We start from the raw sequence: 53,563 nt of genomic DNA, 5'->3' as shown, positions 1-53,563 counted from the left end.
CCAATTTAAATTTTTTGTTAGGTGGTAACTCTAATTAGCATATTTTTGTTTACAATTAGTAGTTAATATATTTTATGTACTTTATATTATATAATCAATAATATTTTTTCTAAATAGTCGGCAACCCTGATAAAAAATAAGCTTATTTTTTTTTTTATTAAGTTTAACCCAAAATAACACATTTTTGTTTTGAAATAAGTGGTTAATATATTTAATGTGCTTAATATTAATTAATAAAAGTTTTTGAGGAAATATTTAATTTTAAAATAAATGGTATGTAGGTGGCTCTGTTAAAAAATTTGATTTCTTTCGAAATTTTTATCCGCTTTATACTAATAACCATTTTTCTTTAATTTGTATGCATCTATAGATCTCATAGATCGGAAATTATATCCCTTAGATCCTTTGGATCCACAATTAGGAATCCTGCCGCTTCGCCATATTTTGCGTGTTTAATCGTGCAGCCGCTGCACTGCTTATTCGAATGCATGTTTAGCCACCTCGGTCATTTCGTACGCACTATTGTTGACATAAAATTTGCGTGATTTTGTTGTCTTTTAGCTTTTAGCTATTCGGCTTTGTTGTTGTTGCCACACAATTGATTCCGTTGCCTATTTATTTAGTACTGCGTGATTGTTGTTGTTGTTGCCGGAAAGTGTTGTACATTTGTTCGCAATATTGTCATCATTGCTTGACGTATGTACACACACTCTGTGTTGTTGCCGTTGTTGTTTTAGTTTACAAGCAGGCGCCATAATTTGACAAGGGATGGCGGAAAATCGTTCCATATTATATCACCTTACCGTACTACTTCACTTTCTCAAAAATTTAAAATATATTTTTATTAGAAGGAAATCCTACTAATAAGTTTGCTTTTACTACAAATATATATGTGTGCCTAAATGCTTTTTACACATAGAATCCTAATTTTGATACCAATAATAATTTTATAAATTTCAATTATTTAAGTAAGTAGCCATTTCATTATCATTTCATTTGGTGCTAATAATGCAATGTTTTGTTCACCCAAAAATCCAATTTAAATTTTTTGTTAGGTGGTAACTCTAATTAGCATATTTTTATTTACAATTAGTAGTTAATATATTTTATGTACTTTATATTATATAATCAATAATATTTTATCTTATTAGTTGGCAACCCTGATAAAAAATAAACTAAATTTTTTTTTTATTAGGTTCTAACCCAAAATAACACATTTTTGTTTTGAAATAAGTGGTTAATATATTTAATGTGCTCAATATTAATTAATAAAATTTTTTCTAAACAAATGGCAAGTGCTTCTGTATTTCACAGGGAAAACTTTTTTAACTACTCCCCTCGTTTTAATTCTGCTAATTTAAGTTTTTGGGGAAATATTTAATTTTAAAATAAGTGGTAGGTGTTAAAAAATTTGATTTCAAAATTCTTTAGAAATTTTTATCCGCTTTATACTAATAACCATTTTTCTTTAATTTGTATGCATCTATAGATCTCATAGATCGGAAATTATATCCCTTAGATCCTTTGGATCCACAACTAGGAATCCTGCCGCTTCGCCAAATTTTGCGTGTTTAACCGTGCAGCCGCTGCACTGCACATTCGAATGCATGTTTAGCCACCTCGGTCATTTCGTACGCACTATTGTTGACATAAAATTTGCGTGATTTTGTTGTCATTTAGCTTTTAGCTATTCGGCTTTGTTTTTGTTGCCACACAATTGATTCCGTTGCCTATTTATTTAGTACTGCGTGATTGTTGTTGTTGTTGCCGGAAAGTGTTGTACACTTGTTCGCAATATTGTCATCATTGCTTGACGTATGTACACACACTCTGTGTTGTTGCCGTTGTTGTTTTAGTTTACAAGCAGGCGCCATAATTGCCCTCGCTCACAATGGAATGGCTTTTTGTTGCATTGGTATTGCTGTTCTCATATCGTTGTTATTATGTTTATTGAAGACAAATAAGTGTGACTTAATTAATGCAATCAAGCGTTGTAGTCACCATTGCCTCTTGCTCTCTCCCCAATGGCCAATAGCATTGTTGTCGCGTCTGCTGTTTTTGGCTGTTCAACTGTTTGGCTGCTGTCCACAGCACCGATGGCATTTGTTTGTGCAACAATTGTTTGACAACCGCGTTGACAGCACAGCGCTATTGGTCGCAGTAAATTTACGCTTGTGACATTTTCAACAACAACGACAACAATTGATTTGATTTTTTTTATTTGCATTGCCATCCAGGCAATTTTTTTTAATGAATGAGGTGGAGCTGCGAAAAAAAATTGAATAAATATTTGACTTAATTGCCTTCGGACAATATTCAACCGCTCAAACTATTCAATGTTAAACTTCTTTCACAAAAGTGGTTTCGAAATATTTACCAATTTCTTAGAAAAGCACTTTTGAATACTTTCTACAACCGATTAAAAGGCTGGATAAGTGCAAACGTTTGCAAGGGTTCTTGTTTCTCATGTGCAGCTCAAAAAATCTTTCAGCCTTTAAAGAAACTTGTAGAGCCAGAAATCCTTAGGACCATGACCCACACTCGTTCTTTAGGCACCCAAGATAAATCAGAGAAAACAAATTGCCTGGAAAAAACGCGTTCAACCCGCAAGGATTCGGGGCTGCCCTTCACTTTTCTATGAATTGCATGGTTCCAACTCCAATCATATACAAATATAAGTCGGAGCCTAACTTTCAACTCTTAGCTTTTTTAAAATAGCCCTAATATCGTCGGCCATCTTGATACATAAGTGGAGTTTGCACTTGCCGTCAGAGGAAAAGAACACTCAGTTTCAATTTAATATGGAAAGGTGGGTTTCTCGACCCACATGTCTATTGAATATGCAGAAAGGTTCACGCCTGACGCGATTGCCTCCAGGAGCCTTATATGATTAAAAAATCGTCAAGACGGCCGTTATGCTTCTAGTTTCTTCTACAGCGTTGCGTAGCATTTGAAAGAGATATTTCTGCACTGAGGAGCAGGAGGCCTTTTAATCAAGCAAGCGAATAGGTCTTTGGCAGCCCTACAAAAAAGCACTCAAAGTTTTCAAGAAGGCCGTGAAGAGGGCGAAACACGAATTTTGGAAAAACTTCTGCAACAACATAGAAGATAACTGGCTGGGGGGAGTTCTGTTGAAATGCTCTTAAGGTGACTGGACATCATCAAGTAACGGAATTCCTGAGATACTTATGAGCACTTACTTCCCGGGCTGCTCAAATGACACCTCCGGCAGTTAGTCCGGTCCTAGGACCCACTCTTGACTAGGTGATAACATTAGGGACGTCTTAAGTTATGAGAGGCTGGAATGGGCTTTAATGTCCTTTCATCCCTACCAATCTTCGGGAGTTGATGGAATCCTTTTACAGCCTGCCTAACCCTATCTCACAAACCATACGAGTGGAAAAATGCGAAGGTTGTCTTTTTACCAAAAGGGAGCAAGGCAGCTTATGTGAAACCGAAGGTTTTTCTGCCGATAAGAATCATTTCATTATTTCTTAAAACTCTAGAAAGGCTAATTGCCGAATATTTTCGAGGAAATATAAAAAATGACAATCTCTACTAGAATCAGCATGCTTATTCTAAGCGAAAATCTGTGGAGACCCCACTTCGCGAATCTGTTGTTAACTCCCTCCTTATGTTCCGAGTGCAACGGAGTCTGGTGGGGTTTTTTGGGCTCCTGATCGAAAAGAAAACTATGCCAAAAGAACTGAGGGACTGCTCCGTTACAAAGCATGTGACCAGAGGCAGTGCCCCAGGGTTCCCCTCTGGAATCTCGCCGTTAATGCCCTACTTCTAAGCCTAAAGGGCACCGGTTGTCAAGCCATAGCATTCGCTGATAACACGGCAATCGTGGCAATGGGCAAACATCTGCAGGTTCTGAGTGAGTTCTTGCAAAGCTAACTCAGTCTGGTAAATATCTGGTCCAAGGAATGTGGACTTAGCATCAATCGTGCCAATACCGAAATGATACTTTTCATAAGGAAGTATGAAACTCCTCTATTCAAATCTCCCACCCTAAGCTAGGTGGCATTTACTCTTAGACGTGAAACTAGACTGGATGCGAAACATTGAAGACCGCTCCCGGAAGGCCAATACCGTCCTGTTTGCCTATAAGATGGCTATAGGCAAAAAGTGGGGAATAAAACCACTCATAGTACACCGGATGTACACAGCTGTTTGTAAAACCAATCCACCGTGTGGTGGCCAGCGCTAAACAACACTTTATCCAGAGCCAAGGTGGAACGAGTGCAGAGAACGGCTGCCATGCTCGTCACGGGAGCACTGCCCACTACACCCACAAAATCGCTGAAAATAATGTTAAATCTGTCACCTGTGGGTCTCTACGGGGAATATCGGGCAGTCTCAGTGCCTACTTGAAACTCTACTGGGTAATCCACGATATTTAGATTATACCGCTCCTCTACTCTGTTTAGACAAAAACTTCTCCGTTAGGATCCCAGAGAGAAACAAATAGGAGGGGACCACAAACTTTAACCCAGGGTCGACGGCTATATATACAGAAGATTTCAAGCTTAACAAAGGATTGGGTAGTGGAATCTACTCTGACGAACTCGTGAAACCGGTGGCGCATAACCTCCGCCCCTCCAGGACGGCATATTGCTATCTATTCTAGCAGCCAGGCTGCTATCAAATCTGTCAATTCTAATGGAACAACGTTCAAAGTAGACATAGAATGCAGGAACTAAAGTATGGGTCCCTGGACACAGGGACATTCGTGGCAACTGCTTAGCCTGCGATCTACGAGGTAAATACTAGGTGGGCTGTGGAAACCACCTGCCATACCACCAGACAAATTTGGCTAAGGATTGATGTGAACCGATCCATAGCTCTTGCCCGGCTGGACCACTCTGCTCTCCGATTGGTAGTCGGGGTAATCACCGGACACTGCGTGAGGAGCATAAAAGGAGACGGTTAGGATAACCCACCAACGATTTTTGTCGCAGTTGCAGAGACGAGGAAGAGGTGCAGAGCATTGAACATTATCTCTGCTATTGTCCCGCCCTGGCCAACAGGCGCAACCAATTCTTCAACAAGCACTTTTTAGATTGTTCTCGACTTTTTTGCTTTATAAAACGTACTTGGTAGTTCACTTACCAAGGGAGAGAAACAAACCAATGGTTTTAGCCAGCGGTATCACAACGGGCTTTTCCGGTCCACATGTGCTCCGTGCGCGGTGGCAGCCGCTTTAATCTAACCTCACATAAGGCCTAAATCGATTTCAGATAGTTCACAATCGGCACATTTTGGTCCAACATTTTCATCAATAGTTCACGTTCATGATTTTCAGTGACGCATTTATCTTCTAATATTACGGTTTGGTGGTTGTTAGAAGGCATATTTCCATTGCCATCTTATATAACCTAACAAAAGTGTATATGTATGCATACAAAGATACGTAATAGCTTCAGTGCATTTGAAAGGCGCCTTGTTCCCTTATAAAAAAAAAAAACCGGAATTTTCTCTAAGAGTATGCAAAAAAATTTCGTAAAGATCGGTCAAGCCGTTTAGGAGGAGTTCGACCACTAACACCGTGACACGAGATTTTTATATATTAGATTAACTGACGTTATCTTTGAGGCCTTTTAGAGATTGATTTGACAAACATTTATCCTTAAAACCTCTGCTTCCGTAATATAAAATAGATGATTGCTACTGATATTTGATGTATTTTCGAAAGAGTTCCAACCAAGAGTCCTATCATTGTACACGCAGTTAGTTGCAATCAACGAGCGTAAGACGTCCATATATTTTCGAATTTCCTCCGAAGTGTACGTGATTTGTTAGTGAAAAAAGTTACGAAAAATTCGGAAATTACGTATACTTTCTCAGAAATGCGCGTAGTCAGGAAAATCCCGCTTTTAATATGCCACACACGGACCCCTCCTTTTACCATTCACATACACATACGTAAATATTTATGACTATGTGTGCAGGTATGACGAAAATAACTTCTGCCGGCATTATGAATGGAAGCACAGATAAAAAACAACATAAAAATAAACAGAAATCCAAAAATAAAAGCGTTTTATAAACAAATAAATAGAATTATCGAATTGCTTCAACAAAAAAAAAAGAAGAGCATAAGAACATCAGAACAAAAAATATTTAATGCCAACCACGTACAAAATTTTAATTTCGTTGAAATCATTGGTGATAATTTAATCTTTTTTTATTTTAGTAATATTATTTTGTAATTTTATATTTGTATGCTAATTTTTGTCGAGCCATATTTAAAGCGAATTACGAGCATTCAAAATGTATAGATCGAGAATGATTAAGCAACCAAGGCATGTGTATGCATGTTTGTGTAGGCCCCAGAACAAATTACTCTCGAGTCCATTGTAAGTTAAGGCATAAGTTTGTAGTGGGGTAAGGTTTGTATGCTTGAGGCTCTCATATAATGCTCACCCAATGAGCGGATACGTGAAAAAGCTTATTTGTAAATATGTATGTACACTAGGGTGGTCAAAAAATGGATATGAAAAAGTAAAGTAAAGGAATTTTTTGCTCTCACGGGGGTTCTACACTGAAACACATACTCCTACTTTTTATTTTGAAATCAAAAATATTTAGAGCTCAAAAAAATTTGTTAGAAAATAAACAACTTTTCGTAGAAATGGTATAAAAGCAAAAAATAAATATTTTCCGATCGGAAAACTCTGTTTCTCGTCAGGAGATTCCCAATAATAAATATTTTTTGATTTCAAAATAAAAAATGGGAGTATATTTTTTCGATATAGAACAATCCTAGGGGGTAAGAGCACTAAAACTCCGAATTTCTTATTTTGGACCAACCTAATGTAAACACGTACATATGTAAACTCACACATTTCCATCACAAATGCGAATATAGTTCTGGACATGCTAGTTGTATGCATGACTTAGGGATGTTATCCCAGACTTTTTAAGTCCCGAAAATCCCGCGATTATTTTTCCAAGAATCCCGGGATTTTCGGGATTTGTAATTTGCAATGGTGGCAATAATATATATAATGCCTTATGTTGACCAGTTTACATACACATAACACCGTGCGACAGGCAATTTTACACACAAAGCCATTGAAAATGTTCTTTAAAATTGTATCCTTGAATATCCTTGAAATTTTGCAATATTTATTTTGAACAAATTATATGTTAAGGACTAATTTAAACTCGACAGCGTCCTCGAATATAGTCCTTCTAACTTAATTAGCTTAAAAAAATAAAATTGATTAAAAGGGTGGTTTCATTACCTGTTCGTCCTTATGAACCCAAAAATAAAAATTTTTTTAAATCCTACAGAATTTTCCCTTTCATTTAGAACCCATTTTTATTCTACATTGCACTGAATTCTTTAAATAATTTTTAGAATTTATCATATCTTTGAAATTATAAGGTTCTAATAAAAATATTCTAAAACTAAAAATGTAGTTTTGCAGTGAGTATATTGATTGCTTGGCGTGTTTTGAAATTTCAATCAACTATAGCCCATTAAATTACAGGAAAGGCCAAGGTAATGTAGCCCTTGCCTATATGATTATCATGTGTTAAGAAATAGTTTTTGGCATTTTCTGACAAACTCTTTTGAAGACGGTGTGCGATATGTTGACTAAATTTTTTTTTTGCTTCGAGTTTTTTCGACATGACTTAAGTTACTTTATCAGATACGTAAACGCTAAAGAGTTGTTAAATGCGTATAAATTTAGTTACTGTATTTTGAAATATTTTTCAACTTAAATAATAAAGTATATTTCAAACCGACTTATTTATTATTTATTATATTGTAGGACAGCTTCTCAAACTATATTGATGCAATTTTTTCATGTTAAGTTGTTGGAAAATAATGAATATCTGGGACTAATTCCGGGATTGTATTAACGATATCGCGAAAATCCCGGGGTCGCAAAAATCTAAAAAATTAACATCCCTAGTATGACTGCATTCGTGGGAGCAACGTGGCGTATGTGCAACATTGAAATATCTTTGTAATTTATTGCTGATCACGAGCACACTTCGGGAGAGCACTTGTGCCAGAGAGGACGCGATTCTGTAGACGTGCGTTCGTCAAATTGGCATTTCATATAAAAGTGATGGTCGGCATCTCCATCAAAAATAGTCGGAATTAGTATTTGAATACAATTAAGTGTGAAATCAAAGCGGTGTTGAAGGAAAAAGAAAACACCGAATAATAATATAAAACAACCACAAAATTATAAAAAAAAACTTTGGAAAACTTAGCTGAAGCATAATTTTTTTTACTTATTACTAAAAATGTCGCGCTTTCTTCAAGTCCTTCTGGTCGCCGTATTAGTCTGCAGCGCTACGCATGCGCAACAGTTACGCAACAACCGCTACTCAGCGCGCATAGAAGAGGCTCCCGATAATGCGGACGGTGGGGTAGTAGCTGTTGTGAAGCAAGTGTATCCCACGCCTTACCCAGCTGCAGGATATAGACCTGGACGCGCATTCAATTTGCCTGGTGAAGATGAGGAAGCTGCAGAAGATGGCGTGCAGGAGGAAGAAGGCTCCGGACTAGCCACTACCACAATTGAGCTACCAGAGGATTTACTCACCACCACAGTTACGGAGGCCATAGACGCAGAAACCACAACACTATATAACTGGGTGGCGGCTGAGATTTCCAGTGACGAGCAGGGACGCGCTGTTAAGGCGCCCTATCCAGCCGCCGGTTGGCGTCCAAGTCGCGCATTTCTGTTGCCCACCGAAGTGAAAGCCGCGCAAGAGGCCGAAGCAGCGGCAGCGGTTACGCAAAACGATAGCGATGTGGTTGATGCGCTTCCCACCAGCACTGCAACACCGCTCGCACCTTTTGCCACTCAACTGTCTATGCTCGACGAAACTGCAACGGACGTGGACGCAGATAATGCTGTTGTCCCCGCAGCGCCTCAATCGGCAGTTTCGCGACGCTCCAAAGCACCGTATCCACCTTCCGGTTGGCGCCCGAATCGCGCTTTTCTGCTGCCCACGGAGGTGAAGGTTTCCGCTAATCAAGAATCAGCCCTATCAGTGAATGAGCCCGAAGCTGAATCACCTGTATCGCCAGCGGACAAAGCTGGACATCCCGCTTGTGGTGTGAGCGATAATCCGGTAGCGCCGAAGCCTGAGGAGGGTGCCAAAGAGAATCCGGATGCCGAACGTGTTTATGTCACAGCGAATCTGGGTCCAGCCGTGGTGAATTCACCGATCACATTGCCTGTGATGTTGCGCTCAGAGCGGCTCATTTCGCCGCCGATTTATGTGCCGGCCGGTCGTTCCTTCGCCTACTCCGCCACGGTGCAGAGTTGGCGCTAAGGTGCTTAGCCAAAGTAGTAATAAAATCTTTTTAATTATGAAGAATGTAAATAATATATATTTTTAAGGCTGATCTTTTTTATATACATAAATACGAGTTATAAACCCACAGAAAACTAAAAGGAAAAAATAAATAAAATTCTACTAAAACAATCAAACTCTTACAATTTACTTACATCCTATTTAGCAAGACCCATCAAAACCGCATCGGTATTTAATTTAACTGTCTTTTAATTAATTACTACAAATAAATCCTTTTCTGTGAAACTTATGCACACACGTACATACATGCAAACAACCTTACATAACATTTTTCAGTTACATAATTACCGTGAAAAGTTACTTACTTTTGCTATTTGTGTTATTTTGCTTTGCTTTAATTTTTAGCGTTGGTTGCTTGGTTGTTAAAGTTTTAATTACTTCCATTTGCCACTTTGAGCAAAAATTACAAAGTCTGTCCGAGGTTGTGTTCGCTCCTCCCGCCCTGCCCTCTGTGGATGCGTGTTCGTCCCCAATTTCGTTCTTATTTGTTCGTTTTAATATTTGCGAAATTTGTTAACAAGTCGCTAGCTGACTCTTGAAACTTTTGCTTCGACAGTATTTAGATGAGTAAAAGCAGAGAAAAGGGAGTTACTCCAACTGGAGCAGGAGTGAACAGGTGTGTGCAGGCACTGATTGAAGATTTTTCGTTGTATTTATGTATGTATGTACGTCAGAAATTGCTTATGTGACGATTTTGTGAGTTTGCAAAGTTTTTTATTTTATCCATTTCGTCATGAAAATTTCACCGCAAGCTTTTGGAATTTGCCTGGTAGTCTTCACTGACTGTTATCTAAGAAATACAATTGGGGTGTTCACAGTTCGTTCCAAATAGTGTCTGAAAATGTAGACGTCTACATTTTAAGACGTTTTCTAACCGTAAAATCTGTGGTGTTGTTGTTTCCCATACAAAATTGGAAAACGACGCCGTCTACATTTTGTCACACTCAAAGGTATGTTTTTTACGCGTCTACATTTTGCAACCTCGCAGCAGGGTTGCATTATGGCAATACTAATCGCATTTTTTTTATTTATTGGGCACGTTTTCTATATTTGCATTTAATTTGAGCGCAATTTCTGATGAAAAGAAATAAGTCAAGGAAAAGAAATAACAAATATTAGGAATTGGTAATTAAGTTAAATAATTACAATTTTTCAGAAACAAAATCGAAAGGCGACATATAAAAAAGCACGCAAAGAAGAAATGTCTGGCAACACCAGCAAAGTTTTGAGACGATTTTGCGACGACTGCTAGAAAGGGGTGCTCACAGTTTGATGCTAAAGATGTCTCAAAATGTAGACGTCTACATTTTCAGACACAATTTGGAACGAACTGTGAACACCCCAAATATAAAAATCAAAAATAACTGTTATTTTGAATTTATTAAATAAAAACCAAAAATAAGTGTTATTTGTTTTTAATTTTGCACACAAATTAGAAATATTTTTTTTTATTTGATTCTCGGTAAAAAAAATGGATTGGTATGTATTACTTAGTTGTAAGACATTTCCTTCATAGTGAATTTTTCAATGACAGTTTTCATCATTAACTATTATGTTTGGTCCCTGGAAAATATATTAATCAACACCCACACTGGTTTGAAAATCTCACTTTAGAAAACGTTTAAATCTAAGTAAATATTTTCTTTTTTTATGAATGAGGCCATAGGAGTTTTAAATTTAAATTTTTTTTAGCAGGTTTAGGTTTTATAATTTAATTAATTTTAATTTATAATTACTTTGGGGATTTTTTCCTGCAGCAAATATTAAAAATTCGGCATATATGTATGTATATTAACAGCATACATACATAACTTTCCTGCTGAGTCTGTTCGATATTATTTTTACGCTGAGTGGCTTCAGTTTCAATTATAAATATCTCATCTGAATTTCTCCGAAGTTGTTTATTTACTTTTGCAATTTCTGTTGACAACATTAATGCAATTTTTTTTGTTTGTTTTTTCTTGTTTGTTGCTGCCACAAATTTCGTTTCTGTCACAAATTTCGTTGCTGTTTTTGTTGCCATTGCAGTTGCTAATGTCATTCATGTTTGTTCTAGTTGTTGATCATTGATGCGTTTTTTGCCGCTGCTTCAATTTTTAACTGCCAACCAGAACTTGCTGCACTTGTAGGTGCATACATATGCTTGAATGTGTTATGTATGTATGTGTAAAGCCAAGTCGGTATAATTTGCAACTTTCGTCGTAATGAAATGACTTTGGTGCGCCTCAAATATGCAGGGACTTTTTGCGGCTGTCGGCTTTTAGTAACTTCGGTTAATTTTGCTGTCGATTTAAAAATGCACATACATACATACATAGAAACCAGCAAATGTATGCTTGTATTTTAATATCAGTGAGCATTTTCTTCTGCTCTGTTTCATGCTGCTGTCAGCAAAGTTTTTGCGGCTGATCAACTTGCTAGGCTTACTAGATTTTGATTTTGTGCTGACAGTGCTTTGGCTCTTTATCAAATAATTTTTTTTTTAAATAACTAAACATTAGTTCTAATTTAGATGAACCTGTGAATCATGTAAAGCTTTAAATGCGCAAAATTTTAGTCTAGTTTTTTTCTGCCAATTGTATCAAAATTTATGTCCACTTTCAAAATTACTAAAAATTAAAGCTTAATCGAATGCAGCCAAAGTGTTTTAATGACCACTAACTTACGTGAGTGTAAAAACATTTTAAGTGCAGGTGACCATGTCCGATTTAGAATTAACAAGCGTAATGCAAAAGTGCAATAATGGCAAAAAACGTAAAATACATTTCGTAAATTGGAATCATATGACATATGATGTTCAAAAGTTCGTTACAGCAAATTTAGTACTCTACTCCGAAATTGCTTCTTTTAGACTTTTTCGTAATAATCATGCAAAAGTTTGAAAATTTTCAATTAAAGTTATCACCGAGATCGATCTAAATTGCATTACATTATTAACTCTCATTGCCATTTTGTTTTTAGTTTCATTCACATATTGACCTTTGAGCATTTAATTAAGCTTCTAATAAAAATATTAAAAATTCTGTATGCACACTTCTAAAAAAGTTACGACTGTGTGTGATGAAAATACTAAATTCTGGGCATAGAACTTGAACAAAAGGAATATTTAATAAAATTGGAAAAATTTGCTGTATAAAAAAGTTATAACTAGCGTGGGGTGTGAGAGCAGGGGGAGATAAAAATATTATTAAAAATTCTGGGTCAACAAAAAATGATGTCACCTGAAAAAAATATTTGCAGCACACATGTACATGCACGCAAAGCTAAAACCAAGCCGACACAAATGATATGCAAAAACCTTAAAATAGATTTAAAATTAATTCAGCAATAAACAGTGAAGTATTTTCAATAAATTCACACATTTCGGAGCTTAAAATATGCCAACAAACAATTGAGAAAAGAAAAACGTTTAGCCATACACTGCCGCGCCAGCAAAGCGTAGTCTATACCTTCTGCGTGAGTATGTATATACAGTGTATTCCATTTGTAATGGACTCGGTAGTTCCCCGAATTCAGTAAAGAGAGGCGACGGTCTCTGCAACAGAAAATTTCTATGTGTATACTTAAACAAAATTCATTGGTTCACCGAAATCTGTCAAAATAGGCAATCAGCTTTTACGGTAGACTGTAAGTGACGGTTCGTTGGTTTTTGATCTGTCGGTTGTTCACTTTAGGAAAAATGTCGGAACGGAAAAACGGGCATTTACTTTGCATGAAAATATAGAATTTTGTATTTATAATTTGTAAATTATTTCTTTATTATTTAAAAATATTATATTCTGACAGTCGGTTATAATGGACAATTTGACGCGGTCTCGTGGAGTCCATTATAACCGGATTGCACTGTATGTATGTATGTATGTCTGTACAAAAAACGGAAGTCGGAAATTGAATTTCGGCAAATAAGCGTACAAAACCGCACATACACACATTTCAACAAATGCATACATACATAAATATGTACATGTATGCTGCTTGCATATAAATGCAGGCAAAATAATAAAAATAAACAAACTTTAAGCGATGTAATGAAAACAAAAGTGAACGATGGCAGTGAATATTGAAAAATGAATAACAAGTAGCAAATAAAATTATCATCAATAAAAATAAAAAATAAACAGTGATTTTGGACTATTTTTAGCATAAGACGAAACAAAAAAAAAAATAATTCGCTCTGCCCCCGCTAAATGCTTGTAAAGCCATAATAGACCCAAAAATCATAACAAAACAGGCAAACAAAGATATGTGCGAATGTGTTCAATAATTATACCCTGCGGGGAAACCGCGGACTAGTGAATCAAATTTCTAGTTCCGTACTTGATCTTTAACGCCAAAAACCCACCAGTCCGATAGTAACTAGTTCCCCACCAGTCCAAAATCAGCGAAATGTGGTACTTAAAAAAACATATTTTATTTAACTTTTCCATTAGAAGGCTATATCTCAGGTGATGTATTTAGAACTGGATTGGAATTATAGAAAAAGGAATGCAGAACGAACTAGATTTTATATTTTATATGTCTAATTTAGAACTGGTACGGAACTATCGAAAAAGGGATGTGTTTGGTGTAGCAGCTTTTTCGTAGTTTGGTAATACAAGATGAAAATTTGTGCTAACATCTTAACATCTTGGGACCTTATGTAATCTAACCAATAACAGCGAGCAAACTCAGCTAGAGCCAAAGGTATGTAAAACGTACATTTCTTACTATCATTCCAAAAAAAAAATTTTTTTCAAATTGAAAACACATTTCTTTGGAAATAATTTAAAATCGCACACACGGAAGAACCAAAAAGACTAAAAAAATCATGAGCCTTTTTTCTTTCGTCTGTCGATTTTAGAACTGGTTCGGAATTATAGGATTCGGGAAATTCGGATCTATTGAAAAAGGGGTGCAGCGGGGGGCGATTGCCACTTCCTATGACATGTTAAATTTGCAATTTTTTTGCGCGCAAAGAGATTTATCGCGAATCAGTTCTAGGTCTGAATGTACTAGAAGCGCACCAGTTCAGAACTAGAGATTTTCTCCACAGGGTAATCACCAAACACATACACACATAATCGACACAGCAAACAACAAGACAGCGTCGCTTGAGCTTTAGCCGCCGCTACGTGAACGGCATGCATGAATGAGCGGGTCAGCTGTCGGTCGCTGTTGCACGGACTATAGCCACGGCCGCATTCACAGTCACAGGCACAACCACAGATCTGACAAAGCCATTGACAGTGACAGTGGTCGGCGGCGACTGTTGAAAACCACACGCAAAAGACCACGCGCAAACAACCACAATAAAAAGCAACGAAAAGGACAAAGTTCTAAGTTGCAAAGATAAAACTTTGTATCGAACGCTTGAAGTTTTGTTTGTTATTTTGTTGCATTTCACACATGCTACCATTATATTCGACCTTACAGCTGATGGCTCGCTTTTATTTTTGCGCTTAGCTATTTCGTGCGTTTCAAACTTGCCAAAGTTTAACGAAGCGCCTTAAATGTTTTAAATTGAATTGTGCGAACATTGAACTGTGATTGAGGTGCTTTTCCAGCACCAGAAGCACGGTCACTCCTGCCTGTTCCGTCTGTCTAAGTCCATTTGTTTTATTTGCTGTTTTATTTGTTGTTTTTCTCTCTGTTTTTCTACTACTCTTTCAAAAAGCAACTGCCAATGTTTATACCTCAGGTTTCATCTTCATTTAATTGAAGCTTACTAATATACTGTTTTGTTGTTGTTTTAATTGTTTGCCTATTAGCTGCTACTTTGTATGCAAGCGTTGCAAATTTCGTTGTTTGAAGTTCAAATCTGACACTTGTTGAATACGATAAGGCAGGCCCAAACGGTGGTACAGTGTTCAGTGGTTGATCAAATGTGTGTTTTTTTTTGATGGTCTAAATGTTTTATCAGAATAACCGCAAATAACGTGTGCAGATGTATAGAACGATTGAACTGTTTTTATCGTTTTAAACATTTGGTTATCGTTTTTATAATTTTACTGTTCGCAATTTTATACATATTTTAAAGCCAAGGATTTTATCCACTTGTCAGTATTATTTCTAAGTGTTAAGTTTTCAAATAATTAAAAAATGATGTCCAGATTTTAATTGGCAAACGATTTGTTCCAGGTAAAATTCATGTATAGTTCTAAATGACCAAAATCTACATATGCACAGTTCTTAAATGGCCCAAAATGCATGTAAGCTATTAAATAAATAAACAAATGCTGTTCTATTTTTAATTACCAAAATTGTATGTAAAATTTTTGTAAATTTTTTTTTCAGGACCAAGGAAAATATACTTCCCAAAAAGTTATTCCACTCATATGGGTATTGCGTAAGTTTTCAATAGTATTTTCTATTATTAGAATATGCCTCATTAAGCTATTTTTACCAAGAAATTATCGAATAAAATATTTTTGTAAAGAGTTTTGAAACAAGTTTTTGTATTGCAAATATTGTTTTAGTAAAATGTAACTTTGATTATAGAAACAAATATAATTTAGGAAAAAACTGGCTTTTAATAAAGAAATATGTTTACACAAATTAAAAAAACATTTACTAAAAAAAAATTATTTTTGTCAATATGACTACAAAAGAATATTAAGTTATTGAGGGTAAAAATGTAAGGGAAACAAGTAATTTTGAGTAAAAAATTTTTGTGGCAAAAACTGTTTTCTTTTTAAAATGTTTTTAGGCATTTTTAGGCTTATATATAAAAAAAAAAAATAACTTTTGGGCAAAAAATTATTTCTTTGGGCAAAAAACATTATTTGGAAAACAATTTGGGGAAAAACAATTAAAAAAAATTAAAAAGTATGTTTGGAAAAAGTTATATTATAGGAAGAAATTATGAGATTAACATTTTTTTTTAATAAAAAAATTAGGTAAAAATTAGTGTTTAGTTAAAATTTATGAAAATTTTTAGGAAAAAATATCTTTTTTTCTTTTACTATTATTTTATTTTACTTTACAATTGAAATCTTAAATTTTTTGGTTATATGCTTATGGTAATGACAGGGTTGAATTTATGCCCAGATTTCTTAAATTACCAAAAATTTATGCAGTCTCCAACTGTTAAGAATTTATGTCCAGTTTTTAAAATGCTAAAAATTTTGTCCAATTTTAAAACTACCAAAATCTATATGCAATTCTTAAATTAAAGAAATTTGCTGTGCACTTTTAACTTTCGATCCATGTTGATCTACTTCTTGTGGCATACAATTATATAAAGAAAGCACACTTTTTTCATCAGCAACTCTTGCCTACATATTTCCCAATATTCTTCACTTAAATCTTAACACTGTCCGAATTTCAAAATCGACACACAATAATATTTTTTGCTAACGTTTCAGGCGATAAAAATAAGTCAAAAACTCAATTTGACACTCGAGGACGCAGAGTAATCGGTTCACGTGTGCTCAAATCAAATCAGACACTGCCACCCTGGAGGTTACAGTGGCGGCCAATATGACTCAAACCGAGTTGGCAGGTGGAAAATTGGCATTTAATTAACCATATTTTTCTAAATGAAATGTTTACAAAGAATCTCAAAACAGAAAACAATATTCAATCGCATTTGTAAGCCACTTGATGCCTTGCCAAGTTTTCGCATTAAATTTCGCATATAAAGGCTTCACAACAAATCGGAGCGTCACAAATTTGCCAGAAAACCTGCAAAAGAAAGCCACAAAGAGCCTCTCGAAAATGTTAAAAATAATGTTTATAGCTGTAATTTTAATACTTGCTGTCAGCTTGAGTGCTGCTGAGGAGTCCACACGCTTAGCGCGACATCGTCATCGCGTGCTGCATCATCGATACCCGCAGACTTTCCGGTACAAACCGGGTGCTGATGAAGAGCAACCACGGCGCAGAGGCGGCTATCGCCCCTCTGGTTATCGGCCATCGCAAACTTTCGAACTGCCAAACGAAGGTCGGCAGCCATGGGCGCCACCAAGCGGCGGACGCATGCAAGGCAAGGTGCCACCTCGCCGTCCAGTGGACATTTATGGCTCACCGCCGGTCAGATGGCCAATCAGACCACCTTCTGGCAGACCACAGCTGCCGAATCCGCACGAAATTTATGGGCCGCCAGCAGAGTTGCCCCCGAGCACCTCGGACGATGATGTTGGGGCTGACGGCTTTCGCGCCGAATATGAATATGAACAGGACCCGGAGGAAGAGTTTGATCGCTTACAAAAGTCCGACGCGGAACAGGAGGCGCAGCAGCAGAAAATTAAATCGGCTTTGCAACAGTCGGAGCAGTATATTGGTGCGAAGCCGATGCGATCAGAATCACAGCGGACACAACCGGATGAGGATAAGATAGAGAACTTTGAAATACCACTTGAGTATTTGCGCAGTTCGCAAGGGGTGTGAGATTTCGTGATCAGCGATCAAACGAATATAGTGTTGGGCGAAATGTGATTGAGAGGTGTCAGCTATGGCCTAAATAAACATATTTATTTTATTAAAAAGTGCATTGACATTTTATTTTAACGAGAGGATCGTAATGGCACAAACCCTCTGAAGGTGCTGCGTCATCCTTGTGGGAAGTAAGATAGGCAAGCTTCGCAAACATTTTTCCAAATAATCGTTTATATTTATCAGTCTAAAAAATCTTTAACAATTTTTCGTGTTATACCTCGTACTTAACTGTTAACAATTTTCTATACTTCTCGTATTTACTTAAAGCGCTGAAAATTCTTCATCCCTATTAGTCTATAATCCTTAGTCATATCTTCAATTATTTCCGCTTGCCCGCTTTACCACTACTGCAGTTGAGCACCGGAGTAGTAGAAGATGGGTTGCTGTGCCTGCTGCCGAGCGGCAAATTGTTGCGGAACAAAGAACTGCTGTTGTTGTGGCAATTGTTGCAGGCGAGCGAGACGAGCTTTGGTCGGTGTCTTAGCTTTGAAGATGCGTGCGGACTTGACGGCAGTGGTGCGTGCACGGGCAGAAGCAGGAGCGCGCAACTTGGCTGGACGGGCCGAAGATTTGCGTACGTTGAAGCGACGACCAGATGTCAATCGCGCAGATTGGATTTCCTCCTCAGCGGCTTCGGCGGCTTCGGCTTGCTCCTCTTCCTCGGCAATGGTGGCTTCGATTTCTTCAACGGGTGTGATTTCGTTCACAGCTGGTACATCCTCAGCTTCTGGTGGGCCATAGATAAGATCGGGCTCGTGTTCAGCCTCAGCATCATCAGCGGCAGTAGCTTCGACCACTTCTTCCTCATCATCAGCTGGTTGCTGTTCAGCAGGAAGATCAACATTCACAGAAACATTTACATCGGCTTCAGGCGCAACGGGTACCTCCGGTGCAGCAGCAGCAGCTGCAGCTTCATCGAATGGAATCTCGGGTATCAATTCTTTGGCGGAGGGGTATGGCGTAACACCAGCTTCTTCGGCGACTTCCTGGCGTGCCAAGAAACGACTTTGTTGCTTGGATAGTTGTAGGCGGCCGTTGCGGCTGCGGTAGCGTGGCGCTTCAGCGATACAGAGCGCGACGGCCAGGCAAGCGATGAGCAGGATTTGGAAAAAGCGAGACATTTTGAGTTGGTTTGTGCTTTGCTAAGTTGGGTGACTTGAGTACTGATACAATTTACTTAGCAACTTCTAGTTTTTATATTAGTTTGTCGCAAAAGCGTTTGCTACTTATTCGATTACATATTCAAACTTATGTAAATTTGTTAGTTGGTGTGGACTTTTTGTGCTTTGCTTTAATTTTCAAATTTGGCTGTTTTTGTTTGGACTGTGTTTAAATTATTTTAACTGTAATTACCATAAATGGACAAGCAACATAGAATTTTAATGCGGTTTATGATAAATGTAAACAAAAAATTAGCAAAATATTTGTAAAATGATTTTAGTTGCAATGCAGGATAACTCTTAAGTGGCGCCAAAACTGCTTAATAGTTATTGGCCGGATTAAACATTTTAGAGCAGTAATTTTTCTTTTTTTTTACCTGGCACCAAACAGAAGACATATTTCCATTGTCGTCTTAAATAACCTAGCAAAATTGTGTACGCATCTATAGATACGTAATAGTTTCAGTGCGTTTGAAAGGCGCCATGCCGCTTTATCCCATAGCCCCAATTTTCGATAAAAGTATGGGATGGATTTCATATACATATCTCCATGCCATGATCGAGTACTCGACCATAAACACTTCCGGAGCAGTATGGAAAATTCGATTTGTGTGTGAAGTGACAGGCCCACTGCACCTAGCGGTATGAAATATACTTTACATCCAATTCTCATTCCTACCATATATACACAAAAAATGTTACAAAGATCGGTCGAGACGTTTAGGAAGTATTTTTTAATCTAGCCCATAAACAATTTGTGTGTAAAAGTTTATTTTCAAACACGTGGCAACTCTTGAAAAAGTAGCCTATATTCCAATCTGGATCATAAGCTATCTGTGCGCAAAATTTCATGCGAGTCCGTTCAGACGTTTCCGCTTATTAATTTAATTAAACTTTTTAAGCAGATGGCAACTCTCAACAAAGTATCTAGCCTATTTTCCAATCTGGCAAAGTTTCGTTCAAATCGGTTTAATAGTGTCCGCGAATTAATATAATTAATTTTTTTTAGCAGGTGGCAATTCTTAAAAAACGTATCTTATTTTCCAACGAGATCATAAGTTATCTGTTTAATAAAATACTTAGCTGATAAGATTTCTGATACACTTCTATAGTACTTCGGCTAGATTAGGCGGTAATATTTTTCCATTCGGCTACATTCAGTTACCACCAAAAGTTCCCCAACCCTAATCTGGCTACTGCAGCCTAAATAGTTCAGTTGATCATTCACGAGCACATCCAGCCTGAATTTGAACAGCTGGGTTGGGGTCTTGTCTTATAGTGGGGTAACTCGTGGTGAAACCGTTACACCCTTTTCATTACTTAGTTAGTCTCAGTTTTGTTGTGAAAAAGGATTTTTTTCTGTTTTTGATTGAGAACCGTAAGTGAGTTGCTTCCTGCGTAGAGCAGTTTTCCAATGATTCTCCAAGAAATATTGGGGCAGGGCTTTAAAGCTAGTTTGCACATCTAAGAGATTCCCTAAAATTAGCGCAATGACTTGATTCCACCGATCATTTAGGTGGCTTATTTTTAGACGAGTAGACGATAAAGTTTCCTTAAGACAGATTTTCGAAGTTTTCCATGTCGAAATGTCAAATCCGGCTAATTCCGTAGCGGTGACAGCTTATCCACTTCCCGGAGCTAAGGAAGTAACACCAATAATCTATTTTGAGAACTTGGTTGGAGTTGGTGCACCGCCGTTCTTATCTCAGCGCTTGGCATCGGGTTAAACTGCACATTTTTATCCATTTTATGAGCAAGATGTTTCTGAGTACCAGAAAAAGCAGAGATAGACCCATGAAATAGTATACCAATATGATCAGAACGTCGACCTGAGTATTTAGCCATGTCCGTCTGCCTGTTTATTACTTATAGCTCTCATACGACTGATTGTACAGATATGGGGAAATGCTTTAAAACTCTTCAATTTGGACCGCTCAAACCGGGAAATTTTGTGAGTTTTCTAAATAATTATACAAAGTCTACTGGGAATATCAACAAGAACGATGCTTTATAAGCTACATATTTACTACATAAATCTATACCGCCTATACCGCTGATTGTTCATGAAAATTTTTTAGCGAATATGTTCTTTCATGTAGGCGATTGAACCTCTTAAGTTCTGTGACCTGTTTACTTTTCGACCACACAAGGCCTATTGTGACAATCATTTAGATTGGTGCTTTATAAGAGAGGATATCCTACATGCGTTTTTGTTATTTAATTCCTCTATCTATGTTTGTATGTACTGAAGGTAAACAAATTTGCTATTTCCCAAACTTAACTTAAAACTAATAAGTAAGTTGAAGTAGAATTTGTTCATATTCATGAAGGGTATGAAGCTTTCGGCAAAGCCAAAGACAACACTGTATTTTCTTGTTTTGTTTGTTTTAGGATGAGCCTTTTATCGTCAATGCAAAAACCTTGCCATGGAGTAGAGGTAAGCTTCCTTTTTAAATTATCATCATAACCCTGTGTAGAAATATAAAGCTACACTTAAATGTCATCTCCTTGGGGAGGAGGCCTATTGTTTTGCACCAGCTATTCCTTGCTATCAATTTTAAAGCTAGTTCAAGTTTGGAATAAAATTTTGTATTTCTTTATGTTTTTATTCTTAGTCTAGAAAAATCTTTAACAACATATGAATATCTCAATAAACTCCTCTTGTTTTAGTTCTAATTGTTAACAATTTTTTACACTAAATATTTATAATCTTTTCCGAATAATCGGCATCCAATTTTACCATTGTTGCAATTGAGCGGCAGAATAGTAGAAGATGGGTTGCTGTGCCTGCTGCTGTGCGGCAAATTGTTGCGGAACGAAGAATTGCTGTTGTTGTGGCAATTGCTGTAGGCGAGCGGGACGGACTTTGGTCGATGTCTTAGCTTTGACGATGCGTGCGGACTTGACGGCAGTGGTGCGTGCACGGGCAGAAGCAGGAGCGCGCAACTTGGCTGGACGGGCCGAAGATTTGCGTACGTTGAAGCGACGACCAGATGTCAAACGCGCAGATTGGATTTCCTCCTCAGCAGCTTCGGCGGCTTCGGCTTGCTCCTCTTCCTCGGCAATGGTGGCTTCGATTTCCTCAACGGGTGTGATTTCGTTAAAAGCTGGCACATCCTCAGCCTCTGGTGGGCCATAGATGAGATCGGGCTCGTGTTCACCCTCTGCATCATCAGCGACAGTAGCATCGACCGCCTCTTCCTCGTCATCAGCTGGTTGCTGTTCAGCAGGTAGATCAACATTCACAGAAACATTTACATCGGCGTCAGGCGCAACGGGTACCTCCGGTGCAGCAGCAGCAGCTGCAGCTTCATCGAATGGAATCTCGGGTATCAATTCTTTGGCGGAGGGGTATGGCGTAACACCAGCTTCTTCGGCGACTTCCTGGCGTGCCAAGAAACGACTGTGTTGCTTGGATAGTTGTAGGCGGCCGTTGCGGCTGCGGTAGCGTGGTGCTTCAGCGGCACAGAGCGCGACGGCCAGGCAGGCGACGAGCAGGATTTGGAAAAAGCGAGACATGATAGTTTATTTAGTTGAGTTTGTTGCTATGCTAGATAGAGTTGGTTGTGAACTGATACCGTTTGTGGTCAGCGGGGACGTTTTTATAGAAACTAAAAAATTCGCAGCGAATGCAAGCAACCTTTAGAGGTTTTATTAAATTAAATACTTAATTTATTTGTGTCTCTTGACTGCTGCATAATTTTTTATTTGTTTTAAGGTAATTTGTGTTTTTGCTTTACTAATTTAAGTTATTTGTTAAAATTTTTTTCTTTTTCTTTTTAGTCCAATTAAGTTTTTTCGGCAACGTTCTTGCCTATTTGAGGGGCGTACGGCACATGCATTGCATAATGAAGCCATTTCAGGCGTCTAAGCCGTAATTGTTAGACGCTATGTTATATTTCCAATTTTTTTTTTTACTATTTCTACTTCTTTTGCTTCTTTTTCCTGCTACTTCTGCGTACGTGACGCGTTGGCGTCGGAAATACTCTAATCATAATTCCGACAGCACCACACTTAGAGGCAGACATGGCCAAAAATACGAACAACACAAAGTAGTAAGTTTTCGTATTTGTTTATTTCTTTGTGTATCGCCTGCTTTGTTGTTAGTGAAGTCATTCAGTTCATATCTAATGTTGCTCGCTCACCTTTATTGCTTTTGAAATGACTCCCCCCACTCACTCATCAGTTCTAGGTGTGTGTGCGTGTCTGCGCTTGAGCTAAACTTTTATGAACGTGCTACAAATTTTATAGCTTGCATTCAAGTGTCCATGGCTTCGCTCGTAACTTACAACAATAAAGTCATAAATAATTTTGTGGCGTCCAGGATCTACATGGCGTATGAGTAACAAGCAATTATTGCTAGTGAGCGAAGTTAGATCAGTTGATGGTTAATTGTGATGGTTTGATATTGCGTACTTCTAATCTACAATTTTACTTTACGTTCGTAATTAAAAGTAGCATTAAAGCAAATTGATGTTTTTATTTTACGCAAAATCTCTGCAAATATTACCACTCAAAGGGAGACTCTAGTCAAGATGTTACCCTGTCTAGCTAAAAGGATGCATCAAAAGAAAGAAAATCAAACTGGTTAACTGTTTGCACGTGATATGTGCCACAGTCACATCAAAGATAAAACAGCAGCAATCAAGACTTTCTGAAGGATCGGGTGTGTTTATGTGGTAGGGAGAATGTGAATAGAACCTAACAGGGTGATTCTGGCTAAGATAGTAAAACTTCTTTCATAATAGTACGTTCACATTGACGAGTTAAACATGTTAAGTTTGCTTGAACAAGTTAAACGATCAAAACATGTTTATAAACAAGTTAAATCGCATGAAAAACAGTCGCGATTGCCGTGTGAATAAAGCACAGGCGCGCAATTCAAGAGATCCAAGTTCGAGTATTCTTTAAATTTCTATAAATTCATTTTAAGTATTTTTTCTTTTTGAACTAAATTTTGTTTCTGAATTTAATTTAATTTTAGTTTTTATGTTCTTTACAACAGAATAGTTTTTTCTTAATCTTAGTTTAATTTTTAGAACTTGTTTTAAAAATGAAAATATTTGTTAACTATTTCTTTAACTTTAAAGCATTATTTATTTATTTTTTAATTTTTTGTTTTAAAAAAATATATTTTTAATTTCATTTGATTTTTAAAACTATTTTTATTTATTTTCCCTTTTATTTATTAGTGTAAATTTTTTTAAAGCAATATATATATATTTTTATAATTTAATTCAATTTTTTAAAAACTTATGGATAGAAGGACAATGGCATAACGCCAAGGCCTTCCTCGTTAGCAGATCTTTCCCGATAGTTGCCAGAATTGAAAATTTCCTTACGATAGACTTTTTTCTTTCGAAAGACTTTGGTTAGTTAAAAGACAGTTGCCAGAATTGCCCTGTAAATGTTATAGAAAAAGTAGATACATACAACAAATAGTACTAGGGGTGGAGGACTCAGGTATTTATTCTTTACAAGAGACCTCCACCCCATTTGGTTACACTGATACATTCACAAACAACAAAGCTTCTCTGTGATTGGCGCCGGCGAAAAGTGTCACAATCACACCAATCCAGCCAGCAACAGAAACAGCAGCTGCAGGCTGAATGCCAGTCGGCTGTGCCACCCGCTCACGTGTACTAGGTGGTCTACCGTGTAGCAGTGTGGCAGAATTTCTTCATGGCAATGTGTCAACATAATCTAAGGTGAGTAATCTGGCACCTTCTTTTTCACTGCCAGTGTCACAGAGCACAAAGCAGAGAGCATTGCACTAAAGGTGGCAGCTCCTGGCAGCAATATCGTCGCCAACGTGAGTTCCCCACAAGGCATTAATTATTGTGACGAGAGTAGTAGGCAGCGTGCGGCATCTTCTGTAGTATCTCGCCATGTAGTCGTGATGGCGATGAGGTGATTCAGCAAAAACTCAGCTGTAATCTGCCGTTTGAATTCACCCTTTCAGGGCTAAAGGATACATATTTCCTTAAATTATATTCCACTATTTATCAGGAAATCGTGCCAGATTTCAGTAGTTTTATATTTTCTTGCCTTAGAGTGTGCTGCGTATTCATTTAGATATTTTGAGCAGGAAATTTTAGATTTTTTTTATCAAAGCCAGGAAAATAAAATAAAAACAAATACTTTTTAATATACCAAGCTCTTATAAATGGACTAAAAATTATAAAGCAATATATCTCAGTCCCATAGAATTTGTTTTGATAACTTTCGATTTGATTAAAAACAATTTTTGAGATTGAAAACAAAAAAGGTGGAGCGCATGCAATAAAAAGCATTAGATTTAATTGACAATAGTCAAACTATGTACATAGCATGATACAATAATTTTTAGAAGGTAGTTTCACTTCTTCTTCTTATCCGCCATATTAGCTATCTGACAGAAAACGTGTTTCGTATTTTTTGTTGTACCAACTTTTTCAAAAAAAAAAATCCAGCTTTTGACGTTGGAAAAATAAAACAAAGAAAAGCCAAACATATAAGTAGAGAAATTTTCGAATATTTTGTAATAATTTTCTTCATATAAAATTAACTGCTGCTTTCGTGGATATTGCAACACACGGAATAGATGTAAGGACACAGCTATAAGAGCCAGCGCACACCACAGACTTTATCGGCCGCCTATTTAAATGATAGGGCTCGCTTGAAATATGTACATGAAGATGTATGGAGGTGCGCACATTACACCAGCTTAATCGCTCTGACCAATAGGTTATGGTGCAATGGAAAGACTAGCGAGCACATCTAAATTGGCGGCCGATAAAGTCCGTGGTGTGCGATGGATCTAATCCTTTTAGTCTGTTCCTTTGAAATTCTGACTAAAACCTGTGGAACTGTCAAACTACAATTTTACGCTCTCAAATGAGAGTAAAAGGAGAACAGATGCAGAAGTGCATAGGAACGCAAAAAGCACTATTTCCTGTAAAAACGTCAGACGGTTTGTTTACATGTCATTGGTACTACACTGATTTGGCTGAAATATCACTAAATAATTATTAAAATCTATACATATTCAAATATTTCGTTGTTTACTTCCATTTTTTAACAAATATAAGGTTCTTTGCTTTCACCGCTTTCTGTTTTTGTTTGCACATGTAAATCAGCTGATCGTTTGACACTTTTCATGAACTTACAGGAAAAAAAACTCCGGACTAAATCCTGTAACTTCTGACTAGGAACAGTTGCTCAGTTACTCTCTCAAATGTGTTCCCACTTACAGGTTTTATGTCAATAGGAACGACTTCCTGTAAGTTCTGACTAAATCCTGTAAACCGGACTGCTATTGGAACAGACTAATTATAAACAAGAAATACTGCTGTTATATTTTCATTTTTATGATTTTTATTCATGTGATTAGCAGTGGCAAAAATGTATGTATAAAATACGTATATTTATATTAAAAATTAAGTGATCAGTTATGAAACATATAAATCTTTACATGGTCTGTTAAAAAATATCTAAAATAACAGGCGATAATCCCCAAGTTCTATATCGTAGCAGTGGCCACATTGCGTGTTTGTCACAGACACGGTTTATGTCAAAAATTTTGAAGTGAAACTACCTTCTAAAAATTATTGTATCATGGTACATAGCATAGACCTAAAATTTCTACAGAGAAAGTACAAATTTGAGATCTCCATAACAATTTGGATATGCGCCCCACGCTTTTCATTTTCAAGTTTCTTTATTTTATTTATTTCCTACTTTTTAGTCTTGTCTGTATAAAATTTATGCATAAGATATTAAAAAAATTCAACTTTCAGTGAAACTCTTTTCAGAAGACTATGCTAGCAAAATGTTGTTTTCTCACGTTTAGTATATACATACATATGTATATGTTAGACTGCATCACCAAACAAAGTTGCGGTTTTTTCGCTGGGATTACAAAATTTATTATATTTAAGACGTCCACCAAAATATTTCGGAAAAATATTAAGATTAAAGTGAGCTGGACCGATTTGAAAATACCTCCAAAAATGGAGTTTTTTAATAAATAAAAATAGTTTCTTAAAGAACTTGTTGATAAAAGTCCCCTCAGATGACAAAACATATTAGGCTTAAAAAATCTGCATAAAAATATTTAAAAATATTTTCAACGGAATTATAATTATGATGCTGCTTTTTACTTTTTCAAGGATTGCTTTACGAAAAACTTAAATAACTGGGCCCAAACTATTCTGATTTAGACTTATGGAATCTCGGTATATAAATATTTTCCCACTGTTTTTATTTATGTGCAAAAAAAGTCATTCGTGTCCCAATTTTCTTTTTCAAATACCAACACATCTTAATTCAACTTTGAATGATGTTCATTAATCCTGCTTTTCTCTTTCATCCTTTGAATGAGCTCATTAGCAATGCAATAAAAAGGGTGATAAAATATCTTTCCAATGATACCTCACAAGTCTAAATCGGAAGAGTTTAGGTTCAGTTCACTGGTTTTTCTTATACCAATCTTTAAAAAAAGTTAAAAAACAGCATCAAAAATCTCATTATTATGATTTCGTTCAACGCTTTTTTTTAATTTTTTTTAATATTTTTATGTAAATTTTTGAAGCTAAACCGTTTTGCCATTTGAGGGGTTTTTTTCAAAAAGTATCTTTAAGAAACTATTCTTATACATACATACTACATTTTTGGAGGTATTTTCAAATCGGCAAGTTTGCTTAAATCTCAATGTTTTTCCGAAATATTTTGGTGGACGTCTTAGAATATTATAGATTTTATAATTCCAATGGAAAAACAGTACCGACTATTTTTTGTATGGGGAATGCTGCAGTCTAATGTACATACATATATACATGTAGCTGCAATTAATTTAATCTAAACAAAAAATGGCGCGTCGTCCATTTCCGCTGTAGCGTATGTAGTGCATATTTTTAGGCGCTATATTTAACTTCTTCTGGCGGGGCGACTTCTCCCTCTAGAGTTTTTCTAATTGTATGTCATTGATATGATACCTACGACGAGGTTGATATCTAGACTATGTTTTCCATAAATATCTTTGTTATATTTATAGTATAAATGGTGGTCTGGACACACAGCATTGCCAGTTGATAAAGCGTTGTAAAAAAATAGTTATTTAAGAATGTTTTTTGACGAGACACAATTATAAGGAAAAAATATAATTAATAAACGAGTTTTTTAGGAGAACAAACAACTTTTCGGCGTAGGTATATGTGTCTGTACGTATAGACACGTAAGTTTAGATTAAGATTACCTCTGTGGGCTAGGCCTAAGGCTTTGTGTTTAGTCTTTAAGTTGTTCGCATTTGCATATGGATATGTGTCTAGGCCTTAAGGCATAGGGCACCATCTTGCAAAGCAAATAAATGAAATAAAGAACATTCGATTATAAGCAAACGAATGGCGAAGACGTGTGTTTTTATTGAAGGTTATAACCGTTGGTCTATTTTAGCAGTAAAAGTTATGTTTCGCAAAAAAATGAGATATATTTGTATTCAAAGTAGGGCACTAAGTAGATTACGGAAAAAATAATGTAGGTAAAATTAATAAAAAAAATTTTTGCCAGAATTATAAAACATATGGAAAACAATGTGTGGTAAAATATCGAAAAGCGAAAATATACTTAAAACCCGAGGAAAAAGATTTCGAAGAAATTGGTGATGAGATTAATGAAATTTTTTTAGAATAAAAAAGTTTGGAAAATAAATTATTTTCAGTTAAAACTAATGAATTTTGTTAGGTGAAAATTCTTATATACATTTATTTCTTATATAAGAACATACTTACTAATACCTCCGTCAATCTCATTTTACAATTCAAATAATGAGTTTCTAATTATAGTTACGGCCCTGAAAGGGTTAATGTGGCTGCCAGAGCTGATGGAAGCCTGCGCGCTGTGGCTTCGATAGGGTGAAAGTGATGTTTAATTCTTTTAACGTGGCAGCATTATCTGCTGGCACAATCTGCGTATGCTACCTGGCTGCCTTGCCTATCACTTGGCTGCCGTTTCTAGATAAAAAAAAAAACATTTATTCGTAGATTGCGTCCGAACTCTTTAAAATTCAGTAGCGCTAGCTTTAATAACACATAGACCCTATATAACAAAATTTTAAATGTAACACAAAAGCAAACAACTTTTTTAATTTGCAATTTGCATAAGAAATGCTTAAAACCTTTTTAATATTTTTTTCAAATCTTGTTGCGGCTTAAAAAATGGGTTTAAACTTTGGTATAGCTAATAGAATATTTAAAATTTCTGAATTACTGAACCATTTGAGCCTTTTGCATCGACAGCGACGATATCTTTGGAGCCCTGGCACATGAGTATTTTCACACCAGCGTGTATTCGTGGTTTTATTTTCCATTCACAGTCGTGGAACTCACTTCCACAGAAATTTCGGGCAAACATATCGTCACCTTAAGTCACAACTGTCGACAACAAACCAGTCCTCATCAGTGCGTCCACAAAGGGGATTTGAAAAATGTTTGGACATTTGCAACATATGACAACTTCTTGCCACCGTCATCGTCCATCCCTTACAGAAATCGGTTCCCAGTATGCCTTTCTCCCACAGCGTCAAACATTTCAGCGCAGCTTAGTGTGGATTTATTGCCAAAGCCTGTTGTCAGTGTAAATTGACCGTGACACAAGAAGCGACTGCCAACGATATGCAAGCAAGCTGTATGAGCGGGCTGAAGGAAGTGTATATATGTATGTATATACATATATATATGAGTATATATTTCAGTTTGTCCGATGACCGCGGTGTTTGGCGTAGGGAGACGGGGAACGCGCAAAAGAGGGGAAAGAAAATTATTCCGCATTCTATATCGGCTTACCGGTGTGTGTCCAAACAACTAAAATAAACTGGCAACTGTTGAATTTACAATTTCGCATAGAATTACAATTGTTGCAATCAAGCGCCTTTTATTCTCCGTCTGCTACAACTAAGTATGTACTCGGCCATAAGCGGCTTATGATCAATGCACCAATGCACCAATGCACCAATGCAGTGTGCTGGCCAATTATATTCGGATTTAATACTCGAAGCATGCAAACTAAGTATGTACATAAGTACATATGTATGTATGTATGTGTGTAAAGCGAGCAGCTCTTTGAAGTACTCAAATGAATGAATAAATAACGGCGATTGGAAGCACTAAAATAAAATGCTACATACTACATAAATACATTTCCATATAAGCGTGTGCGTATTTATATCGAGATTTTACGATTTAATTGCTGCAGCTAAAAATTCGTTGTCTTAAATTTTTATTCGAGTTTGTGACTGTAATTACAAGCAAATATTTGCAAATAAATATGTATACAAATGTGCATGTAATGTGATGTTAAAGACCCCTTTTGAATTGCTTGTTAAACCACTATGAAGTGCTCATAAGTTTTTATTCGAAATTGTCAACTCTCTCTCTCTCTCTCTCTCTCTTACTGCCTTCAAATTTTATTCATAAGAGCCTTTTAGCCTTTGGTCGTATATTCTTATCGCTTATGGCCTGCGGTGCAACAGGAGGTCGTGTGCGTGATTTGTGCTGGCCACATTTTATTGTGGCTACCTGTTGGTTTTGGTTTTGGTTTTGGTTTTGCCGTTGGTTGCTTTAACTGCTGCCGACAATCTGCTTGCCAAATGCAGCAAGAGTAATGCTTTGCAATTTACGACTTGCAAGTGAAGTAGGTAATTTTCTAGACTGTTACTCATACGCATAGTTGAGTTCTTACGAGCGTTCATAGACTTTCAAGTCAATTTGTGCTTGCTACGGACTATATGGCGTGCAGTTAGCTGTCTGCCTAAATTTTATAGCAACCACACACTGAGAGGCTATTGCGTTGCAATCTGTCTATGAGTAGCAGGTAAGCTACTGTTTGAAAACGTGAGCCTGCAGAAATTGATTTGGATTTAAAGTTAATATTTTCGAATAATAATCAACAACAAGAGGGCTGAAAAGCTTTATAGCATATTATTACGATACCGATAACGATAATGAATACTGCCAATAGCGGTAATAAAAATGATTTTCACAACGATGAGAAAACCGATAACGATTAATTGCATCAAACCAGTGATGGGCGAAATTGTATTTACTAAGTATTAAGTACTAAGTACAAAAGTATTTAGGTATTTGCGTTGTGGAAAATACCAACTCACAATCTACATACATAAGTATTTTGGATGTTGCTAAATGCCAAGTATGCTAGTGTTCACTTACTTTCCCCGCGCTAAATACTTAGTCTAAAAGTATTTAATTAGTTTCACCCAACGAAACAGCGCCTACAGAAGTACCTTAAAACTTTGGATTCACCAAATACCGCGTACAAAAATATTTAGTGGCCTTGTCTTTACTAAATACTTGATAAAAAAGTCCTCAGTATTTATAGCTCTAGCAAATACTAAATACTGGCTATTTAATCAAAGTAAAAATTAAGAATTTCCAAATTTTCGAGACTATTTCAAAATTTTCGAGACTGCTTTGGGATGTCTAGGATTTTCAAAACTGTATCAAGATTTTTGAGGCTATTTCGGCATTTTTGGTACTATTTCAGGATTTTCGAGATTTTTAAGATTAACAATTTCAGGATTTTCCAGACTACTTCAGGTTTTTCGGACTATCGGGATTATTTCCGGATTTCCGAGACTTCTTCGAATTTTCGGGACTACTCCGAGATTTTCCTAACAACTTCAGGGTTTTTGGGATTCTAGGCACTATTTCGAGATTTCCGGGACTACTTTGAGGTTCCTAGAATGTTTGGAGTTCTCGCGACTATTTCGAGATTTTCGAGACTGTTTCAAAGTTTCTAAGCTTCTAGGGACTATCTTGGATATTTCAAGACTGAATATATCTATAATTATCCATAAGTATATCGATAAGTATATCAATAGAAATATCGATAAATATATCAAAAAATATCGATAAATACAACGAAAACTCTCAAATAGTCCCGAAGATTTAAAAGTGGTCCCAAAATAGCTCCGAGAATTACGAAATAGTCTTGAAAGTCTTGGTTTAGTCCTGAGTAGTTCTAAAATCCCGAAATAGTTCCCCAAATGAGTTGTGGTGAGAACGGGTGTGATGAGTTGAGTTGTGCTGAGTTAAGATTTGGTGAATTTAGGTGTAGTAGGATGAGGTGTGGTGAATTTGTGTGTGTTTATTGATCTTTGTGATGAGTCGATTTGAAGTGAGGTGAAGTGAGGTGTGGTAAGGTAAGTTGAGGTGAGTGTAAGCTTAGGTGTTATTTTTTTTAATTTCTTCTAAATCATCGAGACTAAATACCTTGGTACTTTAGTGAAGGTATTTTGGATCTGCAAACTGCATTAAAAAACTGATAAATCCCTAAGTATTTTTTACTTGGGTATTTAGCAACTTCCCAATATCTAGGTTTATTTTACTTGGATATTTAGATATCTCTAAATCCTAAGTATTTGAGTATTTAGTACCCGAACTGATACTTAAAATACAAAAGTATTTAGGAATGCCCATCACTGCATCAAATGAGTAACACCATGCTTCCAATTTGTAGTAGTCACAAGGTTATTCAATACAGGCAACATATTTATTATTTAAACAGGCGTATTCCAAATATCTAGACTTCTGCGCCACCTAACGGCCAAATGTTTTTGTGGAGATATTCCTTCATGCAAGTAATATTCATTCCAAATATGAACCATATCAGGTAATTTAAACCGGGTTTTCAAATACCTCGACACTGGCCCTAATTAGGGAATTAATTAATCTTTCATTTAGCATGGGTTCCGAGAAAGTTTCAAGTCTGTGGCTCATCGAGAAGTTGTTTAAAAATTTATTGCAAGATTTGATTACACACAGGTGAATCTTAATAAAAGTTTTTAAGAGGATATACACATCGTTTTTCTTTTTCAAAATCTATTTGGAAAAGAGCGTAAAGGCATTCCTCACTTGCACCAAAGTCCTTCTATATAAGCGCAAAATGCGCTACGTTTTCATTCGAACTAAACTAAAAAAGTCCCATCGGAGATCTAATATTAACCCCAACTCCTAGCGTTCTTTAATGCACCACAAATAAAATTGTATCTACTTACATACCAGTTTCTCTCATAAATCAATTAAGAAAACGCATAGAAAAATTAATGTCAAAAGTTCAGCCACAATTTGCGGTTAATAGTGTATTTTTTCAACCCACTTAACTACCCACAAAGCATCGCTTGCCGCCATTCTCCCCACAAAAGTAGCCAGTCAGTCAACGGAATGCGCATACAGTAAACCCCCTCCCACTTACTACTATCTATAGAAAAAGCCGTCACATAAAAAAAAAATAATATAAACCGCATAGCCGGCAAGCCACATAAATATCTGAGCATCGTCGACGTCGCGACGACTGATGGCCGCAATGGCATTTTAACCTTTTCGCATTTGCCATTTGGCGCGTAATCAACACGTGGTGGTAACGTTTACAATTAGGCACAAAGGCAAGCAGCCAGCCAGGCTAACAGGCTACCAGGCAGCGAGATATCGAGACACACCGCAGCTCGCACAAAAAGCGCATGGAAAATGAAAGCAGCAGCAGCGCTGCAAATCTCGGCGCACAAAAAAGTTGTAAAATGCTGAAACTTAGAAAAAGTTACTCGTTAAATTAATGAGTTAAAGGCCAAAGAAATAAAATAAAACAACACGTGAAAATTAGTAGCAAAAGATGCAAAGTAAACATATTCACATAAATTTCAGTTGTTCCCCCTCATTCTTTTTTGGCTGTGAACTCGCATTGCGCCTTGGTCGCAACTAGTACATACAACTTTGGCTGAAAAAAATCCTTCGGAGGGCGCGTAAAAGGTGAAAGTGTGAATGGGTGCTTCCTCTGCGTACATTCGCATTTATTTTATTTAAAAGATTTATTTAAATCATCTTTAATGCTACTAGAGCACCGACTAGCGCCCACCCACTGATTTTAAGTTTGGACTTTTAATGGGGAATTCAGTGCATAGCAGAAAAATTACGCGGCTGTAGGAATACGTAATTTTTTATAAGTTTTTTTTTCGTAAAGTTAATATTTTGCGGTGGTCACGTCTTCTTTGGATGTAGGTCAGTATATGTTTGGCTTGGCAGAAGCATTGCATCTGTAGCTATTACTTTTAGTCTATGTGGAACACTTGTAATGGATTAGAGCGTCGCAGGATTCATATCACGAATTGACTGATGTCCTAGACTAGAGTGGTTAATTGTTGAATTTAAGTTGTTTTGACTCTGAGGTCAATGAAAAGCCAGATATCTATACACTAGAGAAATGCTGCTAAAAGACCACAAATCTTGCAGAGATTACTGAAGCACAACGTTAAAGGCCGAGTCGCGTGATTTCATAAGCCTTACAATACCTTCACGATAGATTTTATAGCTGTCTTCCTAACTTATTACACTCAAATATAATGCATTAAAATGCTTGAGTTAAGCTTTGACTTTCCTGTTCTAACGGCGTTCTTCATTCATCTTCTCTTTTTCCTGGACAGCCTTAGAAACGCTCGTTGAAAGTTGATGTTCTCAAGGTTTTTAAATAAGATCCACTAATCGGGCCACGTTTTTGCACTCTTTTTGATATGATTTCCATGTCAGTGGACATTTGTCGCCTCTTATTTAAAAAATGAGCACACCCATTAATTTTTATTACAAAATTCTACGATAACTGAAAAACCATCGTCATTTCCAGTTTACTTGGTCTGAAACGGATTAGCGAATTTCCAATCTCCCTCCAGAGCAGCTCTCCACTTCGGGCTTAACTTCTATTACAGTGGGTCTCTTTGACGCTTTCGTTTATTCTTTGCTTTCTAATTCCTTTTTAATTCATTCACTTTTTCTTTTATGGATTGAGCTAACATTTCCCCCATCAGCTAGATACGTACTTATTTTCAGCCAGTCCCCCGCGTATTCTATGTTTGTCGCTGCTTACTTGGCGAGTTTCCAATTATGATAGTTTTCAGTGCCATTAGTGCTCGTTGTTAGCTACGTCTAACTAGTCACAGACACCGTTTCAACCCTCAGACGCTAGACGTACGCTTTCACATACAAATTCCCTTATAAAATTACCGCTGAGTTGATTGTATCTTGGGGGTTTGGCGTCGCCAGTCGCCAGTCGCCAGTCATCTTGAGTTGTTCTTCGTTGGGGCTGAATTTGTAAGTCATCTAATAAGGCCGCAGTGTTGTAGATTCACAGAAGCAAATACAAATACCATTACAAACGAGCGCTCTGCTATTCCTTTGCGTTGACAGTGTCTTGTTTAGTCCCTAACTGTGGCATTTTCTGGCTTGGCAACGGACATCTACGTAATTGTTATCGTTGTTGCCGTTGGGGGAGTCCACCTTTTCCTTCGTTACTTTACATTTAGCATCCGTTTTCCTTTTGCTGCTTGCTGCAGTTGTTGCCCTTAACTTCTTTAGTGGCAGCTGTTTGCTGCTTAAGAAGCTTAAAAATTCCAAGTGACGAAATGGCAATAAGCAGTTCCAGTTGGCAGTTCCCAGCTGCTAGCAGCATGGCGCGGTTGTGGAGCAGGTGGTGGTGCTGGCGGCAGAAGAGTGTATTTATATAAGCAGGTGGACAATGAGTGTGACAAAGCAATTTGCGGGAATTGTAACAATTCAGTTTCCATTTGTGGTGGTGGAAAAATTACGATTTTATTGTTGTAGTCGTGAAAGAGCTTGTGGGCTAGTGCCCCGCTGCCCGAATTGCGTCGCTTCGACAGAACGAAATCATTATTTATGATTATTTTGTATTCTCAGATTTCTAGCGTGGCCGTCGGTGTTGAAAAGTATGGAGCGCTGCTGCTCCGTGGCACTGGCGGTGTAGGTGACCTGCTCGCACGCATATTCTAAGAAAAGGTGTGCGGTTGAGCAGCAAATAGGGACTTTGCAAATGATTAAATGCACTTTGGTGGCACTTAGTAATAAATGTTTGCCGCAAGGACATTTCGCAGCGTCGCGACGGTGAGAAAAGCAACAAGCTTATTTCGGAATAAAAAAGGACCAACGACAATGACAAGTTTGCAGTTAGCGTTCAAACTTTTCGATTTTTTTTCCATTTGCATACATTTACAAAAGGAACAAGTCAACAGCCAGGGCGTAAGGCTTTCTTTTCGACGTAAATATCTTTTGTTGGGCTGCAAATTAAATTTTTGTCATGACTTGTTAAAATGAAATATTTTCTATTACAAACAACTGGCTTTATTGCCTTAAGGGGCCTTTTTATTGCGAACACAATGTAATTTTTTAAACTAATGACGCATCCGATTAGGAATTAGAAAATTATGGCTGTCAAATGAATGGCACACAAATAGGACGGCAATTTAAATATATTTAATGCCATTTACCATTATTTATTCGTTTTAAACCTTGAGAATACTAATATAATTTTTTTGTCATTTATTGCCACTGTTCCCTTGTGAGGTTATTTGAGAAAAAATACATTTGTTTAAACATCCAATTTAAATAAGGGCTCAAACCAATGCAACGATAGCTCGAGCAAAAATTGAGATATGTCACCGAAATAAGGTATACAACTTGCCCGTTATCCAAGGCAGGTTGGTATTGAAAATGGGCGAAATCGGACTGTAACCACGCCCACATCTCCTTTAACGGTAATTTGGAGAAATACGAAATCTTCGATAAATCAGTAAATATTAAAGCTAATTTATTCAAAATTGATGTTTGCAACAATTATTTACCAAGAAATACGTTTATGGTAAAATTTTGGAAAATGGGCGTGGCACCGCCCACTTATGATCACATATATGTATATCGGTAAGCGTTCTACCAATTTGTACCAAACTCGGTACGGTTATTGTGCTTGTCACATAAACGCAAAACGTTGAAAATTATTGAAATCGGACCAAAGTTACGGCCGCTTTTCATATAACGGTAACTTTCAGAAACACTAATTTAGTCAAAATTGATACACCCCGGCCTACCATCTAGCGGTAGGTTTCGGAAAGGTGAAAAACATATATTAAATACTTGCGCTGGGTATTTAATGTTCGGCTCCGCCCGAACTTAGACTTTCTTACTTGTTTTAAATTTTTTTGTCGAAGATGTTACGGTTTTCTTCCATATCAAAATAAGCCGTGTTTATTTGTTATGTGAAAGCAAATGGGGGAAAAAATAATACATAATTCTAAAATACCAATGGCATTTTTACCTATTTGAGACTTGTACCTTATTCTACTAGAATTCAATAAGCTGCAAATCTGCGAAATCGAATTAAAAAAGCCGAAATTTTTACGAAAGTTCGCTGTTTTTTTTTTTAATATTTTACATGACTTTTGATAAAGAATGAGCTATATTTTTATAAAACTAAAACCAAATTTAAATAACAAAAAAAAAAATAAAATATGTTAAAAATTGTCAAAATGTGGTGCGGCTATAATTTTTTCGATTAATCAATCAAAAACATTAAAATTTGATTCCGAGTTTTTTTTTTATGGCTGAATTTCTTTATTCATTCTGAACGTTTGGAATAAACTTTTTTGTTTACTTATTCTTGAGAACGTTCCTCATGATATGTTAACGTATATTTCAAACACATTCTGTTTATTCCGGCTGTGAAATGAGATTATCCGGAATGTATAAAGAAATGCAGCCTATATGTTATTTATAGGATCATTTTTTGTCCTTATTCGACTGGCATAAATATGGTCACCGTACTTATACGCAATATAAACACGACGAACGCTTTGGTGAATGGTACTCGCTAGCGGCTAGCGGCTAGCGTGTGAAACAAATGCACAAAACCTTCGTGGATTCTAAAGTTTTAACTGACACTTTAATTTGCTTGCGAATATTAATCCATCGCATTCAATTGTGCTATTTTCGCACTATTTAGCTACGACGTGCTATGTTTGAGAACATCCCCAATGCTCTAAAAATCTAGAAAAACGGTCGGGTATTTATAAATGTTTCAAAAAACCGCGACATTAGTTGGCTTGTGTGTATAGTGCATGTGGAAAAGTTGCAGCACAAAAACCAAATTCTACATACAAATTTTAGCGCTGACATGAATTTAAGGTAACCAGTTCGTAGTGGTGAGATGACGTGCGCAGAGAAATTATTACCTCATGAAAATTCAATTACAGCTCTTCGCTGCCATAGCGTCGCCGCCCCTTCGCCTCTACGTATCGACAGACATTCGTACTTATTTAGTATACAGAGTCACATATGTATGTATATACATATGTAAATCCATTTAACATTAAGTTTCAATGCTTTGAATCACTTTCCATGTGCTGCGGTCCTTAAAACTCACATACACACTCACTCACATGCAACTGAATACCAAAATTTATAAGCACTTAAACATAGCACAGCACATAATGTGTGGCATTCTATGTAGCACATTAACCGCGTTCACCGCACTCTGCTGCTCGGTCCCGACACCTCTGCTCCCCTAATCAGCTTTTCCTATTCACTTTGCTAAACCGAAGCTTTAGCTCTCAACGCGTGGAGCCAACTTATGTTGCCAAAACATATGGAGTTTTTAGTAACAATTTTTTTTTTGTCTGCGCTGCGGCCGCCCCTCGGGCGTAACGCTACTTTGAACTTCGGTCCGCGCGCCACTGCTGCCACTGCTGCCACTGTTGCTCTTATACATTTCAGCGCTTTGCCAAAACATTTCCACATTTTCACCACTTTCGCGGATTTGCACATTCAATGAAGCTTGACGCTGACTCAACAGCGAAGAGCTGTGGTGCAGACGGACGGCGCAAGTGCAAGTTATGGGTGGCGCGCTAGTTGGTGAAATGGTGCACGAAAATAGCCCAAGCATAGAATTTGCTGTCGCTATTTATACGCTTTGGTATGTCCGTATATGTATATAGGTATGTACATACATATAAACTAACTCACACACACTCTACTAAATAATCAAGCATAAGTAGGTGCTCAAGTTTATTGAATGTGCTGACGCTCTAGACCAAAGCGGAAAACACGACGCCGCGGCGAGACTACATCGCTGCGTCAACTTTGACTCTACTTTCGGTCGCCCAGCCCAGCGTTGAGCTCATCAATGGCTGCGAAAACTATTTTCAAGTCCATTTCAACTAAATCTTCAGCCATCTCCGCACTGTTGCCGGCAACCGCAGACCGTTACTGCTTGCCAACAGCACTCAACAGCTGCGCGCAGGGACCCCACTCTACACTCAGTAACCGCTATGTACCTGCTGCTCCACATGTCAGGAGTGTTTTTGGGCAGCATACTTTGATGACATTCTGTTTTTGCAACGGCCACACACACTCTCTCTTTCCCTCTGTCAGCTGATCCTCCGCCTGTCCGAATAGTTTTGGCCATCTTTATCGCCGCTGCCTTTGTGCTGGCTGCCGGTTTTTTTTGTAGTGTCGGCGGTGACGCGGTTTCCTGGTCACATTAGAGCAAACTTATGCAACCACAAAAAAAAGTGTTCTTCCCCTACTTACACGTGTATTTGCTGGCATGTGAGTGAAATTGTATGTGTGCGCATTTGTTAGTGACTGTCAAAGTGTTTGAATTGAGAATTGCTTCTTCGATGGCCACAAAAAGTAGCATAAGTGGGCCAACTAAGTATGCGCCGAAAAGCAAGATAAATGTTTTGTGGCAAGGTCTATGGCAAAGGAGCGAAGGTGCTGGTTTAGTGAGAGTTGCCAACTGGTTCGCCAGTGGGAAGTTATCAAAATGAATAAATATTGTGACAAAGATCTGGTTGTAGGCTAGGCTAATAGCTGCTGGACCAGGAGCGCGATGCAGAAAATATTCTATCATTCTTGTACTTGGAGAGGTATGTCTTAACGCCGGATAGAAATCTCCCTTTTGTATTGAGAGCGAACATTAGCCCAAACTGAAAAAGTTCAAACTTACATATGCCAGCTGATGCTTCTTAATCCAAGCTACCAAACCGAGGCTGCACGGCTATTGCTGGTCTGGTCCTCTTGCGGACAATGGTTCGTGCTTGTCTCAATCTATAAGATTTGTCTTAGACTTAGTGTCATACCTATGGGTTGGACACTGGCGAAGGCAGTGTTCATTTCCGAGGGAGGCAGACTATTCCACGTGAAGCCAAGCGACCTTCGACATATAAGCCTTACTTCCTTCTTTCTCAAAGTTCTGAAAATACTACTGGACACAGCTCTGCATAGTATTTACGTTAGACGTATTCCTAGATATCGAGGTGCATTTAATAATGTTCTCCCAGGGGCTGTTCTCCCCGCCCTAACCCACCTTGGGGTGGAGCACTCCCTTGTAGAACTTGTTCCTCGCCGTTTAGGCGTAATAAACTACGTATATCGCTGCATTCCGCACGGCAGTGTCCTTTTCCCACTCCTTTGAAATCTCACGGAGAATATCCTGCTGTCACGGTTTCAGGGACCTGGTTGCCAGGTCATCGCTTATGCTGATGATCTTGCCCTGACAGAAGTTGGTAAGCACCCCTCAAGTTTTACGCGACCTGGTGCTGTAACCGTTTTGGACACCTAAGAGACAGGCCTTGGTGTCAACCCAGAAACGACGGGCATGATTATTTTTTCAACGAAAATAAAAATTGCTCGGCTACAACTTCCTTCCTTGAACGGCATTGCGCTGACTTGTTCGGAGGAAGTTAGATATCTGGAATGCGTGCATGATGATCACGGTGGTGTTACCCTCAACGCCGACTAAAGCCCTAGAGATCCACTTCACTTTTTACCAGTGGACCTATTTATATGGTAAACTACAGGCAAGCTGTAGTGCTATTAGACTAAACGCGCTGATCAGCTGGAGTGATACGATATTCGGACACTCTAGAATTCTGGAAGATCTTCCATAAGCCCTAAGGCACCTGCACTACATAGTCACGCCCACTGGAATGATGAATCATTTCCATACAAGAATCAAGGGATGAGTGGGCGGAGGATTCAGTCCTGCTTTCGTACTCCGACTCATCAGCCATCTAAACTGAAGGCTCCAAGTTGGATATGAAGGTGTGAAGTGGGGTACACTCGCAAGAACGCTCACTTAGCCTCTGTTTTCGTCTCCAGACCAGTGTAGCGTTCAACCTGAACTTACAGAAATTCTTCTATTAATTTGAATGCAGTAGGTATCTTCTCTGATAGTCAGGCAGCTATCAAATCACTTAATTGTGACAAATCGTCGTCGAGGATTGTCATAGAATGTAGACGTAACCTAAATGAGCTGGCAAGGAGATACGTACCACATGCCGTGTCACATAGTGGCCTAAGTGTGCCGTTCTCCTGTGCTGGATGGGGACAGCCAAGATAACCAAACCTACTTAGTTAGAGGTAAGTCCTCTGAATTGATTTATGCAAAAAGATCGTCCAACGTTTTTTTTTAGTTGATCGCTGTTTATTTAGAGAAAGGTTTGCGATATGTAAGTGTGTATATCCACCTCTTTCTTTAAGAAGCTTTCTAAATTTTTTTCGTAAAAATCACAAAACTACGGCAACCTTTGCGTTAAATTCACTGTTATGGGGATAAACCTTTTATCCGGTGATTGAGTTTGCGGCTGAATCATTCCACAGTCAGTGCAAGTGAGCAAAGCGCCTGACTCTTATTTGCCGGTTTGAGTGTAAATCCACTTTGTGGTGGCAAAATTTACACAAAATGAATTTTGCAATTTCGCAATGGCGTGCACGTCAGCTAAGGACTCACTAACGAAACTAAATATTTGTGTAAGCCAATGAAGTTCGCGAAATTGGATTCCAACTGGTAACGCGTGTGGGTTAAAAACCAAATGAAAACACAATTTTTCGTTATAAAAACATTAATTTCGTTTATAGAAAGAATCGTTAATGCGAATATGAAAATATAAAACTACATATGTAAGAAACTACAATGACTATTAGCTATAAAAACGAAAAAGGAGTATGTAGTTCGGAACTCTGAGGGTAGTGCGTAAAAATAGAACTGTGTTTTGATGAAACTATGTAAATGATTCCATTAAAACTAAGCTAACAATAATTTCTTTCCCATTCAGCTTACGCCAAGCGGCTACCAGGCATGCACGTAACTACTCGTGAACAGCAACGGTTCTTCGAAATGCGTTGGCACCACTTCCACCGAGTGCACAATCGGCTGCAGATATTCCTCGCTATCGGCGTGCGTGAAACTGCCCAAATGTTCCAGGTGCTCTACATCCGAATCGACGAGCACATAGTCGGCCTCGGTTTCGATGAGCACTGCCGTTGCGGCATTGTTATTTTGCGTCTCGGGTGCCTGTTCGGCAGCAGCAGCAGCAGCAACAGGTACACTCACATCGTCGTTTTCTTTCTTGACTGCCTCCTTATCTTGCTTCTCTGTTTCATCCGCAATCGGTTTTTGGTGTTCTTCTCTCTTATCCGGCTTGTCAGCTGCTTTGGTTGGCTCGTCCGCGGATTTCTTGCCAAAGAGCGCATCGCGTACGCGCGTAATGAAGTTGGGTTTATCGGTTTCACTTTCCTTGCTTTCTTCGCTGGACTTCTCGTTCTCAGTTTGCACTTCCACACTCAGCTCGGTGGCCTCATCGGTAGAAACAGCTGTGTTGATGTCAACATCTTCGGGCTCTGAAATGTTCTCTTCCAGCTCGCGTGCGAGTCGTGGCGTGCTAAGGAGTAGCAACTTGGAGGATGACGGAGCGTTGGACACATACTCAGCGTTACTCAGTGGTACATCTTTTGCAAGATCATCGCTTTCGTGAGCGTTTACTTTAATGCTAGCCGCTTCGTCTCCGCTTAAAGCTGGCGCGAACTCCTTTTTGCTGTCATTGACTTCATCTTTGGACTTCGCGGCTGCTTCTGGCTGCTTTTCTTCCTCCTCTTTTTGCTCTGACTCCTCTTTTTCCTCGTCTACTGTATCCAAAGAAATCTCAATGCCATCTACGGTGCTCGGCGCTGGATCTAGCGGAGCTACAGCAATCCTTACCATTGCATCTTGATCCTTGCTGAGCGCTGTGGAATCCGCCGCAGGTGGATCGTTGGTTGTGCTCTCCGGCGGATTACTTGCTCGGGGTTGCGCCACTTCCAATGGCGAGTCAGCTGGTTGCTCATTGTTACGCAGTACGCCTGCATGTATGGGCGTTGCAGTGTAAACAATGATGCCTAACGCTGCCAAGAAAAGCAGTTTGTGCGACATTTTGAATCAATTGTAATGTATGTTTTTTTGGGGATGGTTATTGTTGCTTCGATTTCCAGTTATTAACTGATTTTTAATTCCGAATAATCCGGCCTTTATATAAAACAAAGAAATGTACGCTACGCTACGATTCTAGCAATCGCGCCAGCAACTGAGCGCGAATGTTCTCGGGCGGCGTATGTATTCGTAGAATATAATCTAGTATGAATTTGACCCTGGCAACGACCAATGGGGATTTTTGTTTTGATTGTTAGCTTTTTGTTTTTGTTCTAATTTTTTATTTCAGTGAATTTCGTAGAATTTGCTAATCGTTCGATTATCCTATTTTATATATATGTATATATATATATATATATATATATATATATATATATATATTACACTTGGCTGACTGGGTATTTTTTACGAAATTTGGCAGCTGAATGCCTTTTTAACCGTCGCTTTGCCGGAAATTGTAATGCACGTACTGTTGCTTTTTGTATGTACATATGTATGCACGCAAATACCAGTTGCGTATCAGAATTAAGTGACTTAAACGACTACATACCACATACATATGTACGTACCCTACAGGGAAACTCCGAACTAGCGAACCAAGTTTCTAGTTCTGTACCAGACCTTTATCGCCAAAAACGAACCGGTCCGATAGTAACTAGATGCCCACCGAATCAAAAGCTGTGAAATGTGGTACTTTTAAAAAAATATTTTACTTTACTTGTTAAAACTTCAGACCGCTAGCTAAGAATGAAAAATTGCTGCTAAGTCCACTTTTTGTAAAAAATTATATTTTGATATCTAAGGGTTCAGTTAGTCTAGACTTAACTTAACTTACGTCAGAAATCGTCAATGAATACTCAACAAGTCAACTTAGCCAGGAGCGAATTTTTATTTTTTTTTCTTTTCAGCTAATTCTCACTTTGCCGCCTATAAGCCACATCAAAAAATGTTTAAGCAAAAATGTATTGCGTTGGCCAATATATTAGGTTACGTTACGTAAATTAAGTATAAACTAACTGAGCCTTTAGCTTATTCTACAGAAACGTGAAGTGAAAAGATTTTTTATAACTTAAAACATAAAATTACGATTCTGTTTTAAATGGAAATAAATTCATTTGTCAAAAAGTTTTCACTGTGAAATAGATATTTATTTGACAGTTTTTTCGTTCATATACGCTTTCCTTCTGCACTTCACAGATGCTTTTTTCATAGTTTGGTAATACAAAATAAAAAATTAAAATTGTATTATCATTTTGGGAGCGGCTAAATTGGCTAAAAACGCCTAAACTGTTTCAAATAAATTTCACATGTTTTATTTAAACAAATCACAAGTGTAGAGACTAGTTCTTGGAGAGAAGTTGCAAATTCAAGCTGGAAAAAATTTTCCAGCAAGCATTACCAATTAGGAAAAACATATAATTGTGGCACATGGTTGGATTTTTGTCGACGATAACTTGAATAAATAAGTTCGTTAAATTTAACAATTTACAAACTTGAGCGATTTTAAAAAGAAAAATATAAGTAAATACTTGTTTACCTAATAAATTTAGTTAATGGTTTGAAAGGTACTCGGCTGAAAAAACTGTATTCGTAATCGGAATTCAATCTCAACCAGAGTCGATAGAGGAAACCCCACAGTTACTACAACAAAGAATTTTAAACACGTACATATGTTGAAGAAAGTCGCACTAACAAGAAATATACTTGCAGATCCTATTTTTGCCGCTCTGAAACGACTTTAAAAGTTCTACCCAAATTTCTTATGTTTCAAACACGCAATCGGTGGACACTAGCTGGCAGGGAAACTTGCCAATTCCTGCAAATTTGCGTTCGTGCAGAAATTTGCAAGTGTCTCTACTTGAAAGAGAATTTGGGAGCATTTCTTTACTATCTGATATTTTGAGTGATAATTCTTGCTGGCTTTTCGACGAACAAACCTGAAGAGGTTGGTCTAGCGGTGAACGAGGACAAGACAAAGTACCTCCTGGCAACATATAAAGAGTCCACGCATTTCGGGACACACGTCACTGTTGGCAGATATAACTTCGAAGTAGTGAAGGATTTTGTCTACCTAAGATCCAGCATAAACACCACCAACAACGTCAGCCTCGAGATCAAACGAAGGAGGTACTTTGGGCTCGGTAGGCAATTGAAAAGCCGAGCCCTCTCTCGACGAACGAAAATCATGCACTGCAAATCTCTCATCATGCCCGTCCTTTTATGTGGCGCAGAAACTTGGACGATGTCGATCAAAGATGAGAAGGCTTTGGGGCCTTTCGTGAGAACTATTCTACGCAAGATCTACGGCCCTGTTTTCGTGGACGTCGGGTATCGGAGAAGATGGACTGACGAACTGTATGAACTTTTTAACGACATGTACATAGTTAAGCGCATAAGAGTACAGCGATTGCGCTGGTTTGGACTTGTTATACGCATTGATGATGACGCTCCAGTGCAAAGATCATTCGACTCCGGCCCAATGGAATGGCCAAGTGCAGAAGTACCTGTCTGCGTTTGGGATAACCAACTGGCGCAAATACCTACAGGAGATAAGCAATTGGAGAAGCTTTTTGGTCTCGGCTCAAACCGACAAAGGGTTGTAGTGCCAAATAAGAAGAAGAATAATTCGTAAAGGTATTTGTGAAGTGCAGAAAAGGTGTATTCAAAGTAGAACTTGTATGAGGATATTTAACTAGAAACTTGTTTAAAGAAAACAATCTCCTGATTACGTCTGCATTACTCCAACATTATATTTCAGCTAGTTTCAAGGTTTTTTGTAGCAAAATATATAAAATTATAAAGAAATGCATATGAAATTCACACATTCAAAGTTTCAATATTCGCAGAAAACAATTTCGAATATTGCGCATGTATGACATATATATGTATATCGTATGTATATGTAAAGTAGAGTAGCTGCCGATATTTATGCAGAAAAAATATTGCTTAGAGCAAGAAAAAAATATACATACTTAAATAACTTTTACTAAATAAGTTCCTGTTTATTTGCCTCAAGCCACGTATTATTAGGCTTCCGATGGTCACCTTAGCACAGCGGTCATTTACATCTATTCAGCGCCCGGTGATGACTAGCCGTATGTACTATGTCGTTTGTTAATTTTGATCACGTTTCCAATCAATTTTTATTTCACGCAGGCCGTTTTGTTCATGCTAAATAATTAATAATAAAACTAAATTAATACTAAAACTTTACAAACAAAAATGCATAGTGAAATATGTTGCTACATAATAGCTTTTCCTTACGCTTTTTTTTTTAAACCATTAGCAATGGTGATAGCTATCATTAGCAGTAACGATTTTGTAATCAGTATTAGGACACCATTTCACACAAAGGCTTTGTTATCGAATTTAAAGTTAACATTAGTGTTTTCATAGTTATCGATATTGTTATCTACGTTAGTAACGGTCCAAACGGATTTATTTTTTCAATGTGTATTGGTTGCATATGCAGGAATAATTTAACAAAAAAAAATACCCGATAAGTGGCGCCGTCGAAATATTTTGAAATCCCGTATTTATGGACTGATTTTGTTAAAATTTGCGATTTGCATTAGATGCGTAGTAAGAAATACATTTTGACAAAAAATATTGACTGATATAATTTGATTTCCAATAGCTTCGCACCACTTTTCTGGCAGATTCCAATTTTTGCATTAAATATAGTGTTTTATAAGGGCTATACAAAAATCCAAAACAAAAAATTTTATTTGTGTTTTTCCACCTTAAAGTTTTTACAAAATAACAAATACGCGTACATTAATTGAGAAATTAAAAGTTTTTCTAGCTAAGATGAAGCAGAGATCAGCGATCGAATCTGGGTCCAACGGAGTGGTAGTATGCATCTCTAACTACTCAGCCACAGCGTAAATAAAGGCTTTCGAATAAAACTACATATGACAGTTTTCATGATATATTTTATTGTATTTCTCTCAATATAAAGATTTCATTCATTAAATTTGATAAAATATTAAAGGAGATATCGTTTGGTAACAGAAATAAATGAATTAAAAAATAATTAAAAAATTAATATACCACGCTTTTATAAATGGACTAAAGATTAGAAAATAATATATCTCAGTCCCATAGAATTTTTTTTTACAAAGCATTAGTTTTAACTGACAATAGCCAAACTACAGAACACAGACCTAAAATTTCTACAGAGAAAGTATAAATTTGAGATCGATTTTAAGCGATCGCTATTCATATACCCACATACATACATACATACATAAATATATTACCTTCATATCAATTCAGGTACATTACATGCGCCCCACGCTACTCACTGTTGATGTGGTCCACAGTTATGCGGTAACAAACATAAAAAAATAAAAATATTCCGACGAACTGACGAAGAGAAATGTTTGCAAAAGTACGCGAACGCAAGACCAGCAAAAGCTTGCAAGTTTTCAGTTTTCAGCTGATCAAAATTTTGTTTACATACAAAAGCATAAACCGAAAAAATGAAAAGAATTTCGATTAGAAGTTTACCTAAGGCGATTTGTTAAGCAAAAGTAAGCATACAAGTATTTGCTTTCATCAGTAACATTTGCAGTTGTAAGAAGTTATTTTAAAATTAAAGATCATCAAAATAAATTTATTTTTTCATAAATTGCAAACAGCTCACTTTGTTCAGCTATTTTTCTTGCTGGAGAATTGCTGCCGGCAAAAATTGTCCCAGCAGAAACTAGCAGCTTCTCATCAAAATGAAATTTCAGTTTAGACTCTCAATTTCCCCTACTTTGCTGGATACGCGAACAGCAAAACCTGATAGTTTTTGATAATAAACGCAATCTTCAAGAAGTTATATCTGCCAGCTGAAATATCGTCTTGATGTTTTTTCACACATTTTTCTTAGTTGACTTACGCTCTTTTTTCGTTGCACCATTAAAAATGGCAAACTCAATTTTCCATTCAAGTAATATGGTTTATTCAATGTTGACAGTGCTTTAAACACATGTACCCACATATATAGTATTGCAGAGAGAATTTAAGCGACATTTCCCACATTTTGTGCACCTGCTCAATAATCAAATGGAAAATCTAAATCAGTCTCATGCTTGAACCACCGCTCACTCTGCCACCCCCACCCCCACCCATCCGATCAACGCTCCAAATGCAATTCAAATTCATTTCCGCGTCACTTCTTTCCATTTCATTTGGGTTTTATGTGTGTCGCTGCGGGAGATCAACAGCCAGGTACCATTACCAATACTGCTGCCTCTCCACTTCACCGCCGCCGCCGTACACTCAGCAGCGCCTCACTCAAAGCACTCAAAGCGTCATTTGACACTAGCTTACGTGTGCTTGGTGCTCTGTGCTCGTCCGTCTGAATTTTTATTTGCACTTATTTTTGTTCGGTATATCGCAAACCAGCTATGGGCCTTACCGCCCTTACTCCCTTCCTCCTTCATTGTCAGGGTAGCGGGCTTCTCTGCCACATTCGAGTCTTTTTTTTGCGTTAGCTTTCTCTTTTTCGTTTCGTGTTGTTTTTTTTTTTTTGGATTGCCAGTCGCATTAATGCCAGTTGACCGATTTGTTGTCATCACTCGTCGTCGTCGTCGTAATATCGGCTTACTCAGCTCTCGTTATTTGCAACTTTATGCACTTACCAGCTCGACCGCCGGCAGCCGCTTTGCCCTGCCCACTTTCACTCATACCACACGCCGGCTCCTCACTTTTCATCTGCTGTGCAATCAACTGTGCGCCGGGCCTGCTGCGGAAGTGGACCACTTCAACACCCACATTTCGCACATTCAAGAGCGGGGTGGCTACCTCTTCCTCCAGTTCATGGGTGATCTAAACTGGTTCGAGGCAGTGCAGCGCACATCCCCGTACTCCACATGTGCATACCCGTATACACTCAAGTGCTTTTAGCTGTATGCACACATACATCTGTACATACATATACGCATGTACTTGCTGGTAAGTGCCCAGCGCTTTGCTAGCAGTGGCGGACCGATGTTCGGTGAGGTCCTGTGGGTTGCCATCTGCAATCGAGCGTTAAACTTTCGACTTGTTCACAAAAAATCTTGATTTTCCTTTTTGCTGTGCTTAGCTGCCCGCTATTGTTGTTGTTGTTGTTGCTTTTGTTGTGTGTGCATTGGGCTCTTTGATTTTTGCCATTACATCCTTCTTCTGCAACATTCGCATTATTCTTGGCGCAGTTTAGCCTTTTTTACTTTTGTAAATTAGAATACTTTGATTTGTTCATTTGTTCTTTCGTTTTAAAGGTTTTGTTTTTTTTTTAATTCTGTTTTAATTTTTTTTTCTGCTTTCCCAATAGTTTTGCATTTGCCCCCCATTGACGATTTAATGGATTTTCATTTCACTATTTCTTTATTTTCTACGTAGTTTTATCTACTAACGACTTCATATATATTTTTTCGTTCTCTATTTATTTCTGCGTTCTAATGTAATAAAAGTTTAATGCATCGATAAAATGGAAATTCGCAAATTTTTCGTTGCATCCTCTTCTTTTCCCGAGCAATAAGCAATGTGAAAGTTGGACTTTTAGAACAAAAGAATATGCAATACCCCTAATACGGAGGGATAACGAGTAGCATAAAGAATGCTGCTTTTCAAGTTGGACTAGCAGAGATTTATGCATCAACGTGCAATGATGTCGGTTCAATGGACGCGGACGGTTTGTGCTGATGTGTTGGAAATTATCTTCTGCGTGGAATGGAGGAGCGGACCGCAGCATGTGATAAAAGCAGCGTAAGTATTAAATTCCTCAACGGACATCATTTGCTTGTCGCTGTAGTTTTTAGAAGTTCTTAATTCTCAGCATAAAATTTAAGACACAGCAGCATATAATCTTAGTTTAAATGAAAATCTTTTTTTTTTTACTTGATCTACAGCTGCACATAAACACTTTCCTTTATACATATATATATTCGAATATTTATACGTGTCGAAACGATTTTTGAAGTGAAACTTCTTACACGAGCTCGGAGACGGTTGCGTTAAATAATAAGTATTTAACACCCAATCAAAAAATCTGTACCGTTCGTTCGATTTTAAAAGATGAGGTGTAGATATGTAATATGATTTAAGTTTTTTAAGGGTTGCCATATATACGAAAATCAAATTCAAATTTTTTATTAAAGCAAAAAAGGGATCCCAATTTGGGTATTAAAAAAAAGGTTTCAAATAAAGAGGAAGATGAAGCCTGTAAGCCTTACAACAAAAACAACGTAAAAATGTATTAAACTACAAATTGTGCTTTTTTTCAAGCGTTCGGACGCAAAATATACTTTACATGACAAAAAAAAAAGAGTCATAACGTTTACTTCATTTGTCAAAATTTTAATACAAAAGCATGATTCAATAATACAAGGTTGTGTAATTTGTGACTGCTAAAATTTGACACTCCTTTATCTAGATTTGTATTTTGGAAGTAGGAGAAAGGGGAATAATGTGATCGCCTTTTGCGAAAACGGTAGCAGAAAGGTACTACAAAAAGTACGCAAAGTATACAATTAGAAGTAAAATGTGTATTATTTATTCTATGCGAATTTGCAATATATTTGGCGTTTTAATGGAAATACTAAACAATACATAAAAATATGCATTTTTGATTTCAGTTATTCGTCATTTGCTGGAAGAAATATTCTAGATTTCTTCCGACCGTTCAGCTATGCAAAAACGAAAAATGCAGATCAATAGAACTTTTTATGCTCATTTCAACCATGCCAAAATTATTTGGCGCAAGTGAAAAATGAAGACGTTCTAGAAAGTTAAATTTCAGTTTTTAGATTTTTTAAATATTATATCTTATGAACTATATAACCGATTAAAAAATTAATGACGTCACCACCAAGATAATTGATTTGTCTTTCAGCTGATGCACATAATTTATAGCTTTTTGTATTTTTAAACCAAAACCACTAAAAACGAAGAAATCGATGGCTGAGTGGAAGATCGACCTATCTCGGCAGCCAGTTCGAAAACGCCCTATCTCAGAAAACTTTTCAAGAACGCCCTACTTCAGAACTTTATTGAAAAACAATCTATTTCAGAATTTTTGAGATAGGGCGTTATTCAACCCAGTTCTCAGGTAGGGTGTTTTCCAATAAAATTCTGAAGTAGAGCGTTCTTGAAAAGTTTTCTGAGATAAAGCGTTGTTGAAAAATTTTCTGAGATAGGGTCTTTTCGAACTGGCTGCCGAGATAGGTCGATCTTCCACTCAGCCATCGAAATGTTATATATAACTTTTTTTGAAAAAACTGCATAATTAATGGTAAAGAAATTAATATTATTTAGAAAGTACAAGTTATTACCTTTAATTCGATATTACATATTTTGTCATTATCTACTTTCGGGTTTCATCAATTCAGTGATAATAAAAAATACAAATAAATAAAGCAAATAAACCTCTAATATCTTCTTTATTTATTACCTGGGCCGAATAAATTTGGTATCGTTCAAATCAGCGTGAATCAATCTGTATTTTTGGTTATTTTATAGCTAAACGGTCGCTATTCTACACTTGTTCTAGAAAATTACGCAAACGAAGATGATGGTCACGAATATTTAGTATGAAGAATTTTTGATTTTACTACTAATATCATTAGAAACTGTAGAGTAAGCAACATTCTGCACTAGTAAAGGAGCCGATTTTATGTGTGGAAGCGAGAAGACTGTTTTATTACAAAACCTTTCTATTATTGAATCATGATACAAAAGCTAGTTTTGATTACTCTTGTCAGTCGCTTTAAATTTTTTTCGGAAGGCTATAGGATTATCGATTGATTGAAAATTCACCTATTTTACCCGAAATTTCGTCAATTTCACCACCCATAGATATCAGCTGTACCCATAATTGCAGCGGACGACGGTAAAGTGGTCGCTGTCAAAATCAAAACTCACGAAGACATATGGAATGGCACATATGTAATTGCGGCAGCAGCCTTTTTACCGCCAACGTTTTTCGGTTGATTTAAATTTATTTCTATTTTTACCGCCCAGCGGGGGCGGCCCATGTTGATTGTAAAAATTTCTCTTATTTTCACAAGTTTGCAAATGCTTTTAAACATTTTTATTTCCAGCAAATATACTCACACGCACGTGCCAAACAAATGAAAATACTTTGATGAAAATTTCCAAATCAAAATGACAGTTACGGATGCCGTCCTCGGCTGCAATTGTGTTTACTCGGACGGATATCACTGCGGTAACTGAACAGCTGTTCATTTAACGCCGACCGCTTTACCGTCATCCGCTGTAATTCTGGGTAGAGCGTGATTTTTAAAAGTTTTGTAGCTCACTCATTTCTAGTATGTATAATAAAGTGCAAGTTCCAAGTGGCTAAAATTTTTCGTTTTAGAATATTTTTCCCAAAGGCGGACTACATAAAAATAAATTGTGTTTATTCGTTATACGAAAGGAAATGCGGCAAGGAAATTCCTAAAAAAATAAACGGTAATTTGCATAATTTGCAGGGTTGCATAATCAGTACTTTTTAGTTGCAGTTGCATTTCTTATGCAAATTTTCCTAACTCACTATGAAATTATGAAAACATTAGTTAATATCTAATTTCTCAAAACAGTTCATCCCCCTATTCCCCACGAAAACTGAAATTCCCTACAAAAAAAATGTCATTTCCCTGATTCCCCCCGCAAACTGAAATTCCCCGCAAATCGGGGAATTCCCCACGAGTTGGCTTCCCTGCGATAAGTTCACCAGTGCGTCAAGAGCACTTACATTAGTACATTAAAGTTAAATAAATAGGCTATCAAGCAACCATCTTGGTTCTTCACTATCGAGACCAGATGAATTTTCGTGGACTCCCACTTACAACTCGTAGACTCCCATATTTTTTCACGCCAACGTAGACCCCTGTCGCGTCCACCTGGACTACTTTGGGAATCACTGAATTAGTACAATATTTAGGTGGATGAAAGACAAAATATGTAGTTATCGATTGGCATCTATAAGCTTTGTCCGAGCAAAATTTTATTATTTTGCTCTTGGTTGACACTTTCCAGGAAATACCCATATGTAGATTTCGCGAATGGGTTGGCTGAAAAAATCCTGGCCAGGATATTTTTAATTAAATACTCAAAAATTATTATTTTTTTTGTAATTTTGTACTTATTTGTTTAATGGACAAATAATATACCAATCGAAAGTATTAAGCCTACAGAATGTGAAAACGTTGGGTTGTCTGTTTTTTCCTGGCCTACCTATCGGGTTGGCAGGTATGAACAAGTAATTTTCACTCATCTGTTTAACACATGTAAATATAGGCTTTATGCTTTCGATTGGTGTATTGTAAGTTCTTCATTAAAGAATGGATATTGATGTGCAAGTTTGAAGTAGCTGGAAATGCTCAGTGATTATTGAAAATCTGTTTGCCGACGGGCTTGTGTGGTTTTTTCCATGTACAACATAGGTAATTAATTTCAATGTAAATACATATTTACATTCATATAATAAAAATGCTTGAACACATATTCTTTTTCCACCATCAGACCCGCAACATGTTTCGCAGCACCGAAAAAAATATTCGAATAAAATGTATATCACTTTTTTT

General features: G+C 37.3%; 4 protein-coding genes across 4 annotated transcripts; 1 reads left to right on the top strand and 3 right to left on the bottom strand.

Moving 5' to 3' along the window:
• Positions 1-8,035: 8,035 nt before the first annotated feature.
• Positions 8,036-9,567, top strand: LOC118739929. The gene has a single exon (XM_036471430.1). The coding sequence runs from the start codon at positions 8,272-8,274 to the stop codon at positions 9,310-9,312; it is 1,041 nt and encodes a 346-aa protein (XP_036327323.1). The 5' UTR covers positions 8,036-8,271; the 3' UTR covers positions 9,313-9,567.
• An 8,425-nt stretch (positions 9,568-17,992) lies between these two features.
• Positions 17,993-19,135, bottom strand: LOC118739928. The gene has a single exon (XM_036471429.1). The coding sequence runs from the start codon at positions 18,888-18,890 to the stop codon at positions 18,114-18,116; it is 777 nt and encodes a 258-aa protein (XP_036327322.1). The 5' UTR covers positions 18,891-19,135; the 3' UTR covers positions 17,993-18,113.
• A 2,455-nt stretch (positions 19,136-21,590) lies between these two features.
• Positions 21,591-22,574, bottom strand: LOC118739927. Its single transcript, XM_036471428.1, has one exon. It carries the CDS (start codon positions 22,446-22,448, stop codon positions 21,666-21,668), a length of 783 nt encoding a protein of 260 aa, XP_036327321.1. The 5' UTR covers positions 22,449-22,574; the 3' UTR covers positions 21,591-21,665.
• A 19,060-nt stretch (positions 22,575-41,634) lies between these two features.
• On the bottom strand, positions 41,635-43,135 carry LOC118739233 (cilia- and flagella-associated protein 251-like). Its single transcript, XM_036470439.1, has one exon. The coding sequence runs from the start codon at positions 43,002-43,004 to the stop codon at positions 41,886-41,888; it is 1,119 nt and encodes a 372-aa protein (XP_036326332.1). The 5' UTR covers positions 43,005-43,135; the 3' UTR covers positions 41,635-41,885.
• Between the last annotated feature and the right edge of the window lie 10,428 nt (positions 43,136-53,563).

Source organism: Rhagoletis pomonella, unplaced genomic scaffold, assembly GCF_013731165.1.
Source record: "Rhagoletis pomonella isolate Grant_MI unplaced genomic scaffold, Rhpom_1.0 Rhpom_scaffold_00005, whole genome shotgun sequence".
Classification (NCBI taxonomy): Eukaryota; Metazoa; Arthropoda; class Insecta; order Diptera; family Tephritidae; genus Rhagoletis; species Rhagoletis pomonella.
Note: the sequence above shows the minus strand (reverse complement) of the source record. Positions and strands in the feature narration are given on the sequence as shown.

Coding starts and splice junctions, on each gene's coding strand:
- LOC118739233 (XM_036470439.1), bottom strand. CDS start 43,004: ATGTCGCACAAACTGCTTTTCTTGGCAGCGTTAGGCATCATTGTTTAC.
- LOC118739928 (XM_036471429.1), bottom strand. CDS start 18,890: ATGTCTCGCTTTTTCCAAATCCTGCTCATCGCTTGCCTGGCCGTCGCG.
- LOC118739927 (XM_036471428.1), bottom strand. CDS start 22,448: ATGTCTCGCTTTTTCCAAATCCTGCTCGTCGCCTGCCTGGCCGTCGCG.
- LOC118739929 (XM_036471430.1), top strand. CDS start 8,272: ATGTCGCGCTTTCTTCAAGTCCTTCTGGTCGCCGTATTAGTCTGCAGC.